The 72,089-nt window shown below is 44.7% G+C and overlaps 3 protein-coding genes, 1 long non-coding RNA gene and 1 pseudogene across 4 annotated transcripts in view; 2 read left to right on the top strand and 3 right to left on the bottom strand.

The window, feature by feature from the left end:
- Nucleotides 1-1,706, top strand: part of LOC125535275 (G-type lectin S-receptor-like serine/threonine-protein kinase LECRK2) — a 3,796-nt gene extending 2,090 nt beyond the window's left edge. The window contains exon 1 of the mRNA XM_048698334.1: nt 1-1,706. This exon is cut by the window's left edge and continues 2,090 nt beyond it. Within this exon, the coding sequence (XP_048554291.1) occupies nt 1-1,459 (1,459 nt within the window). The 3' untranslated portion in view covers nt 1,460-1,706.
- Nucleotides 1,707-2,169: 463 nt separating this feature from the next.
- On the bottom strand, nt 2,170-3,172 carry LOC125535276. Its single transcript, XR_007294626.1, has 2 exons — nt 2,660-3,172; nt 2,170-2,551 (listed from the first exon to the last, which is right to left on the bottom strand). It is a non-coding gene; the product is annotated as an uncharacterized LOC125535276 (long non-coding RNA).
- Nucleotides 3,173-35,749: 32,577 nt separating this feature from the next.
- On the top strand, nt 35,750-53,624 carry LOC125534804 (annotated as a pseudogene).
- A 7,380-nt stretch (nt 53,625-61,004) lies between these two features.
- On the bottom strand, nt 61,005-62,197 carry LOC125540758 (protein FAR1-RELATED SEQUENCE 5-like). Its single transcript, XM_048704327.1, has 2 exons — nt 61,605-62,197; nt 61,005-61,527 (listed from the first exon to the last, which is right to left on the bottom strand). Exons 1-2 carry the CDS (start codon nt 62,129-62,131, stop codon nt 61,017-61,019), a joined length of 1,038 nt encoding a protein of 345 aa, XP_048560284.1. The 5' UTR covers nt 62,132-62,197; the 3' UTR covers nt 61,005-61,016.
- Nucleotides 62,187-63,909, bottom strand: LOC125534803 (protein FAR1-RELATED SEQUENCE 5-like). Its single transcript, XM_048697898.1, has 5 exons — nt 63,803-63,909; nt 63,594-63,663; nt 63,429-63,516; nt 62,277-63,331; nt 62,187-62,205 (listed from the first exon to the last, which is right to left on the bottom strand). The coding sequence occupies exons 3-5, from the start codon at nt 63,510-63,512 to the stop codon at nt 62,187-62,189; spliced, it is 1,158 nt and encodes a 385-aa protein (XP_048553855.1). The 5' UTR covers nt 63,513-63,516; nt 63,594-63,663; nt 63,803-63,909.
- Between the last annotated feature and the right edge of the window lie 8,180 nt (nt 63,910-72,089).

The raw sequence follows: 72,089 nt of genomic DNA, 5'->3' as shown, positions 1-72,089 counted from the left end.
AGACCATTACAAGTTCTTTGACGAGGAGAGAAAATACAAAGGGTGCAGGCCAGACTTTGAACCACAAAGCTGTGACCTGAATGAGGAAGCAGCGGAAGCCCAGTTTGAGATGACTCAGATTGATAATGTTGACTGGCCTCTAGCCGACTATGAGGAGTACAGCCCCATAGATCTGACTGAATGCCGGAGACTGTGTATAATTGATTGCTTCTGTGCCACAGCCGTCTTTCATGCAAGCACAAATACCTGCTGGAAGAAAAAGCTCCCTTTATCAAATGGGAAAATGGCGGAAAGCGTAGACAGGATGGTTCTTATCAAGGTGCGTAGGAGCAACAATACACAGTCGCAGCTCAGCAGTGGCTCTAGCAAATGGAAAAAGGAGAAGAAGTATTGGATTCTTGGGAGTTCATTGTTTTTTGGGAGTTCTGTATTGCTAAACCTTCTACTTATCTCTATTCTGTTCTTTGGCACTTACTGCGGTATCTGCATCACCTCCAAGAAGAAACTCCAGTCACCACAATTGTCAGGTAGTTCTATATTGCCCCCAAAGATTTTTACTTACAATGAACTGGAGAAGGCAACCAGTGGTTTCCATGAGGTGCTTGGCAGCGGTGCCTCTGGTACTGTGTACAAAGGACGGCTGCAAGATGAGCATGCGACCAGCATCGCCGTCAAGAAAATTGGAAAGCTCCAGCAAGAGACTGAGAAGGAGTTCATGGTGGAAGTGCAAACCATCGGGCAGACATTTCACAAGAACTTGGTCAGGCTGCTTGGTTTCTGCAATGAGGGAACTGACAGACTGCTTGTATATGAGTTCATGACCAATGGCTCGCTGAACGAGTTCCTCTTTGGTGATGCTCGGCCACATTGGAGTCTCCGTGTGCAAGTTGCACTTGGAGTGGCACGAGGGCTGCTCTACTTGCACGAGGAGTGCAGCACACAGATTATCCACTGCGACATAAAACCACAGAACATCCTTCTCGACGACAACTTTATGGCGAAGATTGCAGACTTTGGCCTGGCGAAGCTTCTTCGAGCCAACCAGACACAGACAAACACCGGCATCCGGGGCACTCGAGGTTACGTTGCCCCAGAGTGGTTCAAGAACATAGGGATCACCTCCAAAGTCGATGTTTACAGCTTTGGTGTGATCCTGCTTGAGCTTGTGTGCTGCAGGAGGAATGTGGAGGTAGAGATCGACGATGAAGAGCAGGCGATACTAACTTACTGGGCAAACGACTGTTACAGGTCTGGGAGGATCGACTTGCTGGTGGAAGGCGACGATGAGGCAAACTTCAACATAAAAAAGGCAGAGCGATTCGTGGCTGTCGCCCTTTGGTGCCTCCAGGAGGAGCCGACTATGCGGCCAACCATGCTTAAAGTGACACAGATGCTTGATGGAGCAGTGCAGATCCCCACGCCTCCGGATCCCTCTTCCTTCATCAGTTCACTTCCGTAGTGACCTGCTTGTTAACAAATATGTAAGTTGTAGCATGAAGCAAGATTATGCAATACGCAGATAATCTGATACTGTTTTCTATTGAAGCTTCAGAAATAATGGCAAATATAGTATTTCAGAATTAATGCACTTATGTTTAGCTGAACAAATAGCATCACTGATGCATCTGTATCTTTTCTTTTTTTGTAAAACATCTGTATCTTCTTTTCGTAATGCATCTGTATATCTATTTATATGCTTACTTATATCTCTGACCTGTTTTTGTCATACATTCTATACAATACCTCGTAAACAGAAAGAAATCATTCTCTACACTAGAAGAGGGGTATAGGTGAATACATAATACATATGGTTAGTAACTAATAGAAGTTTTATATATCTACATGGTCTGGGCGACTGGCATCAAACAATCATTCAATGTGATGCTGATATGTAAACACTGAATCAAGAAAAATTTCGATTAGACTTTGAAGAATAATGCCTACCTTGTATTTCAGGCAATTACGTCTAGCTGCCACAAATAGCGCCATAATACTTCTGTATCTTCTTTGTTTCTTCAGAAAATGCATCAGTATCTGTATTGATATGCCTAATTCTATCTTTGACGAATCCATTTTAGTCAAACGTTCCCAACAATTTAATATAGTCAGGCGTGAATAGGTATGTGCTGGTGTCGAACATCCCACGAGACCTTGCTAATATACAAGCGATGAATCAAGAAAAATGTTATTACCAACATATTTGAGTACTTTCAGAACAACATTGTATATTCTCCAAAAGAGAAACATGTCAAAATAAATACTCTTCACTGCAAAATTCAGAGAGTGCTAATATTTCTTATGAAGGCTAATTCAGAAACTAATTAGCCACACTGGTCCATTACCTATGGTAAAAGAAACAAACAACTTCTTTCCGAGTTATTGCCAGCAACCAGCAGCATGATACTTCCACTCACTGACTGAATTTCGCCAAAATTAGTGGGGCAAAAATCCCCCCAATGCCCAAATCGAGGGGCTCTCCACTCCCCGTCGCCAGTTCCCCACGAGCGGGATTCAAGAGCCAGAAGCGGCAGCAGCCACGAGCGGGATTCTCCTATGCAGGTTGCACATCCACAAAGCATTTGACAAAAGATCGAAATGAGATAAAACAGATCGCGAGATCTTGGAACTCAGAAGGAGAGCGATAGGATTGGGGGCGTACGGATGGGGAGAGAGACGGAGGACAGTCCGGCGACCCGCCGGCGCCCTGCCCGCGCGTCCGTGCATCCACCGGAAGCGGAGCGGACGAGAAGCCGCGGGGACCGGAGAGACATTTTATTCGCGGGGATAATGTTTCTTCTCTCTCCCAAATTTTTTTGGGGGGGCTAAGCAAACCTAGAGTAAATATTAACCCCTTCTTTGGTTAATACTAGCAAATATGCCCATGCATTTGTAAGCAAAGAAAAACAATCAGATTATGCAAATATGATAGAGATAAAAAAAATCTGAATCAACTGCTAGGATGAGATAAAGGATTTCCAATATGTCATTTCACAAATTATGTCTGAGTGATGTCATGATGAGAAAGAATTTTTAAAAAGTCATTTCAGAAATTGAAAATGTGATGACAATGGCCCCTTGCCTGAGTTAGACTGATGCATGATGTGTCCCGCTTTGACCTAGCGTAGTGGTGTTTTTCATAACCAGTAAAAGCGTGGTACCAGAATTGTTGTGTATGAAGGCAAAACAGACATTTAGTCATTTTCATATAGTTTACAAAAACTAACCCATAGGAAGCTCTGCCAATTTTTTTGGGGCTCGGCGTTGTACAATACACGAAAACCTTTTCTTACGCGACGTGCGAGGGATTAAATAAAATCATAAAACGACATTTACGAATCCCCTAATAAAACCACTACCAAGTGATGGCTCGTTTTGTTCGTTACTTACAAATCGGTTTTACATTTTGTGAACATTTTCTAAAATTTCATGGACATTTTTTAAAATTCCCGAATATATTTTGAATACACGATCATATTTTAACAATTAGAACATTGTTTATTTCATGATTGTTTTATGATATGCGGACATTTTTTTTGAAAATGACGAACATTTTATGATATTCTGAATGTTTTATGAATTCACAAACATTTTATGATTTATCTATATATTTTCCCAATACTCGCAAGTTTCAAAATTTATTTTTTTTGGAAATCCCGTAATAATGAAACAAGAATGACAAAGGAAAAGCAAAAAAATCAGAGGGCATCACGACAGGCATATGGGCCGGCCCATTACCGCGTGCAGAGATAAGAGAAAAGGGGAGAAAAAACGGATGCACGACAGGGATCAAACCCTGGTCTCCCGTGTTGAAGTCCGAGGCCTTGGCCATTGCGCTGGTTTCATGACAATGTTATGTTATATGAGTGTATCATCTTATATAAGAACCATACGCCGCGGCGACCCTGACATAAAATCGAACCGTTTTTCTTCACTTAGGGGTGGCATAGTGGGTAATTTATAGGCAACTCCGGGAGCAATTTTTGTGGCGTACCACCAGAAGCAATAGATGCTTAATTATTAGGGAAAGATTGTAGGAACTGTAAAGGATAGGAACTTTGTAGAAAAAATTTCTTTGCAGCCCTTTAGTTTTTTGGAATGGATTCCAGTTCGTACTAGAAGAACGATTGTGCGTTGCAACGGGGCCACATTAACTTTAAGAGTTCAATATTAATATTCTCATACATATCAAGTGACATTGGCGACCTTTTTTACCATTAAATCCTCACACACACACACACACACTCTCTCTCTCCCTCCCTCTTCCTCACTCTCTCTCCCCCTCTCCCTCTCTCTCTCTTTCACACACACACACACACTCACACACACACATTTCCATCTTATTGGGTACTGATATGTCCATTTTGCATCATGCTTTTATATCAATATTTATTGCATTACGGGCTGTTATTACACATTATGTCACAATACTTATGTCTATTCTCTCTTATATTACAAGGTTTACATAAAGAGAAAGAATGCCGACAGCTGGGATTCTGGCTGGAAAAGGAGCAAATATTAGAGACCTATTCTGCACAGCTCCAAAAGTCCTGAAACTTTCCAAATATATAAAAAAATATTGAGCGCAAAAACTTCACCAGGGGGGCCACACCCTGCCCACGAGGATGGGGGCGCGCCCCCTACCTCGTGGGCCCCCTGGTGGCCCTCCAGTGACCATCTTCTTCTATATGGACTCCTTGAATGGGAAAGAAATCATAAGCCATTTTCTCGGATGAAACTCCGCCGCCATGAGGCGGAACCTTGGCGGAGCCAATCTAGGGTTCTGGCGGGGCGCGTTGTTCTGACGGGGAAACTTCCCTCCCGGAGGGGGAAATCATCGCCATCGTCATCACCAACGCTCCTCTCATCGGGAGAGGGCAATCTCCATCAACATCTTCATCAGCACCATCTCATCTCAAAACCCTAGTTCATCTCTTGTATCCAATTCTTGTCTCCCAAGTCCGGGATTTGTGCTAGTAGGTTGCTAGTAGTGTTAATTACTCCTTGTAGTTGATGCTAGTTGGTTTAATTGGTGGAAGATCATATGTTCAGATCCTATATGCACATTAATACCCCTTTGATTATGAACATGTTTATGCTTTGTGAGTAGTTACTTTTGTTCCTGAGGACATGGGAGAAGTCTTGCTATTAGTAGTCATGTGAATTTGGTATTCGTTCGATATTTTGATGAGATGTATGTTGTCTCTCCTCTAGTGGTGTTATATGAACGTCGACTACATGACACTTCACCATTAATTGGGCCTAGAGGAAGGCATTGAGAAGTAATAAGTAGATGATGGGTTCCTAGAGTGACAGAAGCTTAAACCCTAGTTTATGCGTTGCTTCGTAAGGGGCTGATTTGGATCCGTATGTTTCATGCTATGGTTAGGTCTACCTTAATACTTTTGTTGTATTTGCGGATGCTTGCAATAGAGGTTAATCATAAGTGGGATGCTTGTCCAAGTAATGGCAGCACCCAAGCACCGGTCCACCCACATACCAAATTATCAAAGTACCGAACGCGAATCATATGAGCGTGATGAAAACTAGCTTGACGATATTCCCATGTGTCCTCGGGAGCGCTTTACATCATATAAGAGTTTGTCCAGACTTGTCCTTTGCTACAAAAAGGATTGGGCCACCTTGCTGCACCTTATTTACTTTTGTTATTTGTTGCTCGTTACAAATTATCTTATCACAAAACTATCTGTTACCACTTATTTCAGTACTTGCAGAGAATACCTTGCTGGAAACCACTTATCATTTCCTTCTGCTCCTCGTTGGGTTCGACACTCTTACTTATCGAAAGGACTACGATAGATCCCCTATACTTGTGGGTCATCAAGACTCTTTTCTGGCGCCGTTGCCGGGGAGTGAAGCGCCTTTGGTAGGTGGAATTTGGTAAGGAAAAATTTATATAGTGTGCTGAAATTTATTGTCACTTGTTACTGTGGAAAGTAATCCTGTGAGGGGCTTGTTCGGGGTATCTTCACCCCGACCAGTAGAGCAAAGAGTTGCTCCTCAACCTACTGAACCTACTGAAAATGAAAATGCTTGCTTTGAAATTCCTTTGGGTATGGTAGAAAAACTGCTAGCTAATCCTTTTTTAGGAGATGGAACAAAACATCCTGATGAGCATCTAATATATGTGGATGAAGTTTGTGGATTATTTAAGCTTGTAGGTGTACCCGGAGATGTTGTTAAGAAGAAGGTCTTCCCTTTATCTTTGAGGGGAGATGCATCGACATGGTATAGGCTATGTGATGATATGGAGTCTTGGAACTACAAACGATTTAAATTGGAATTTCATCAAAAGTTTTATCCTATGCATCTTCTTCATCGTGATCGCAATTATATATATAATTTTTGGCCTCCCGAAGGAGAAAGCATCGCTCAAGCTTGGGTGAGGCTTAAATCAATGTTATATTCATGCCCCAATCATGAGCTCTCAAGAGAAATGATAATTCAAAAAAATTATGCTCTGCTTTCTGGTAACAATCACACCATGCTTGATACTTCTTGTGCTGGCTCTTTTATGATGAAGACTATTGAATTCAAATGGGATTTATTGGAAAGAATTAAACGCAACTCCGAAGATTGGGACCTCGACAATGGTAAGGAGTTAGGTATGACACCTAGTTTTGATTGTGTTAAATCTTTTATGGATACCGATATTTTTCGTAAATTTAGCACTAATATGGACTTGACTCTGAGATATTAGCTTCTTTCTGTGAATCTTTTGCTGCTTATGTTGATCTCCCCAAGGAGAAGTGGTTTAAATATCATCCTCCCATAGAAGTAAAAGTAGTTGCACCTATTAAAGTTGAAGAAAAGACTATTACTTATAATGATCCTATTGTTCCTACTTCTTATGTTGAGAAACCACCTTTCCCTGTTAGGATAAAGGATCATGCTAAAGCTTCAACTGTGGTTCGTAAAAGCAATATTAAAACATATACACCTCCTGAGCAAGTTAAAGTTGAACCTAATATTGTTATTGTTAAAGATCTATTGTCTGATAATATAGATGGGCATGTTATTTATTTCTGTAATGAAACTGCTAGAATCGCCAAACCCCGTGATACAGATAAACCTAGACCTGTGGTAGGCATGTCTGTTATTTTTGTTAAAATAGGAGATCATTGTTACCATGGCTTGTGTGATATGGGTGCTAGTGCTAGTGCAATACCTATTGACTTATACAAAGAAATTATGCATGACATTGCACCCGCTGAGTTAGAAGATATTGATATCACAATTAAACTTGCTAATAGAGATACTATTTCACCAATGGGAATTGTTAGAGATGTTGAAGTATTGTGTGGGAAAACTAAATATCCTACTGATTTTCTTGTTCTTGGTTCCCCACAAGATAGTTTTTGTCCCATTATATTTGGTAGACCCTTCTTAAATACTGTTAATGCTACCATAGATTGCAAAAGGGATGTTACTATCGGTTTAGATGATATGACTCATGAATTTAATTTTTCTAAATTTAGTAGACAACACCGTGAAGAAGAATTACCTAGTAAGGATGAAATTATTGGTCTTGCTTCTATTGCCGTACCTCCTAGTGATCCTTTAGAATAATATTTGCTAGACCATGAAAATAATATGTTTATGAATGAAAGAAGGGAATTAGATGAAGTATTCTTTAAGCAGGAACCTATTCTGAAAAACAATTTACCTGTTGAAATCCTAGGGGATCCTCCTCCACCCAAGGGTGATCCCGTGTTTGAGCTTAAACCGTTACCTGATAATCTTAAATATGCTTATCTTGATGAGAAAAAGATATATCCTATTATTATTAGTGCTAACCTTTCAGAGCATGAAGAAGAGAGATTATTGAAAACTCTGAAGAAGCACCGTGCTGCTATTGGGTATACTCTTGATGATCTTAAGGGCATTAGTCCCACTCTATGTCAACATAAAATTAATTTGGAAGAAGATGCTAAACCAGTTCGTGATCATCAATGCCGTCTGAATCCTAAAATGAAAGAAGTGGTAAGAAAGGAGATACTAAAGCTCCTTGAGGCAGGTATAATTTATCCCGTTGGTGATAGTAAGTGGGTAAGTCCTGTTCATTGTGTCCCTAAGAAGGGAGGTATTACTGTTGTTCCTAATGATAAATATGAATTGATTCCTCAAAGAATTGTTACTGGTTATAAGATGGTAATTGATTTCTGCAAATTAAATAAGGCTACTAAAAAATATCATTACCCCTTACCTTTTATCGATCAAATGCTAGAAAGATTGTCTAAACATACACATTTTTGCTTTCTAGATGGTTATTCTGGTTTCTCTTAAATACCTTTGTCAGCCAAAGGTCAATCAAAGACTACTTTTACATGCCCTTTTGGTACTTTTGCTTATAGACGTATGCCTTTTGGTTTATGTAATGCACCTGCTACCTTTCAAAGATGCATGATGGCTATATTCTCTGACTTTTGTGAAAAGATTTGTGAGGTTTTCATGGACGACTTTTCCGTCTGTGGATCTTCTTTTGATGATTGCTTGAGCAACCTTGATCGAGTTTTGCAGAGATGTGAAGAAACTAATCTTGTCTTGAATTGGGAAAAGTGCCACTTTATGGTTAATTAAGGTATTGTCTTGGGGCATAAAGTTTCTGAAAGAGGTATTGAAGTTGATAAAGCCAAGGTTGATGCTATTGAAAAGATGCCATGTCCCAAGGACATCAAAGGTATAAGAAGTTTCCTTGGACATGCCGGTTTCTATAGGAGGTTCATTAAGGACTTCTCACAAATCTTTCGGCTTCTGACTAATTTATTACAAAAAGATATACCATTTGTCTTTGATGATGATTGTGTAGAAGCATTTGAAATACTTAAGAAAGCATTGATCTCTGCACCTATTGTTCAGCCACCTGATTGGAATTTACCCTTTGAAATTATGTGTGATGCTAGTGATTATGTTGTAGGTGCTATTCTAGGACAAAGAGTTGATAAGAAACTAAATGGTATTCAATATGCTAGTAAAACTCTAGACAATGCTCAAAGAAATTATGCTATGCTACCTCTTTTAGCACTGCGTTGGTTTTCCCGAAGAGGAAGGGATGATGCAGCAAATTAGTGTAAGTATTTCCCTCAGTTTTTGAGAACCAAGGTATCAATCCAGTAGGAGGCTACGCGCGAGTCCCTCGCACCTGCACAAAACAAATAAATCCTCGCAACCAACACAAATAGGGGTTGTCAATCCCTATAGGGCCACTTACGAGAGTGAGATCTGATAGATATGATAAGATAATATTTTTGGTATTTTTATGGTAAAGATGCAAAGTAAAATAAAGACAAAGTAAATAGCAAAGTAAATAACTAAGTAGTAGGAGATTGATATGATAAAGATAGACCCGGGGGCCATAGGTTTCACTAGTGGCTTCTCTCGAGAGCATAAGTTTCTACGGTGGGTGAACAAATTACTGTTGAGCAATTGACAGAATTGAGCATAGTTATGAGAATATCTAGGTATAATCATGTATATAGGCATCATGTCCGAGACAAGTAGACCGACTCCTGCCTACATCTACTACTATTACTCCACTCATCGACCGCTATCCAGCATGCATCTAGAGTATTAAGTTAAAACAGAGTAACGCCTTAAGCAAGATGACATGATGTAGAGGGATTGACTCATGCAATATGAAGAAAACCCCATCTTGTTATCCTCGATGGCAACAATACAATACGTGCCTTATTGCCCTTACTGTCACCGGGAAAGGACACCACAAGATTGAACCCAAAGCTAAGCACTTCTCCCATTGCAAGAAAGATCAATCTAGTAGGCCAAACCAAACTGATAATTCGAAGAGACTTGCAAAGATAACCAATCATACATAAAAGAATTCAGAGAAGATTCTAATATTATTCATAGATAGACTTGACCATAAACCCACAATTCATCGGTCTCAACAAACACACCGCAAAAAGAGATTACATCGAATAGATCTCCACAAGAGAGGGGGAGAACATTGTATTGAGATCCAAAAAGAGAGAAGAAGCCATCTAGCTACTAACTATGGACCCGTAGGTTTGAAGTAAACTACTCACACTTCATCGGAGAGGCTATGGTGTTGTAGCGACCAGACCTCAAACGGTCCAATCTCTGTGCTCAGGTGTCATCCCTGGATCAGTAATGCTGACACCACACAGTACTTGAAGGATTTATAACAGAGTAGCAATCACACATTTATTATATCGAGTGTCTCAAAAGAGAACTTATTACAATAAATATGGCTTAAGGCCATCTAATAACGATAACATCGGAAGGCTTCGAAGATAAGTGAGTCCATCAACTCCAACGGCATCACTGAGTATAGAACCATGACCTAAAACTCCTTAATCGTCGTCTGAAAAGTCTACAACATTAACGTTGCAGCCCGAAACGGGTCAGCACATGGAATATGCTGGCAAAGTAACACATAGAGAGTAATGAAATGAAACAGGCTATTCTATATGCATATTTGGCTGGTGGAAATCTCTATGGTTACAGTTTTGCGGAAAGCCAATTTTTCCCTACTGCAAAGGAATAAATTTTATTTAACTATCATGGTAGTTGTTAAACATGGAGAATGGTTGACAGCATTCTCAATCCCAATTAAGCATCATCATTAAACAAAACCCAACAAAATTAATTAGAGTAACATGATGAGATTCACATGATAATCCAGGTACTAGATACTCAAGATGTCCATAACCGGGAACACGGCTAACCATGATTAGTTTATACACTCTGCAGAGGTTTGCGCACTTTTCCCCACAAGACTCGATCGCCTCCGTTTGGTTTCTCGCACTTCATGGTGTTTGAGAAGATGGATGACCGAGACATAGTCTTTCAGAAGCGCTAGCATCTTACGATCGGGTAGACCGTTACACCTACTTTCCCCTACATCTGCTAGTCTACCACTTTAAGAGTTCGCACAACTTAGTCAGCTATGCTAGAGCCCATAATAGCTTGTGGCTACACACGGAAGTTTCTAGCATGAATAATCTCATGATCCTTTTGAGCCTGGGTGGCGGTCCATAAAGAAAAACATGCAATCGCTGGAATACCCAGGTGCCTCAATCCACCCAGATGTGTATTTAAGTTGCCACCTTAGATAAACCATTAATTTAACAATCTCACATATGTCATGGATACACTCACCCAATCCACGTCTACTAGCATAGCATGGCACAATAAGCAACGTAGAAGTAACTCCCAAAGGTTTGATAATAAACAGGTAATAGGTACTACCTAAACTACTTCCCAGAACCCACAGTTATTTAGATCCTAATCATGCAATGTGTGAGGATTGATCTAATGCAATAAAAACTAGGTAGAGAGAAAACATGATCAAAGTGTTACTTGCCTTGCTGATGGTCCGGGAAACCTAGCGATTCGAAGTAGCAAGCGGCGCACTCCAGGTACTCTATCGCAAACAAACAAGCATACAATAAGTACTCAACTAATGCACAGATAAAACTCAAATAAGAGATCTAACCAGAAAGTTCAACTTAAGAACTCCGGTTGGCAAAAAGAATCAAATCGAACGAAGCAACGAAAGACAAACGGCAAAAGAAATAAGCTTCATTTACTATTCTGGATCTAGGGCAATTTTTACAGCGGCAAAAACCTGTTTGAGTTGGTTAAACGGAAAGAGGGTTTCGAGACGAGACTCTAGGCACTTGAATCGCCTGATTCCGATAAATGAGTGAAAAGTTAGACTAAAACGAAAATCGGATCAGAAATCGCGATCAGAAAAATCGCGGATTTAATACAAGAAAAAGAAAAATGACGAACGTTCGTTAGAACGAACAGACGAACACTCGCTATTTAAATAAACCGGAAAACCGATCTATTCAAAAAAACCGAAACAAAAAAACGAACAAACCATCGGAAAAACCGAACGGTTTTCCGAGAAAAACCGGAGGCGGCGGGGTCTACCTCCGGCGACGACGGTGGTTGGCGGCGGCGGTCGGCGGTGGCGGCGCGGGGCGGCGGCGGCGACAGCGGCGGCGAAGGCGGTGGCGGCGCTAGGGCGGCGGGGCTGGGGCGCTAGGGTTTGAGGGGGGGGGGTCCGGCTGGGCCTCCCCGGCTTATAAAGCCGGACGGGCCTAGTGTTCGGGTCGGACACGGCCCGTTAGGTCGGTTGCATTTTTTTATAAATAGTTACACTCAGAAAAAAACAAGAGGAATACTAAACGGACTCCAAAAATCCCGAAATAAAATTTCCCCGGCTTCTAAAATCAAGCTGGATAGGATGAACATTTATTTGGGGGCCTAAATGCAATTTTGAAAAATGCGCATTTTTCCCTAATTCAAATAAAATAGTAAATAAAACCAAAATAAAATCTTAATTGATTTTTTTATTAAATGCTCAATATTTATTTATTTTGGGGAAGTCATTTTATTCCCTCTCTCATGTTTTTGTAATAGAAATAATTGAAGATAAAATAGATAAAATCAAATGATCCTATTTTCAAAATTTTAGACAACTCAAATATGAAAATAACGAAATCCCCAACTCTCTCCGAGGGTCCTTGAGTTGCGTGAAATTTCTAGGATCAACCAAAATGCAATAAATATGATATGCAATGATGATCTAGTGTATAACATTCCAAATTGAAAATTTGGGATGTTACAAACCTACCCCCCTTAAGATGAATCTCGCCCTCGAGATTCGGGTTGGCTAGAAAATAGGTGAGGGTGGTCCTTCAGCAATTCTTCCTCTCGTTCCCAGGTGGCTTCGTCCTCCGTGTGGTGGCTCCACTGAACCTTGCAAAACTTGATAACCTTGCTGCGGGTGACTCGACTGGCATACTCTTAAATCTTAACTGGTTTCTCCTCATAGGTCAAATCACTGTCCAATTGAATTGCTTCCAGTGGTACCGTATCTCTCAGCGGTATGTGAGCCATCTCTGCGTGGCACTTCTTCAACTGGGATACATGGAACACGTCGTGAACTCCCGACAATCCTTCGGGTAATTCCAACTTGTAGGCAACTTCCCCCATACGCTCCAAAACCTTGTATGGGCCTACAAAACGTGGCGCTAACTTTCCCTTAACTCCAAAGCGCTTAACTCCTCGAAGTGGTGATACTCGAAGATAAACTCTGTCTCCAACTTCGTAAACTGTCTCCTTGCGTTTAGAATCTGCATAGCTCTTCTGCCTGGACTGGGCTACCTGGAGCCTATCGTGAATCAATTTCACTTTTGTTCAGACTCCTTTATCAGATCCGGTCCAAACAACTGACGATCTCCAACTTCATCCCAAGACAACGGGGTCCTGCACCTCCTTCCGTACAAGGCTTCGAAAGGGGCCATCTTCAAACTGGATTGGTAACTGTTTTTGTAAGAGAACTCTGCATATGGCAAATTCTCATCCCAACTAGATCCGTAATCTAGCGCACAAGCTCTTAGCATATCCTCCAAAATCTGATTGACTCTCTCAGTCTGTCCATCTATCTGTGGGTGGAAAGTTGTGCTAAACTCCAATCTGGTTCCCAAAGTTTCATGCAGCTGATTCCAGAACTTTGAGGTAAACTGGGTTCCTCTATCTGATACAATGCTCCTTGGAACTCCATGCAGACATACGATCCTGGTCATGTATATCTTTGCTAACTTGGCACTGGTATAGGTAGTCTTTACTGGAATGAAATGAGCTACCTTTGTCAAACGATCGACTACAACCCATATCGAGTCATAGCCTGAACGTGTTCTGGGCAGTCCGGTAATAAAATCCATGCCTAAGTTATCCCACTTCCATTCGGGTATCGGTAATGGTTGTAATAACCATGCTGGCTTCTGATGCTCTGCCTTTACTCTCTGACATACATCACAAACTGCTACATATTCCGCAATATCCTTCTTCATTCCTGTCCACCAGAAAATATCCTTCAAATCCAAATACATCTTAGTATTTCCTGGGTGAATTGAATACGGTGAGTCATGGGCCTCTTGTAAAATTAACTTCCTGATCTCCGAGTCATTAGGCACATAAACACAGTCTTCAAACCATATGGTGTCGTGCTCATCCTCACGAAATCCCTTAGCTTTTCCTTTGCTCATTTTCTCCTTAATAGAAGCAATCTCCTTGTCAGTCTTTTGAGCTTATCTGATCTTATCCATCAAAGTTGACTGAATCTCCAATGCTGCTACATATCCTCTTGGAACTATTTCCAAACATAGCTCTCGAAGATTTTCGGCTAACTCACTTGGTAAATCTCCCGTCATTAGGGTGTTGACATGACTCTTGCGGCTCAACGCATCAGCTACTACGTTAGCCTTTCCAGGGTGATAATGCAATTTCATATCATAATCCTTGATGAGCTCCAACCATCTCCTTTGTCTGAGGTTCAACTCCTTCTGTGTGAAAATATACTTCAAACTCTTATGATCCGTGTACACCTCACAATGGTTTCCAATCAGAAAATGTCTCCAAGTCTTCAATGCATGCACTACGGCTGCTAACTCCAAATCATGCGTAGCATAATTCAACTCATGGGGCTTAAGCTGTCGTGAGGCATATGAAACAACTCTTCCTTCCTGCATAAGCACTACTCCAAGTCCTCGACGTGAAGCGTCACAATACACCTCATAATCCTTGGCCCGATTCGGTAAAATCAGTACTGGTGAGGTAACCAAACGTTTCTTCAACTCCTGAAAACTAGCCTCACATTCCTCGGTCCATATGAACTTGGTATCCTTCTTCAACAACTCCGTCATAGGCTTCGCAATCTTTGAGAAATTCTCAATAAACCTCCGGTAGTATCCTGCGAGTCCAAGAAAACTCCGGATCTCTCCAACTGTGGTTGGTGCTTCCCACTTGGTCACGGTATCAACTTTAGTGGGATCTACTGCTATACCTTCTCCGGATATAACGTGTCCGAGAAATCCAACTTCTTTCAACCAAAACTCACATTTGCTAAACTTGGCATATAATTGATGTTCTCTGAGCTTTCCAAGAACCAAACGCAAATGCTCCTTATGCTCCTCTTCATTCTTTGAGTAAACCAGGATATCATCAATGAACACTACGACGAACTTATCCAAGAACTCCATAAACACTTTGTTCATCATGTTCATAAAATATGCAGGTGCGTTAGTCAGACCAAATGACATAACGGTATACTCGTACAGCCCATACTTGGTGGTAAAAGCCATCTTGGGTATATCCTGTTCTCGAATCTTCAACTGGTGGTATCCTGATCGTAGATCAATCTTGGAAAACACCTTAGCTCCTTGCAATCGATCAAAAAGATCATTGATCATAGGTAGTGGGTACTTGTTCTTGATGGTTACTTCATTCAATCCTCGATAATCAACAACCATCCTTAATGATCCATCCTTCTTCTACACAAGAAGTACTGGCGATCCCCAAGGCGATGAACTTGGGCGAATGTACCCTTTATCCAGTAACTCCTTAATTTGCTTCTTAATCTCCACCAAATCCTTTGCAGGCATCCTATATGGTCTCTTTGATATTGGCCCTGTGCCCGGCAAAAGCTCAATCATAAACTCAATATCTCTATCCGGTGGCATGCCTGACAACTCTTCTGGAAATACATCAGGGAAATCCTTCACTATTGGTACTTCCTCCTGCACAACTCCTGTTAAACAATTTACTTGAGTCCTCTTCGGCTCATGCCGGGATACATACTTGATCCTTCTCCCTTCTGGGGTGGTAAGCAAGATTGACTTACTGGCGCAATCGATGTTTCCTCCATACATCGACAACCAATCCATACCCAGAATTACATCCAAACCTTGTGATTCCAATATTATCAAATCTGAGGGGAACACATGCCTACCTATACTTAATGGAACTTGAAAACATCCTTGGCTAGCCATATACTCCGCTCCTGGTGAGCTTACTAACATAGGTTTTCTAAGAACTTTGGTGGGCAGGTTATACTTATCCACAAATCCCCTTGATATGTATAAATGCGATGCACCAGTATCGAAAAGAACGAGTGCAGTAAATGACTTAACCAAAATCTTACCGATTACTGCATCCGGCTGCTCTTCAACCTCCTCCACGTTAACGTGGTTCACTTGTCCCCTGCCGAAAGGGTTCGGCTTCTTCCCAGAGCTTCCATTGCCATTTCCATTCTGTGATTCAGGACATTCATTGGCATAATGTCCGGTCTTCTGGCACTTAAAACAAGTGACTTGGCTCAGGTCTCTCTTGGCTGGGGTTGATGGGTTGGTGCGGTTCTGGCCGTTGCTTCCTCCATTCCCATTACCATTTTTGGTGCCATTGTGGTTGTGCAAGCTACCTCCTCCATGGGTATGCTGAAAATGTCCTCCCGGTCTAGGGGTGAAACGTGGCTTCTGCCGAGCTCCCGAATTGTGCTTCCCTTGTCCATACTTCCTCTTGCGATTCTCAATTTGTTGCTTATTCCCTTCAATCATAAGAGCACGATCTACCAACTCCTGGTAGTTGTTGAAGGTGGCTACCATCAACTACATGCTCAGCTCATTGTTCAGTCCTTCCAGAAACTTCTCCTGCTTGGCTACATCCGTAGCAACGTCATCTGGGGCATAACGTGCTAATTTACTAAAGTCCTCCACATATTGGCCAACTGTCCGTCCTCCTTGGCGCAAGTTGCGAAACTCTCGCATCTTCATGGCCATAGCTCCTGCTGAAACATGGGCAGTTCGAAAAGCCTGCTGAAACTGGTCCCACGTGATAGTGTTGACAGGGAAAGTGACTGTGAAATTCTCCCACCATGATGCTGCGGGTCCTTCAAGCTGATGCGCGGCAAACTTCACCTTTTCCGCATCCGTGCATCCTGCTGTGGTCAACTCCCTAGCGGTCTTGCGGAGCCAATCATCTGCTACTATCGGCTCGGTGCTACTGGAAAACACCAGCGGATTCAGCCTAAGAAAACGGGCTAAGTGATCAACAGGTGGTGGCGGTGGCGGTGGGTTGTTGTTGTTATTCCCCTGGTTCTGATTCTGGACTAGCAACTGCATCAATGTGTTCTGGTGTTAGATCAACTGAGTGAGCTCCGGTGGAAAGGTAAATCCGGGGTCACGTCTCGGAGGCATCTGAGGGTTTAGAAAAGATGAGATTTAAGAATAGAGAGGGGTCTATAGAGAAAACACTACCCATATGCACATGAGGCAAAAGCAAACAATTCACTTCATTCAATCAATCAAACAAGGGCATACAATCGATCTAACTATCACAAAAGTGCTCGGACTACTATATTTACATGGTGGACTACTACTACTGATAAGGGGGTCTACTAGAAATATTCTTCGGTTGCAGACTCCATTATATCTGCTCCTGCTTCATCCACATAGTCATCATCGCTATCATCTGGATCCGAGTCGGTGTCCTCGATGATGATGTAGTCTTCCGGGCGAATCTCCTTGGGTTCTTCGTCTTCTTCTACTGATGTAGGGCCTCCCATAAATATTCCAATCTTCTTGATCTGATCATCATTCTTCTCCACTAATACTTCGATTTCCTCTTAATAATCTTCACGTGTAGCCTTGAGTTCTTCCTCCAGTTCCTTGATTCTTGTCCTCGCCTTCTTCAGATCTATCATGTCAGTGCACATCTGGTTCTCCTAACGTCGAATGTGCTGGTTTAACTCTTGGATAAAAGCTGCGACTGATCTATCCTTTCTGGTGCTAATCATCTCCCAGTGCTCATCTCGGCGCCCATAAATCTGGTAGATAGTATCCTTAAGATCATTGCGGTAGATTTCTCCAATGCGTCCCATGGCGATGTGAGCTGCCATGCTCTTTCCTAGACTCCAAGTTGGTGCATCAAGAGAAAACTCTATGGGCTCAGTGACTGGCATGAACGTTCTTCCTGGAACTTGAACTTGGATCATCCAGTTCTCCTCTTCAGGTAAAGTGGCGTTGTAGGTTCCGGTGAAGCTTGGTACTCCTATGTTCAGGTATCTAGTGACTTCCTTCAAGTGACGTCCAAAGGGTGTATCTTCATCCGGTTGAGTGAACTTGTTCCTTGCATCCGCCATCCTAAAAGAGTAGAAAAGATGAGAAGTCAGAAAAAAGAGGAGAGTGAGTAGTGATCTAGGTCTTTAGCTTAGTGGTAGTGTCCTACAGTCAGCGTGTGCTCTGATACCATCTTGTAGCGACCAGACCTCAAATGGTCCAATCTCTGTGCTTAGTTGTCATCCCTGGATCAATAATGCTGACATCACACAGTACTTGAAGAATTTATAACAGAGTAGCAATCACACACTTATTACATCGAGTGTCTCAAAAGAGAACTTATTACAATAAATATGGCTTAAGGCCATCTAATAACGATAACAGCGGAAGGCTTGGAAGATAAGTGAGTCCATCAACTCCAACGACATCACTGAGTATAGAACCACGACCTAAAACTCCTTAATCGTCGTCTGAAAAGTCTGCAACATTAACTTTGCAGCCCGAAACGGGTCAGCACATGGAATATGCTGGCAAAGTAACACATAGAGAGTAATGAAATGAAACAGGCTATTCTATATGCATATTTGGCTGGTGGAAATCTCTATGGTTACAGTTTTTTGGAAAGCCAATTTTTCCCTACTGCAAAGGAATAAATTTTATTTAACTATCATGGTAGTTGTTAAACATTGAGAATGGTTGACAGCATTCTCAATCCCAATTAAGCATCATCATTAAACAAAACCCAACAAAATTAATTAGAGTAACATGATGAGATTCACATGATAATCCAGGTACTAGATACTCAAGATGTCCATAACCGGGGACACGGCTAACCATGATTAGTTTATACACTCTGCAGAGGTTTGCGCACTTTTCCCCACAAGAATCGATCGCCTCCGTTTGGTTTCTCGCACTTCATGGTGTTTGAGAAGACAGATGACCGAGACATAGTCTTTAAGAAGCGCTAGCACCTTACGATCGGGTAGACCGTTACACCTACTTTCCCCTACATCTGCTAGTCTACCACTTTAAGAGTTCGCACAACTTAGTCAACTATGCTAGAGCCCATAATAGCTTGTGGCTGCACACGGAAGTTTCTAGCATGAATAATCTCATGATCCCTTTGAGCCTGGGTGGCCGTCCATAAAGAAAAATAGGCAATCGCTGGAATACCCAGGTGCCTCAATCCACCCAGATGTGTATTTAAGTTGCCACCTTAGATAAACCATTAATTTAACAATCTTACATCTGTCATGGATACACTCACCCAATCCACGTCTACTAGCATAGCATGGCATAATAAGCAACATAGACGTAACTCCCAAAGGATTGATAATAAACAGGTAATAGGTACTACCTCAACTACTTCCCAGAACCCACAGTTATTTAGATCCTAATCATGCAATGTGTGAGGATTGATCTAATGCAATAAAAACTAGGTAGAGAGAAAACATGATCAAAATGTTACTTGCCTTGCTGATGGTCCGGAAAACCTAGCGATTCGAAGTAGCAAGCGGCGCACTCCGGGTACTCTATCGCAAACAAACAAGCATACAATAAGTACTCAACTAATGCACAGGTAAAACTCAAATAAGAGCTCTAACCAGAAAGTTCAACTTAAGAACTCCGGTTGGCAAAAATAATCAAATCGAACGAAGCAACGAAAGACAAATGACAAAAGAAACAAGCTTCGTTTACTATTCTAGATCTAGGGCACTTTTTACAGTGGCAAAAACTTGTTTGAGTTGGTTAAACGGAAAGAGGGTTTCGAGACGAAACTCCAGGCGCTTGAATCGCCTGATTCCGATAAACGAGCGAAAAGTTAGACTAAAACGAAAATCGGATCAGAGATCGCGATCAGAAAAATCGCGGATTTAATCCGAGAAAAAGAAAAATGACGAACGTTCGTTAGAACGAACGAACGGACGAACGCTCGCTATTTAAATAAACCAGAAAACCGATCTATTCAAAAAAAACTGAAACAAAAAAACGAACAAACCGTCGGAAATACCGAACGGTTTTCCGAGAAAAACCGGAGGTGGGGGGGGGGTCTACCTCTGGCGACAACGGCGGCGGGGCGGCGGCGGCGAAGGCGGCGGCGGCGCTAGGGCGGTGGGGCTGGGGCGCTAGGGTTTGAGGGGGGGTCCGGCTGGGCCTCCCCGGCTTATAAAGCCGGACGGGCCTAGTGTCCGGGTCGGACACGGCCCGTTAGGTCGGTTGCGGTTTTTTATATAAATAGTTACCCTCAGAAAAAAACAAAAGGAATACTAAACGGAGTCCAAAAATCCCGAAATAAATTTTCCCCGGCTTCTAAAATCAAGCCGCACAGGATGAACATTTATTTGGGGCCTAAATGCAATTTTGAAAAATACGCATTTTTCCCTAATTCAAATAAAATAGCAAATAAACACCAAAATAAAATCTTAATTGATTTTTTTTATTAAATCCTCAATATTTCTTTATTTTGGGAAAGTCATTTTATTTCCTCTCTCATATTTTTGTAGTAGAAATAATTGAAGATAAAATAAATAAAATCAAATGATCCTATTTTCAAAATTTGAGACAACTCAAATATGAAAATAACAAAATCCCCAACTCTCTCCGAGGGTCCTTGAGTTGCGTGAAATTTCTAGGATCAACCAAAATGCAATAAATATGATATGCAATGATGATCTAGTGTATAACATTCCAAATTGAAAATTTGGGATGTTACAAGTGTTGATGTAGAAGCCCTCCGTGATCGATGCCCCCTCCGGCGGAGCTCCGGAACAGGCCCCAGGATGGGATCTCGTGGATACAAAAAGTTACGGCGGTGGAATTAGGTTTTTGGCTCCGTATCTGATCGTTTGGGGGTACGTGGGTATATATAGGAGGAAGAAGTACGTCGGTGGAGCAACAGGGGCCCACGAGGGTGGAGGGCGCGCCTAGGGGGGGGGGCAGGCGCGCCCCCTACCTCGTGGCCTCCTGTTAGCTGGCTTGACGTGGGGTCCAAGTCTCCTGAGTTGTATTCGGTGAGAAAATCACGTTCCCGAAGGTTTCATTCCATTTGGACTCCGTTTGATATTCCTATTCTTCGAAACCCTAAAACAGGCAAAAACAGCAATTCTGGGCTAGGTCTCCGGTTAATAGGTTAGTCCCAAAAATAATATAAATGTGGATAGTAAAGCCCAATAATGTCCAAAACAGTAGATAATATAGCATGGAGCAATCAAAAATTATAGATTCGTTGGAGACGTATCAAGCATCCCGAAGCTTAATTCCTACTCGTCCTCGAGTAGGTAAATGATAAAAACAGAATTTTTGATGCAGAGTGCTACTTGGCATAATTTTAATGTAATTCTTCTTAATTGTGGTATAAATATTCAGATCCGAAAGATTCAAGACAAAAGTTCATATTGACATAAAAATGATAATACTTCAAGCATACTAACAAAGCAATTATGTCTTCTCAAAATAACATGGCTAAAGAAAGTTATCCCTACAAAATTATATAGTCTGGCTATACTCCATCTTCACCACACAAAATATTTAAATCATGCACAACCCCGATGACAAGCCAAGCAATTGTTTCATACTTTTGACATTCTCAAAACTTTTTCAATCTTCACGCAATACATGAGCGTGACCATGGATATAGCACTATAGGTGGAATAGAGTGTTGGTTGTGGAGAAGACAAAAAGGGGAAGATAGTCTCACATCAACTAGGCGTATCAACGGGCTATGGAGATGCCCATCAATAGATATCAATGTGAGTGAGGAATTGCCATGCAACGGATGCACTAGAGCTATAAGTATATGAAAGCTCAAAAAGAAACTAAGTGGGTGTGCATCCAACTTGCTTGCTCATGAAGACCTAGGGCAATTTTGAGGAAGCCCATCATTGGAATATACAAGCGAAGTTCTATAATAAAAAATTTCCACTAGTATATGAAAGTGATATCATGAGAGACTCTCTACTATGAAGATCATGGTGCTACTTTGAAGCACAAGTGTGGTAAAAGAATAGTAACATCGTCCCTTCTCTCTTTTTCTCTATTTTTTTTCTTTTTTGGGTCTTTTATCTTTTTTTATGGCATCTTTTCTTTCTTTCTTTTTTTTCATCCGGAGTCTCATCCCGACTTGTGGGGGAATCATAGTCTCCATCATCCTTTCCTTACTTGGGACAATGCTCTAATAATGATGATCATCACACTTTTATTTTTCTTACAACTCAACAATTACAACTCGATACTTAGAACAAAATATGACTCTCACTACAGGAATCAGTTAATTTGCCGTCTGTGATGCTGTTTGCTGTCAGTTTTTAGTTGGCACTGACGGCAAAATTTGCCATCTGCAAAAAGATACAGACGGCAAAAACATACTTTTCCGTCTGTCAAAAAAATACAGACAGCAAATCCATACTTTGCCGTCTGCAGATAAAATACAGACGGCAAATCCATTCTTTGTCGTTTATAGAAAAAATACAGACGACAAACTTAGTACTTTGCCGTGTGTGAAAAAAATACAGACAGCGAATATATTCTTTGCCGTCTGTATTTTTTCACAGACGGCAAAGACAAAACACACCACGCGGATTGATCACGCGGATCACTGACGTGGCATCATCTCAACCCACTCACTCCAGATCTTCCACCACCCACCACACACACCACACAATCCCACGACCCCACGTCCTCCACAACCCACGCGTGCTATCACACCACACACCACACGCCCCCTCGCCGAGGGATCCGGCTTGCCTGCTCCCTTCCCATGCTCCCATCCGTACTTCCACCTCATCCAACGGTTGTATTTTTTCTTTTTTCTTTCTAATCTAATCATCTCCCTCCCTGATTTTAAGGGGGTGGGGCCGGGCTTTATTTTGTTCCAATCAAATCAAGCCACGTATGCAGGAGCACGGATGGGCACACGGGAGGGGAGCAGGCAAGTCTCATCCCTTGCCGAGACCTTTTATGGTACATCAATTAAATTAGGACCGTTTATTTTTATGATTTGATGGTTCAGATGAGGCAATACTACTCCAAATTTTCAGTAGTATATTGAGTAATTAGGGGCGTTTTGGGTAGTTCACTGTTAACCAATCCTGTAGGCAGATTCCCTTCAGAATTAGGCCCAGTTTTTTTGGACGATTCTGCCAGAATCGCCCCCCTCCCCAGCTTCTCCCAAAATCGTCACTTTATTTTTTTTACAATCCTACCTAGCTAAGGTCTAATTAGTTAGAATTTGTAAAAAAAATAGAATGACGATTCTGAGAGAAGCTGGGGAGGGGGGCGATTCTAGGAGAATCGCCCAAAAGAACTGGCCCTTAAGCGGACGGCGGAGCTGGAATTTGACATTGTCATCAGTGTTCATTTGGCCCGTCCTGCTCCGTCGCCATCGTGAGCGGCCACCGTGCGTAGTGTAGATTTTGCGACCTGCAGCCGGCCATCGTTAGCTCGCCGTGTGCCATCGCCCACGTCCAGCCCGCCCCACGACTGCACGGACGCCACCTCGAGCCCCGTACCGATACCTGGGCAACGCCCTTCGCCTCGCTCCCCCTCTGCCCTCTCCTTCGCTACTTCCCCCTCTGCCCTTTCCTCCGTTATCTGCAAGCGCATGCTGCGGCGAGCCTGCTGCTCGGCGTGCGTGCGGAGTACCTGGCGTGTGTAGTCCTCTGTGGGTGTGCTTGTCCGGCGTGCTGTGTGTGCTCTGTGTGTGATGCTGTTATGTGATATGTGCTTGTGTCTGCTATACTGCTGCTAGTGCTATGCCGTGTGCTATGTGCCTTTGTGTAAAATCTTAGATTAGTGGGCGCCGGTGTACGTACGTGCGACGGAGAGAGGGCAAGCGAGGAAGCGATCTCAGGCCGCCCGCCGAAGTACGTGCAAATAGGAAGAGGGAAACCGGGCCGGACGGGGCGGCTGCGTCGTCGCTGGGACGCATCACGCATGGGAGGAAGATCCTGAGTGGCGGCGGACGAAGGCTGTTCGACGTAGAGCGACCGGCCCTGTGTGACCGACGAGACTGCTGCCTGGCGGTAGTGAGGAATGGCAAATGAACTGAGATGGCTGCGTCGTCGAGTGGTATCGTATTGTCATTAATTACTAATCCCAAACTCTAATAGTTAATTACCAAAATGTCTTGGAGCAAAAATTTGAGGAATTGATATTGACCATTGAATCAGTTATATACTACACACTATTTACGGTAGTATGATGTACCGTAAAAACTCTCCTCGCCCAAACCCATCTCGCGCGGCACAAGGGGCTGGAGCACCAGCAGTCGCCCGCTGCCGGCCTCTGCCCAGCTCCGCCCGTCTCCGCGCGCCGCCGGCCTCCGCCCGCATTAGGCTCTGCCCGTCTACGCGCGCCACCGCCTACGCCCGTATACGTCCTTTGCCCGTCTCTGCACGCCGTCGGCCTCCGCCCACATCTGGCCTCGGCCCGTCTCCGCGCGACACTGGCCTCCGCGTGCAACTGGCCTCAGCCCGTCTCCGTGCGACACTAGCCTGCGCGCGTCACCGACGTCCGCCTCCGCTGATCTTCTCTTCCTCCCTCTCTCCCTTCTCTCGATTCGCGGGCCTCCGCCTCCGCTGCTCCCCTCTGCCGGCGGTGGGGCTTGGCGCTGACGGAGTTGGTGGGGTCCAATGGATCCGGATATTCGCGACCGGATCCAGCACCCGGACGAGAGTGGCTTGCTCCGCCTTGGCGGCGGACGGCTTGAGCTCCTCTCGGGCGTCCATGGTGGTGTTGGTGTGCTCTTGTCCATGGAGAAAGGAAGAAGGGGTGTGGCTGCTGCTCCGGTGAGCACGGGCACACGGTATGGTTGCAGGGAGGCGCGGCGTCCAGATCGAACTCATGTACTGTACTGCGGTGTAATCTGTTTGGCTTGTGAAATATAGTTTTGTTTTGGATCTGATGATGTATACTGTATAAATATAGTAGTTTGTGTTGTGAAATCCAATCATTCTTGGAACAGAAAATGTTTACACTGTGGTGTTCGTTCCCCGTCGACTCTGCACTTGGTCAATTTGTTCACTTAAAAAAACAAAAAATATTGTTTGCCGTCTGTGATGTTTGATGCTGATGGCAAAAACGAAGTTTGACTGACGGCAAAGACCATATTCTTTGCCATCTGCGGCAGCCTCTGAATGACGGCAAAGTAGTGATTGGCAGACGGCAAAGACTTTGTCGTCTGCCCGACTAAATGCTGATGGCAAAGCAGCCTTTGCCGGCATCCTCTTTGCCGTCTGTACTCGCCAGACGGCAAACTAGTTGATTCCTGTAGCGTCTATGTGAATGCCTCCGGCGGTGTACCAAGATATGCAATGATGCATGAGTGACAAGTATGAAAGAATTATGAACGGTGGCTTTGTCACAAATACTATGTCAACTACAGGATCATGCTAAGCAATATGACAATGATGGAGTGTGTCATAAACAAAACGGTGGAAAGTTGCATGGAAATATATCTCGGAATGACTGTGGAAATGCCATAATAGGTAGGTATGGTGACTATTTTGAGGAAGGTATATGGTGGGTGTATGATACCGGCGAAATGTACGCGGTATTAGAGAGGCTAGCAAAGGTGGAAGGGTGAGAATGCGTATAATCCATGGACTCAACATTAGTCATAAAGAACTCATATACTTATTGCAAAAATCTACAAGTTATCAAAACAAAGTATTACGCGCATGCTCCTAGGGGATAGATTGGTAGGAAAAGACCATCGCTCGTCCCCGACCGCCACTCATAAGGAAGACAATCAATAAATAAATTATGCTCCGACTTCATCAAATAACGGTTCACCATACATGCATGCTACGGGAATCACAAGCTTCAACACAAGTATTTCTCAAATTCACAACTACTCAACTAGCATGACTTTAATATCACCATCTCCATATCTCAAAACAATTATCAAGTATCAAACTTATCATAATATTCAACACACTCATAAGAGAGTTTTATTATTAATCTTGCATACCAAGCATATTAGGATTTTAAGCAAATTACCATGCTATTAAGACTCAAAATAATCTAAGTGAAGCATGAGAGATCAATAGTTTCTATAAAACAAATCCACCACCGTGCTCTAAAAGATATAAGTGAAGCACTAGAGCAAAATTATATAACTCAAAACATATAAGCGAAGCACATAGAGTATTCTAACAAATCCCAAATCATGTATGGCTCTCTCAAAAGGTGTGTACAGCAAGGATGATTGTGGTAAACTAATAAGCAAAGACTCAAATCATACAAGACGCTCCAAGCAAAACACATATCATGTGGTAAATAAAAATATAGCTCCAAATAACTTACCGATAGAAGTAGATGAAAGAGGGGATGCCTTCCGGGGCATCCCCAAGCTTTGGCTTTTAGGTGTCCTTAGATTATCGTGGGGGTGCCATGGGCATCCCCAAGATTAGGCTCTTGCCACTCCTTGTTCCATAATCTATCAAATCTTTACCCAAAACTTGAAAACTTCACAACACAAAACTTAAAGTAGAAAATCTCGTGAGCTCCGTTAGCGAAAGAAAACAAAAGACCACTTCAAGGTACTGTAATGAACTCATTCTTTATTTATATGGGTGTTATACCTACTGTATTCCAACTTCTCTATGGTTTATAAACTAATTTACTAGCCATAGATTCATCGAAATAAGCAAACAACACACGCAAAACAGAATCTGTCAAAAAAAGAACAGTCTGTAGTAATCTATATCTAGCGCAAGATCTGGAACCCCAAAAATTCTAAAATAAATTTCTAAACGTGAGGAATTTATCTATTAATCATCTTCAAAAATAATTAACTAAATAGCACTTTCCAAATAAAAATGACAGCAGTTCTCGTGAGCGCTAAAGTTTCTGTTTTTTACAGCAAGTTCAACAAGACTTTCCCCAAGTCTTCCCAACGGTTCTACTTGGCACAAACACACAAAAAACACAACTAAAACAGAGGCTAGATAATTTATTTATTACTAAACAGGAGCAAAAAGCAAGGAATAAAAATAAATTTGGGTTGCCTCCCAACAAGCGCTATCATTTAACGCCCCTAGCTAGGCATAACAAGCAAGAATAGATCTAGGTATTGCCATCTTTGATAGGCAATTCTTCAACGAGGCATCTAACATCTTTAGGAATTTCTTTCTTTTTATTGATTATCAAACTTTTAGGCACAAGATCGAAAAATTCATTTGTAACAAATGGTTCCTTCATGATAGCAAAAAGATTGGGATGAACACTTATAGATTTAAGATTCGCATTTTCCTTACTAGAAGATTCACCCTTATTTTTAGGAACATACAAAAGCTTGGCAACTTTAGTGGAGGAACTTGGAGTATTCTTTATGAAAGAAAAAGCGGTTCCCAAATTGGTAATAATATTCTCAAGTTTATCGATCCTAATGGAATCGTGATTTATTTTCTCATTAACTATGGGTTCCTTTTCTTTAATATCTTTCAAAGTAACTCCTACTTTAGATCCATATTGAGAGATTCGGCTATGGATATTTTTATCCAAATTTTCAATTAACTCTATGGTAGCAACCTTATTTTCAATAATTTCAAGCCTTTGCATTACATGCTCCAAAGTTAATATAGTTCCATTAACCAAAAGAGGGGGGGGCAAATAAATCTAACATAGCGTTACAAGAATCAAAAGTATGGCTACCCAAAAAATTCCCTCCGGTAATAGTATCAATAACATAACGGTGCCAAGAAGTAATGCCTACATAAAAATTGCGAAGGAGAATGGTAGTAGATTGCTTACTAGCAGATTTATTTTGAGCATTGCAAATTCTATACCAAGCATCTTTTAGATTTTCACCCTCCCTTTGCTTAAAATTTAGAATTTCATTCTCGGGAGACAACGGAGAAGATAAGGGACTAGCCATAACGACAGGCAAACAAAAAGCAAGAGGACAAAAAGGGGCAAATAGAGAAAGAGAGGGAGGATAGAGAGAGAGAGAGGGCGAATAAAACGGCAAGAGTGAATTGGGGGGAGAGGAAAACGAGAGGCAAATGGCAAATAATGTAATGCGGGAGATAAGGGTATGTGATGGGTACTTGGTATGTTTGCTTTTGCGTATAACTCCCCGGCAACGGCACCAGAAATCCTTCTTGCTACCTCTTTTAGCACTGCGTTGGTTTTCCCCGAAGAGGAAGGGATGATGCAGCAAAGTAGCGTAAGTATTTCCCTCAGTTTTTGGGAACCAAGGTATCAATCCAGTAGGAGGCTACCCGCGAGTCCCTCGCACCTGCACAAAATGAATAAATCCTCGCAACCAACGCAAATAGGGGTTGTCAATCCCTATAGGGCTACTTACGAGAGTGAGATCTGATAGATATGATAAGATAACATTTTTGGTATTTTTATGATAAAGATGCAAAGTAAAATAAAGACAAAGTAAATAGCAAAGTAAATAACTAAGTAGTAGGAGATTGATATGATAAAGATAGACCCGGGGGCCATAGGTTTCACTAGTGGCTTCTCTCGAGAACATAAGTATTCTACGGTGGGTGAACAAATTACTGTTGAGCAATTGACAGAATTGAGCATAGTTATGAGAATATCTAGGTATGATCATGTATATAAGCATCACGTCCGAGACAAGTAGACCGACTCCTGCCTACATCTACTACTATTACTCCACTCATCGACCGCTATCCAGCATGCACCTAGAGTATTAAATTAAAAACAGAGTAACGCCTTAAGCAAGATGACATGATGTAGAGGGATAGACTCATGCAATATGAAGAAAACCCCATCTTATTATCCTCGATGGAAACAATACAATACGTGCCTTGCTGCCCTTACTGTCATCGGGAAAGGGCACCGCAAGATTGAACCCAAAGCTAAGCACTTCTCCCATTGCAAGAAAGATCAATCTAGTAGGCCAAAACAAACTGATAATTCGAAGAGACTTGCAAAGATAACCAATCATACATAAAAGAATTCAGAGAAGATTCAAATATTATTCATAGATAGACTTGATCATAAACCCACAATTCATCGGTCTCAACAAACACACCGCAAAAAGAAGATTACATTGAATAGATCTCCACAAGAGAGGGGGAGAACAATGTATTGAGATCCAAAAGGAGAGAAGAAGCCATCTAGCTACTAACTATGCACCCGTAGGTCTGAAGTAAACTACTCACACTTCATCGGAGAGGCTATAGTGTTGATGTAGAAGCCCTCCGTGATCGATGCCCCCTCCGGCGGAGCTCCGGAACGGGCCCCAAGATGGGATCTCATGGATACAAAAAGTTACGGCGGTGGAATTAGGGTTTTGGCTCTGTATCTGATCGTTTGGGGGTACGTGGGTATATATAGGCGGAAGAAGTACGTCAGTGGAGCAATAGGGGCCCCACGAGGGTGGAGGGCACGCCTGGGGGGGGGGGAGGCGCGCCCACTACCTCGTGGCCTCCTGTTAGCTGGCTTGACGTAGGGTCCAAGTCTCCTGAGTTGTATTCGGTGAGAAAATCACGTTCCCGAAGGTTTCATTCCGTTTGGACTCCGTTTGATATTCCTTTTCTTCGAAACCTAAAACAGGCAAAAACAGCAATTCTGGGCTGGGCCTCCGGTTAATAGGTTAGTCCCAAAAATAATATAAAAGTGGATAATAAAGCCCAATAATGTCCAAAATAGTAGATAATTTAGCATGGAGCAATCAAAAATTATAGATACGTTGGAGACGTATCATGCTACTACTGAAAAAGAATTCTTAGCAGTTGTATTTGCCTGTGATAAGTTTAGACCTTATATTGTTGATTCTAAAGTAACTATTCACACTGATCATGCTGCTATTAAATATCTTATGGAAAAGAAAGATGCTAAACCTAGACTTATTAGATGGGTTCTCTTGCTACAAGAATTTGATTTACATATTGTTGATAGAAAAGGAGCTGAGAACCCCGTTGCAGACAACTTGTCTAGGTTAGAAAATGTGCTTGATGACCCACTACCTATTGATGATAGCTTTCCTGATGAGCAATTAAATGTCATAAATACTTCTCATACTGCTCCATGGTATGCTGATTATGCTAATTACATTGTTGCTAAGTTTATAACATCGAGTTTCACATACCAGCAAAAGAAAAAGTTCTTTTATGATTTGAGGCATTACTTTTGGGATGACCCACATCTTTATAAAGAAGGAGTAGATGGTGTTATTAGACATTGTGTACCTGACCATGAACAGGAACAGATCCTACGCAAGTGTCACTCCGAAGCTTATGGAGGACATCATGCTGGAGATAGGACTGCACATAAGGTACTGCAATCTGGTTTTTATTGGCCTACTCTCTTCAAGGATGCCCATAAGTTTGTCTTATCTTGTGATGAATGTCAAAGAATTGGTAATATTAGTAGACGTCAAGAAATTTCTATGAATTATTCACTTGTTATTGAACCATTTGATGTTTGGGGCTTTGACTATATGGGACATTTTCCTTCCTCTAATGGTTATACACACATTTTAGTTGCTATTGATTACGTTACTAACTAGATAGAAGCTATTCCAACTAGTAGTGTTGATCATAACACTTCTATTAAAATGCTTAAAGAAGTTATTTTTCCAAGGTTTGGAGTCCCTAGATATTTAATGACTGATGGTGGTTCACATTTTATTCATGATGCTTTGCGTAAAATGCTTGCTAAATATGATGTTAATCATAGAATTGCATCTCCTTATCACCCTCAGTCTAGTGGTCAAGTAGAATTGAGCAATAGAGAACTCAAATTAATTTTGCAAAAGACTGTTAATAGGTCCAGAAAGAATTGGTTCAAGAAACTTGATGATGCATTGTGGGCCTATAGAACTGCATATAAAAATCCTATGGGTATGTCTCCGTATAAAATGGTCTATGGAAAAGCATGTCACTTACCTCTCGAACTAGAACACAAGGCTTATTGGGCTATTAAAGAACTTAACTATGATTTTAAACTTGTCGGTGAGAAGAGGTTATTTGATATTAGCTCACTTGATGAATGGAGAACCCAAGCCTACGAAAATGCCAAGTTGTTTAAAGAAAAAGTTAAAAGATGGCATGACAAAAGGATACAAAAGCGTGAGTTTAACGTAGGTGATTATGTATTTCTATACAACTCTCGTTCAAGATTTTTTGCAGGAAAACTTCTCTCTAAATGGGAGGGTCCTTACGTTATCGAGGAGGTCTACCGTTCCGGTGCCATAAAAATCAACAACTTCGAAGGCACAAATTCGAAGGTGGTGAACGGTCAAAGAATCAAACATTATATCTCAGGTAATCGCATAAATGTTGAAACCAATGTTATTGAAACCGTAACCCCGGAGGAATACATAAAGGACACTTTCCGGAACGTTTCAGACTCCGAAAAGGAATAGGTATGTGGTACGGTAAGTAAACTGACTCCAAAACAGTTTTTAAGGCAATATTTCTCCGTTTTGAAATATTTAGAAAAATAGAAAAATAAGCAGCAGTCCGGAAAGGACACGAGGGCTCCACAAGGGTGGAGGGCGCGCCCTACCCCCCTGGGCGCACCCCCTACCTCGTGGGCACCTCGTGTGCTCTCCGGACTCTGTTTTCTTACAAGACACGTATTTTGGTCGGTAAAAATTCATTATATAACCTCCCGGGGGTTTTGACTCCCGTATCACGCAAAAATCTCATGTCTTTGTTTCGAACTGTTTTCTGTCAGGGTTCTCAAGGCCAGAGGCCAGGCACTATGTCGTCTCCCTCCTCCTTCAATCATGAGGGCAATGATGCTTGGCTAATGAAGATAGAGCTGAAGAGAGAAGAACCTATGGAGATCAACAAGGATGAAGGGATCAAGAAGGCCATGGAGGACCAAGCTCCAGCAACAGAGGACACCCTTCAACTGGATCACAATCTTCTTACCCCAACAGAAATCGAAGCTTTCAAGATGACTGAGTTGGCTCATATACAAAATAAGTATCTCACACGTGAAAATTTTTGTTGAAGGAGCATATCATCGCACTCAAGGGCATTATCCGCAAGCTAGAAGACCTCCTACGCTCGATGTGCGACTATCCATCATCAACAACTCCACCTTCTTCACCAATAAAGAAGAATTGAGTATCTGGTATGGGCACTCCACTTGGCAACTGCCAAGCTTGGGGGAGTGCCCCGGTATCGTATCACCATCACTTTCATCTTTACCGTTTTTCTTAGTTCGATCCTTTTGGTAATATCTTGATCTATTAGAATAAAAGTTCTTAGTATGATCTAGTTGTTAGTTTTGCTTTATTATCCTTCTATGTAATCGAGCCGTGAGCTATATAATAAAGATTAGTGTTGAGTCAAGGGCTTGATTATTTTTGCCATGATCCCAAATGAATAAAAGAAAAGAGAAAGAAATAAAAAGAAACAAAGAGATCATGTGACTCTTATGGAGAGTAATGATCTCACATAGAAAGAGTATGATGAATAAAAGTTGTTGAGAGTTGACAAACATAGTTTTGGGCATCATTGCAATTAATAGGAAGTAATAAAGAAAGAGAGGTCTTCACATATAAATATACTATCTTGGACATCTTTTATGATTGTGAGCACTCATTAAAATATGACATGCTAAAGAGTTGACATTGGACAAGGAAGACAACGTAATGGGTTATGCTTTCTTACGTCTGAGATAAATTATATTGTCTTGGATCCTCCAACATGTTGAGCTTGCCTTTCTCCCTCATGCTAGCCAAATTCATTGCACCAAGTAGAAATACTACTTGTGCTTCCAAATACCCTCAAACCAGTTTTGCCATGAGAGTCCACCATACCTACCTATGGGTTGATTAAGATCCATCAAGTAAGTTGTCATCCGTGCAAGCAATAAAAATTGCTCTCTAAATATGTATGATTGATTGGTTGGTAGAAATAAGCTTTATACAATCGTGTGATATGGAAGTAATAAAAACGACAGACTACATAATAAAGGTCCATATCACAAGTGGCAATATAAAGTGACGTTCTTTCGCATTAAGATTTTGTGCATCCAACCATAAAAGCGCATGACAACCTCTGCTTCCCTCTGCGAAGGGCCTATCTTTTACTTTTATCTCCTGTACTGCAAAAGAGTCATGGTGATCTTCACCCTTCCTTTTTACATTTTATCCTTTGGCAAGCACAATATGTTGGAAAGATCCTAGTATATATGGCTAATTGGATGTGGGTTTTCATGAACTATTACTGTTGACATTACCCTTGAGGTAAAACGTTGGGAGGCAAAACTATAAGCCCTTATCTTTCTCTGTGTCCGATTAAAACTCCATACCCATAAGTATTGCGTGAGTGTCAGCAATTGTGAAAGACTATATGATAGTTGAGTATGTGGACTTGCTGAAAAGCTCTTATACATTGACTCTTTCCTATGTTATGATAAATTGCAATTGCCTCAATGACTGAGATTATAGTTTGTTAGTTTTCAATGAAGTTTACGATTCCTACTTGATATTGTGATTGAATTATTACTCTAGCATAAGAAATCATATGGCAAGAATTATATAAGTTGTTGTTCTAAGAATGATCATGATGCCCTCATGTCCGTATTTTATTTTTATCGACACCTTCATCTCTAAACATGTGGACATATTTTTCGATTTCGGCTTTTCGCTTGAGGACAAGCGAGGTGTAAGCTTGGGGGAGTTGATACGTCCATTTTGCATCATGCTTTTATATCAATATTTATTGCATTATGGGCTGTTATTACACATTATGTCACAATACTTATGCCTATTCTCTCTTATTTTACAAGGTTTACATAAAGAGGGAGAATGCCGGCAACTGGGATTCTGGCTGGAAAAGGAGCAAATATTAGAGACCTATTCTGCACAGCTCCAAAAGTCCTGAAACTTCATGGATGATGTTTTCCAAATATATAAAAAACATTGAGCGCAAGAACTTCACCAGGGGGGCCACACCCTGCCCATGAGGGTGGGGGCGCGCCCTACCCCCTGGGCGCGCCACCCTACCTCATGGGCCCCCTGCTGGCCCTCCGGTGACCATCTTCTGCTATATGGTCCCCTTCGATGGGAAAGAAATTATAAGCCATCTTCTCGGATGAAACTCCGCCGCCACGAGGCGGAACCTTGGCGGAGCCAATCTAGGGTTCTGGCGGGGCTGTTCTGCTGGGGAAACTTCCCTCCCGGAGGGGGAAATCATCGCCATCGTCATCACCAACGCTCCTCTCATCGGGAAAGGGCAATCTCCATCAACATCTTCATCAGCACCATCTCATCTCAAAACCCTAGTTCATCTCTTGTATCCAATTTTTGTCTCCAAGTCCGGGATTGGTAGTAGGTTGCTAGTAGTGTTAATTACTCCTTGTAGTTGATGCTAGTTGGTTTAATTGGTGGAAGATTATATGTTCAGATCCTATATGCACATTAATACCCCTCTGATTATGAACATGTTTATGCTTTGTGAGTAGTTACTTTTGTTCCTGAGGACATGGGAGAAGTCTTGCTATTAGTAGTCATGTGAATTTGGTATTCGTTCGATATTTTGATGAGATTTATGTTGTCTCTCCTCTAGTGGTGTTATGTGAACGTCGGCTACATGACACTTCACCATTAATTGGGCCTAGAGGAAGGCATTGAGAAGTAATAAGTAGATGATGGGTTCCTAGAGTGACACAATTTTAAACCCTAGTTTATGCGTTGCTTCGTAAGGGGCTGATTTGGATCCGTATGTTTCATGCTATGGTTAGGTTCACCTTAATACTTTTGTTGTATTTGCGGATGCTTGCAATAGAAGTTAATCATAAGTGGGATGCTTGTCCAAGTAAGGGCAGCACCCAAGCACCGGTCCACCCACATACAAAATTATCAAAGTACCGAACGCGAATCATATGAGCGTGATGAAAACTAGCTTGAAGATATTCCCATGTGTCCTCGGGAGCGCTTTACATCATATAAGAGTTTGTCCAGGCTTGTCCTTTGCTATAAAAAGGATTGGGCCACCTTGCTGCACCTTATTTACTTTTGTTACTTGTTGCTCGTTACAAATTATCTTATCACAAAACTATCTGTTACCACTTATTTCTGTACTTGCAGAGAATACCTTCCTGGAAACCGCTTATCATTTCCTTCTGCTCCTCGTTGGGTTCGACACTCTTACTTATCGAAAGGACTACGATATATCCCCTATACTTGTGGGTCATCAGGTACGGGACCATAATACATCTATTTCACACACACACACACTAGTGCATAACAATATGATGTATTATGTGTATTATATTTGTCACCACAACTGAGGGAATTAATTTCATGTAAATCGGCCAGCCACAGCTTCAAGAATACGCGAAGGAGGAGGCCCGGGTCGGCGTCGGCGCCGTCCGGCGCGGGCCACGGGCCCGCTTCCAAGTGCGTCTGCGCGCCGACCACCCACGTCGGGTCCTTCAAGTGCCGCTTCCACCGCACCAACTCCCAGGGCCATGGCAATGGCCAGGGAAGCTTCCCTTCTTCGCCCCCTTCACCGGCCCCGGCCAACGCGGTGCCGCGGCACCCGGCCTCGCCGTCCTCGTCCTCCAGCACCGTCGCGACCTAGTGACGCAGCCCAAGCATCGGCCTCGAGAATCAAGAATGGTCGACAACGGAGAGAGAAGGGAAGATCATATACATGTCATAAGAAAGAGAGTTTATTTACTGCTCCCTCGATGTATTGTTTCCTTTGTTTGGAGATTTATTACCATCCATGAGTTAAGGTAAGGTTAATGTGATTGAGCGATTTTTCTGAAAATCAAATATTTGTTTTCTAATTAATGTGATTGAGTGATTTAAGGTAAGGTTAATTAATTTAGATTTGATCTTTAGAGATTGTTCGTGATTGATTCTACATTACTAAATAACTTGCGCCAGTATGGAAAGTTCTGATCTGTTCAGATTTCTTTCGTTGTGTGAGAGGGTGACGTGAAAATAAACCGATGAAGTGGGGGGAGGGGACGAAAAAAATCTACAAAATAAAAACCAGCGAAGGTGGGAGGAGGTACCAAAAAACCCATGAGGTGGGACAGAAAAAAACCTGGAAGCGAGACTACCAATTGCTCCGTTAGAAGTAGAGATAGGATACGAATCAATCCTTCACGTTTCAAAGAAAAAAATATTAACAGACACAATGAAAAAAAATCCTATCATATGCATCAAATGACATCTCATTCTTTATACGTCCCGCAGATCGATCTTGCATGTTTTGCTTTGTCCTTCAATATGTCCCGCAGGTCTGGCGTATTTCCCCATGCCTTTTTATTTGAATGGCGTCGGGGTGCGGGCTGAGCTTTTGGCTGGAATGTTTCTCTGTCACGGCCACGAGGTGGCCGATCAGCCGCGTCATACGCCGGGGATGTAGTTTTCGGTGCTTCCTCCTCCAGTCGGGGTAGCAACCTGCACTTTGGGTAACTCTTGGAGGGGTGTTTGAGTTTATATTCCTCGGCCGCCAGGACTTCAGTCCATCTGTCAGCAAGCACATCTTGATCAGCTTGAAGCTGCTGCTGCTTTTTCTTAAGGCTATTTGACGTGGCTATAAGCCGGCGCTTGAAGCGCTCTTGTTCGACGGGATCCTCTGGCACGACGAATTCGTCATCGTCGAGGCTTGCCTCGTCTTCGGAGGGAGGCACGTAATTATCATCCTCCGCCTCTTCATCTGCCGCTCTCTCAGGAGGGCTGGCTTCTCCATCCTCCTGCCTTAAATCTTGCTGGAGGGGATTGTTGCCGTCTTTGGCACTGTCCGGAGTGCTATTATCCCCTGTGCCCGTATCACCATTTTTGCCTTGGTGGGACTTAGAGTGGCGCCGCTGACGCCGGCGCTTGGGTTGCTTCTTTGAGGGGTCATCCTCCGTTGTCTCGTCACCATTGCCTTCTTTGGGTGTGTCCACCATGTATATATCGTATGATGAGGTGGCTGTCCAGTGCCCTGTGGGCAGTGGTTCCTCTTCGTCTCCCGCATCGTCGTCCATACCGTCGATGTCTTCGGAGTCGAAGTCGAGCATGTCGGTTAAGTCGTCGACAGTGGCTACTAAGTGGGTGGTGGGTGGGCGGAGAATTTCTTCGTCATCCGCATCCCAATCCTGCCGGACATGGTTCGGCCAGGATCCTCCTAATAAGGAGAGAGACCTTAATGAGTTCAGTATGTCGCCAAAGGGCGAGTGCTGAAAAATATCCGCGGAGGTAAACTCCATGATCGGCGCCCAATTGGATTCGATAGGAACGGGCGCAGGCGGTTCGGAGTCCGTGGCTGGAGAAGGATCCGACAGTTTTACAACATGGCTCTTGTGAAGGGTAAGGTCGATATTCGGCTCGATCGCCGCTGAGGATACGGCCTCCGTGATAGGGTCTAACCACCCGTCCATGGATGGCGCAACTGGCTCCGAATTGAGGCTCGGAGCGGCTACCGGTGCGATCTCCTGAATACAGTCCGATGGCAGAGCTAAATCGTACTCATCATGACCGCGTGGCGCACAAGGCAGGGGCTCGAATCCGTTGAAGATCAATTCTCCACAGATATCGGCCGTGTATTTTAAGCTTCCAAACCTGACCTGGTGGCCAGGGGCGTAACTTTCGATCTGCTCTAGATGGCCAAGCGAGTTGGCCCGCAGTGCGAAGCTGCCGAACACAAAGATCTGTCCGGGGAGAAAAGTCTCACCCTGGACTGCATCGCTATCGATGATAGTAGGAGCCATCAAGCCTAACGGCGACGACACAGAGGAACTCTCAATGAAAGCACCAATGTCGGTGTCAAAACCGGCGGATCGCGGGTAGGGGGTCCCGAACTGTGCATCTAAGGAGGATGGTAACAGGAGGCAGGGGACACGATGTTTTACGCAGGTTCGGGCCCTCTTGATGGAGGTAAAACCCTACGTCCTGCTCGATTTATTCTTGATGATATGGGTATTATAAGAGTTGATCTACCACGAGATCAGAGAGGCTAAAACCTAGAAGCTAGCCTTGGTATGATTGTATGTTGTCCTACGGACTAAAACCCTCCGGTTTATATAGACACCAGAGGGGGCTAGGGTTACACAAGGTCGGTTACAAAGGAGGAAATATCCATATCCGTACTGCCTAGCTTGCCTTCCACGCCAAGTAGAGTCTCATCCGGACACGGGACGAAGTCTTCAATCTTGTATCTTCATAGTCCAACAGTCCGGCCAAAGGATATAGTCCGGCTGTCCGAAGACCCTCTAATCCATGACTCCCTCAATGGCGTTGTAAACCGCAGAGAGCGACGGCGGTGATGACAAAGTGGTGATGGTGGAGCTCAAGCGGTTCCTGGTTGCCAACAACAAGGTCAACCGTGGCGGCTACAAGGTGCCGCAGGAGTCGGACCAGTCGCCGTGCCTATGTAGAGGTGTCGGTTGCAATGGGGGCGGCCGCGTCACCTCGCTGAACCTGACAAGCTCGACCATATCCGGTCCAGTGGCCTGGTGCACCTCAACATCTCCCACAATCTCATCACCACGTCGCTGAATTCGTCTGGACTGACCAACCTTCGGGTGCTCGACGTGTCGGCTAATAGGCTCGAGGGCGGCATCGCCGTCAATTTCCCACCGATATGCGCAAACCTTACCTTGCTCCACCTGTCCACCAACAACATCATAGACAACATCACCAACATGTTAGAGAGTTGCGCCAGGCTGGAGTACGTCGACCTCAGCTCGAACAACTTCAACGGAGAGCTCTTGCCCAATGTCGCAAGATTTAGGAAATTCAGCGTCGCCGAGAACAACCTCACCAGGAGCGTGTTTCCTGATGGCTGCAAGCTCGAGTCCTTAGACCTCTCTGCGAACATGTTAATCGGGAACTTCCCGGATTCCATGGCAACATGCAAGAATTTGACGTACCTGTCCCTGTGGGGGAATAATTTTGCTGGGATGGTACCCGCCGGAATTGGGAAGATCGCGTCCCTAGAGGCGTTGGTTCTTGGGAACAACGGGTTCGACCGGCAGATACCGCAGGAGCTGACGAACTGCGTGAGCCTTCAGTTCTTGGACATCAGTAGAAATACATTTGGTGGTGACGTGCAGGAGATTTTTGGAAACTTTATGAGCTTGAAGTATCTTGTGCTTCACCACAACTACACCCGCGATGTCGTGGCCTCCGGCATGCTCCGGCTACCACTGCTTGCTAGGCTCGACCTCAGCTTCAATGAGTTCACTAGAGATCTCCCACAAAAGGTGGCCTACATGAAGAGCCTCAAATACCTGATGCTCACCGATAACAACTTCTCTGGCAGGATACCTTCGGAGTACGGCCAGCTAGCCGAGCTCGGGGCGCTGGACCTGTCTAATAACAACCTCTCAGGAGGAATCCCTATGAGCATCGGGGATCTCATGTCACTCCTTTGGCTCATACTAGCAGGGAACCAACTCTCCGGTGAGATACCGCCTGAGATTGGCTACTACACCAGCTTGCTCTGGCTGAACCTAGAAGACAACCGGTTAACCAGCCTGAGATGGCAGAGATAGGGAGGAATCCAGGTCCAACCTTCGCCAAGAACCGAAATGATGCAAGCGTTTTCATTGGCTCCAACAAGTGTCAGGCCATGAGACGGTGGATCCCGGCGAGCTATCGCCCGTTCAGCTTCGGCAACTCTGTCTTGACTGACCCCAAAACTAAAAATAACTTTGTCATGACTGGGCGAAACTATCGTAACATATGGGGCCACATCCTCAAGGGCTACCTAATCGTCCCAATGTGCACCAACTCATTGTCGGTCGGGTCGCTCCCCGGGTATGTGCAATTGTCAAGGAACATGCTTTCTGGTGAGATACCGTCAGAGATTGGTACAATGTGGAACATCGGTTTGCTCTTCCTCGATGGTAACCATTTCACGGGGCGACTGCCACGGGATATCGGCCGGCTTCCACTCGTAGAGCTGAACGTCTCGGGGAACAACATCTCGGGGCCTATCCCGTCCAAGATTGGCGAGTATCTGTGTCTGGAGAGGATGGATTTGTCCTTCAACAACCTCTCTGATGAGCTCCCAACAAGCCTGTTCAAGCTCACGGAGTTGGTTATTTTCAATGTTTCATACAACCCGCTCCTCTCTGGTAATATCTCCACCACCGGCCAATTCGGCATATTCGACGAGCAGTCCTTCCTCGGCGACCCGCTCATCTCATTGGATCAGAGTAGACCTGCCAGAATGCAACAACCAGGAGAGGAAGCTCCCTATGTTACCATTGTTGAGAGGAGCAGCGTACCGATAACAATCCTAGTGCCGTACTTCTTCTTCCTTGTAGTTGGCTTCTTTTATGGAACTATTAGAGGTGGGCGAAAGAACTATTGACTATGGGGGCTGAGTGGAAGATTAAGCCTATGTGTAAATAAGAATGTCAATTTGAAGGGGGGTCAACTCTATAAACTAGCAAGGTGAAGAAAAAAACAAAGAACTTGATGCAAAAGAAAGAAAATAAAATTTTCACAAGAACCACTAGTGCAGAACCGGGCAATAGCACCGGTTCGTAAGACCCTTTAGTGCCGGTTCGGTAACCGGCACTAAAGCCCCCCTCCCCTTTAGTACCGGTTCAGCACGAACCGGTGCTAAAGAGCAACCACATGGCACGAGACGCGTCGTGGTCTGGAGGACCTTTAGTCCCGGTTGGTAAGGATTATTTTTATTTTTGAAATAAAGTAAAAACAGCCCGCCTACTGGGCCGGTACGGCCTGCGTACGACTAGAAACCCAATCTCTAGTTGGGCCAGGATGCAGGCCCGTACGGCCCAATAGGCCCCACAGGGCAGAAGACTTGCAATAGGCCCACAAAGGCCTGCTTAGAGAGGAGCTCGATACGGTAGCCGCGGCGGGGCTTATAAACCGGTGCGAACTCCTCTCAACTAGCGAGGTGGGACTAAACATTATGCACTGCGGGTGGCAACGCACCATCTTTAGTACCGGTTGGTGGCTCCAACCAGTACTAAAGACCCCCCTCCCCCCTTAGTACCGGTTGGAGCCACCAACCCATACTAAATGCCATAACCTATTTAGTACCGGTTCGTGGGCCGTTAGAACCGGTACTAATGGTCACATTAGTGCCGATTCAATTACAAACCAGGATTAATAAATTTCACATTAGACCTTTTTTTACTAGTGAACACCGATGTATCCCAAGCTTTGAAACATCCGTGTGATCCAATGTCTTTATTGGAGGTGGTTAAATAAGATGCCTCGAAGTCACTTAGACCTCACCTTGATCTCCTCAAGGCAAAGTTAATCAAGAACTCACCCAGTCACTTGTGCTAGATATCGATGTAATCTCCGATCTTTCGCAAAACTTCCATCAGACAAATCAACAGCGTGGATGCTCCCAGTCGACGATCCATAGCCATCGAGAAGATGTGGTAGGCCTACGGCCAAAGAGGCTAGCCCGACTCAAATAAATCTGGGTAGCCATAAACACGAATAATAATTGAAAAGTATGAATAATTTCCCAAAAATACAAAAATAATAATTACTTCAAATTAAATCCCTTCCCAATTTTTTAATAGAAATACTGGGCAGAGGGGCAGATTAGGAATTGAGTGGTCAGTGTTCCCCTTAACGTAGCCTTTTTTTTTGCAGGAAGTACCACAGTCATGTTGACCGTTTTTTTTTGAGCATCAGTACAAACATAAGCGCTCATATACACGCGCATACACTCATCCCTATGAACGCACACACGCACACTGAAAGCGTATCGCCGGAATTCCTGAAATAAATCCAGAATAAATGCGAGCACCAGGATTTGAACCCTGGTGGGTTGGGGATACCACTGTCCACCTAACCATCTCAACCAGAGGTTGGTTCGCTCAGCCATGTTGACAGTTACTCCAAAGTCCCAACTATTTCCATTATTTCGGTTGACCAATGGGTCGAGTCCTTGTGCCCCTGCCTTCACGGAAATACCAATGGCGTGTAAACATGTCACCGTCAGATGCATCCTCTCCCTCATAGAAAAAGACTCGACGCCTCCATTGTCGCCGATCTGCCACTGGTCTAATTTTCTAGTGGTAGCCTGTTGCTCCTCGCTTACCACAACATTTGCATGCCCGTATCCCGGCTGCAGTTTCCTAGCTATTTTTCTCGACCAAGATTTAACATGGGAATACCTTTTTTCTGCTTTTTCTTGCTTCAAGTTTAACAGTCAGCAGGGAAACCTTTCTGTGCATGAAAGAAAAATTGACCGATTCAATCCCAGCCTCATGGACTGTTTTACAAAATCCCAGCCTCAAAATAAATGAAATCCGAGTTTCCATACCTGTTGCTGGTCAGTTTTCTAGTGATATATAGGACATGTAGGCATTAAACCTACTGTCGCTGTCCTCATTACAGTGTTTGGCCGGTGACCAGCTGTGACATGCCAGGTCAAGTCAAGTCAATGGAAGCTCAGTTCCTCGAAACAAATATTTCTGGAACCAGACCGGCACTTTCCATTTAAAACGTATGTTGATGGTAATTTGGTAAAGGCAAAACAATCATTTTTGAAAGCTCGGGAAACCTTTCTGTGCCAGTTCCGTAATTTGGTAATTTGGTAAAGACAAAACAGTTAATTTGGTACTCCCTCCATGCCATAATGTAAGACGTTTTTGCAAACTAATATAGCTTGCAAAAACCTCTTATATTATGGGATGGAGGGAGTAGTAATTTGGTAAAGACAAGGACAAAACAGTTAATATGGTAAAAACAAAACCTTTCTGTGCACGACAACATAAAGTCACTAATACGGTGAAGAATTGACCCATTCAATCCCAGCCTCATAAACTGTTCCACACAAAATCCAATTCATGGACATAATTTTCCACCATGCCATACTAACGCAAACTGTTCCACGAAGAAGACGCGTGATGACTGACTTAAGTGCCATTCCTCCCATGGTTCTTGCTCCAGTTCTCATCAGTAGAGGCACCAAACAAAGCAAAAGCAATGGCACCTCACCTCCCATGGCTCTTTCTCCAGTTCTTGCTACTGCTGCTGGGGGTATATCTGCTGCTCAAGCACAAGTGAACAGCACCTTGGGCTCCACCTTGAAGCCCTAGGGGCCAAACAGCTCATGGCTCTCGACCTCCTTGAAGCACGAGTGAAATATAACTTAAAAAATAGTAGAAAAACATGATGCAAAATTAACGTATCACGAGTCAAGATTTGCTAGCTGCAAGGCGACCATGTTGGTGAGGAAAACAGAGGGAAATGCTTGACGAGTTTTGGGAGAGAGCGTGCGGCCGAAGCAATCTCAATCAATTGGATTCAAAACGTGCATGATTTGCAAGCTAGCATTTCTAACCATATAGGGATTGCTATACTAAGCCCTTCCAATCTAATTTACCAAAAAGGCGCCCCGCTTTATTATATATATAAAGCAAACCACCGCAATAACAGGAAAGTACAACAGAGTCGTACAAGCAGCACAGCAACACAGAATATAATTCACAAGACAGCTCATGTGTTATATGTTCATGAAAGCTTGGTCAATGCTTCTCTAAACTTCTCCCTTCTATTTCGTCGGTCATGGCTACTCCTGCCGTGCCAACGCCGGCCGCACTTCAGCTCGACCACCATGCCGCTGCCATCACGTCGCCGTATATGGTCATCCTATACCACATCTAGCCATGGACACCATCTTCCACCCTCAATATCATCTTGTGGTGCTTGTCCTTTGGTGCAAAACTCGATTTCAGTGGATCGGTCCACCATGATGGCTTGGTAGAACGTGGATGGCTCTCCGTTCCCCTCCCTCCCCCCTCCCCCATGTGGCGACTCCTGCGTCGGGCCCCTCCCCGGCGGCAACCCTGCTCCTTATGTCTCCTCCTTCCACCCCTCCGCTGCTCCCCCTGGGCTCTGCTCCGGCGTCGCGTGCCGCCCTTCTCTGCGCTCGGTCCTCTCCTCCTCGCTCCGACCGCATCTCCCCGCTCCGGGCCAATAAGTTTTGGGTGCTGGTTCCCGATGGCTCTGAGTCGGATTCTGAGGCTTCCTCTCCTCCTCCCCGCCCTGTCTCGCTGTGCTGTTCTTCCGTGGCTGCGACGGCGGGTCGCCGGCGCAAGTTCGCGCCCGGGGGGCGGGGGCGCCCCGCTGGGCCTGCCTTGGAGGGTGATGGGTGGCGTCGCGTATCGCGTGGTCGCCGGCGTGCGTCGTGTTGGTCCCCTGCTGTGGTCTCGTTGGGTTCCGTTGGGTTGGCTGGGACGGCGCCGCCTTCTGTGTCGGGCTCTCCGGCAGGTCTTCATGCTTGCTTGGCCTCCGTTGCGGCTTTCGGCGATCCAGCGGCGTCGGAGTCGGTGCCAACCCTAGATCTGGGATCGGGGGCGGCGCTGGCTCCCCTGCCTGCGGAGCAGGCCCCGTCGGGTGCTCCTGGGCCTGCTGGGCCCGTTTCGGGGTTAGCCTTGTCGTCTCTGTCTGATTTCCCCCCTCTCCCTTCTTTGGGCTCTGGGCCGCGGGTGGCCCAGGTCCAGCCCATCCCTCCTGTGAGGCCTTCTATCGAGCCGGGCCTGACTCGGTCGGGGTATTTATGGGTGCGGAGGGGTGCGGTTCCCCCCTTTCTTGGGTTTCCGGCCTCCTCCTCAGATCTATCTCGCTACCGTCTCCCCATTCGGCGCTTCGCCAGATCTCCTCCTCCCCCTCCCCTCTCCCTCACCTTTGCGGCGGTGGCTGCGATGGACCGCTCCCGTGCGTCCTCCAGTGAGGCGGTCTCCGGCCAAAAGCGTGGGCGCGATGGTTCCAGCGAGGCGGCTGCAGATCTGGAGTACGAGGCGACGCTCCGTGCTAAGCTTCAGGCTTCCCTCGCCCCGGAGGCGGGGTCGGCGGCGGCCGGCGTGTCTCCCCGCGCCTCTGGTTCGGGCCCTTCTGCGCCTCCCCCCTCCCCCCGCGTCTGGTGCCCCATTGGCTGCGATCGATCCCTGGGAGTTGGCGGCGGCGGCCAGTCGGGCGGGCTCGTCGGGGCCTTCCCTGGCGTCCCCCCTGTTGGGTGCTGCTCCCTGGGGCGGTGCGCCGGTGCGGGCTCTGATGGCGGCTGGGGGTGGCCTGTCTCGCTTCGTTCCCCGTGGGGCGTCGGGGGCCCCGGTCCGCCGCCCTGTTGGCCATGCTGCCGGGCGGGGGGCTGGATCTGGCCCTGTTTCGTCTGGTGATGGCATTCTCCCTCCTCCTCCTCGTGGATCTGGTCGCAACCCTCCCCAATCCCAAGTCTCCAACCCCATCCTAACCTGCTTCGCGTGTCACCGCCCCGGGCATTTCCAATCTCGCTGTGAAAACCCCCCCTTTTGTCTCATCTGCAGAGAAGATGGCCATCTCACGGTGGATTGCCAGAATCGTGTCAAGCCCCCCGCCTTTGTTCATTATGGCACCGGCCTCCCTGGGTGCTCTTTCTTTGCTTTAGATAAGGCGATCCCAGAGGCAGCCCCTATCCCATCGCTTTCCAATGTCGGCATCATCTCTGTCCAGGCTAAACGCATTTCGTCCCAGACCCTTCTAGATGATCTTCAGTTATGGGATGAGGGCGGTTGGGATTGGCAAATTCGCCAACTTTCTGAGTTTGATTTTGCTGCGACTTTCCCCTCCAAAGAGAGCCTCCGTATGATCTCCTCTTGCACTAGCTTCACGCTGCCTCTGAATCAACTTGTGGTCTCAGTCAAAGCTGCGTCCAACGGATCTACAGCGATTTCTTCTTTGTCTGATGTGTGGGTTCTGGTCGAAGATGTCCCTCCTAGCATGCGCACCACGGCGTTCCTCATGGCCTTCGGGGTGCTCATCGAGAAGCCTATCAAAGTGGATCAAGCCTCCTTGACCATTCTGGGGCCGGCCCGGCTCCGGGTCTGGTGTGTTGATCCCCTGTGCATTCGCGGCTCCATTGATGTATTCCCGGCGGCTGGCGACTTTCGGCTCAGGGTGCGGCTGGAGGGGGCCTCGGGTCCAGTGTCGCCTCCTCCTCCTCCCCCCCGGCCTCTGGCAATGGTGATAAAAGCAAAGATGGGGAGGGGGGCCTTGACGACTCCATGCATGGGACTGACCCTCGTTTCACCCAGTCGGAGTGGGACAGGCTTTCTCCCGAAGATCAAGATCTGCTAAAGGAAAATGCTCCTGCTGGTAAGGGGCCCCAAGATGCGGCGCCTGGCTTGGGCGGAGGGGATGCGGCTTCAGGTGGGGCTAAGGGCACACCTTTCTCGGCGGTGTGCTCCAACCTCCCTGCTCGTCCCGCTTCCCCCTCCTTGTCTGGCATTGAAGATCTCCCCCCGGCTGGCCCTGCTGTGTCCAAGAAGAAGAAGAAGTCCTCTGTCAAGAAATATTCCGCCAAGAGTCAGGCTTCTGGTGAATCGAGGCAGCCCGCGGCTGGGCTCTGCCGTAGGCTTGAGGCTGATTTGGGTGCGGCTTCGGGCCCGTCCTCTGCTGCGGCTTCCCCCAGTCGTGCCCGTCCGGTGCCGGTGTGCTCGTCTGCGTCCATGGCCCGCAAGAGCGGCTGCGTCTCCAACAGCGGTGGGCGGGTGGTCGATCGGGCGGCTCGTCGTGCTGCGGCTCGGGATATGCCCCCTTCAGGTTTGTTCCCAGCCCCTTCTCCATCCCTACCCATGGTTGTCTCTCCTGTGCGTTTAGTTCTTCCTTCACAAACTGATGAGCACTTACTCAAAATTCTAGATGATGTTGGTATTTGCTTAGATTCTAGCATGGGTTCCCCCTCGTCTATTATTGCTGTTATTAGGGCAAATGAGGTTGCCCAAGCTGATATTGCGAAGGCCAAGGAGGCTAGGGTGGGTTTGACCGCCTCACCGGTTGTGGCCGGTGGGGAAGAGGGGGGAGATGATAGGTGTCAAGCTCCCCCGGTGACTTCTATTCGTGTGGTAAGGAAGCGTGCTAAATCCTGCATGGTGCCGAGCAGGTCGAGTCTCCGTATCAAAAACTTATCTTTTAGATGAAGGCTTTATTTTAGAATATTCGTGGTTTCGGCGCTAGGGGGCGCAGGGACCAACATAAAGACCTGGTTCGATCCGAACATGTAGATTTTATTGGCCTTGTCGAGACCATCAAATCTTCCTTTTCCTCGAGCGACTTTTCGGCTATTGCTGGGATAGACAGATTTCATTGGAACTACGTGGCCTCGGCTGGGCTCTCCGGTGGCCTTCTGCTTGGTGCCAAAAAAGATACTTTCGATTTTGTGGCTTTCGACCATAACATTTTTTGGGCTAGTATGGTGGTTTCCCTTCGATCCCTCAACTCCTTGGTGAAAATCATGGTGGTTTATGGTCCGGCTGACCACGCGATGTCTTATGCCTTCTTGGACGAGATTAGTATTAAAATTGATTCCTGTCAGCTACCCCTCTTGATCGGGGGCGATTTTAATCTGCTCTGTTTCCCCTCTGACAAGAGCTCGTCTAACTTCTCTTGGCCCCTGGCTGATGCTTTTAATGCTTTCATTAGGGACACGGCTATTCATGAGATTCCTAGGGTTGGAGCCCGTTTCACTTGGTCTAACCATCAGACTCCCCCAATTTGTTTGGTCCTTGATGGTTTTTGTTTGCTCTAGGTGGGATTTTCTATTCCCCCGTGCCAGTCTTAGAGCCCTGGCTTTTGTTGGCTTTGATCACACCCCCCTGATTCTTGATGATGGTTCGCGCCCAGTTGGTTTTCCGAGATTCCAGTTTGATGCTTCTTGGCTCCATGTGGAGGGTTTTAATGAGTTGGTGGCACAAAAGATTATGGCTTTCCTCTCCTCTACTCGACGTTCTTTTGGCCCCATGGATGACTGGCATCAATGCTCCTATTTTTTACGTGGATTTCTTAGAGGCTAGTCTAAAAACCAATACGCTGAGTCTAGGCGGGACAAAGCTAGGCTGTCGGCTCAAATTGGCGTTTTAGATGATCGCGCCGATAGTTCTGGGTTGTCCTTGTTTGAATGGCAAACTCGATATGGTTTAGAACAGGTGCTACTGGGCATTCATAGGCAATAGGAAGTGTATTGGAAACAGCGTGGTACTATCAACTGGACCTTAAAGGGTGACTCTCCTACGTCTTACTTCTTTGCGATTGCTAACGGCAGGCGCCGGAGATGCATTATTGATAGCCTTTTGATCGACGGCGTCAGGGTCTCTGACCCATCGGTGATTATGCGTCATGTGGTTGACTTCTTCTCTAACCTCCTAGCTGATAAACCCGTGCTAGGCTTTAAGTTGACTTCGCCCTTTTGGTCTCCTCTGCACCAGCTTTCGGTCGCTGATAATGAGAGTTTGCTGATCCCTCCCACGGAAGAGGAAATCCTCGAGACGATACGGATTGGCAACCCGAATGCGGCTTCTGGGCCTGACGGCTTTTCCATCCCTTTTTTCCGACAATTCTGGCCTCAGCTAAAGGGGCTAATTATGACTATTTCTCAAGGCTTTTGGTTGGGGACTGTTGACATCTCGAGACTTAACTACGCTGTTCTCACCCTCATTCCTAAAGTCAAAGGCGCTGACTTGATATCCCAATTTAGACTCATTGCTTTGATTAACAATTTTGCTAAGTTTCCTGCCAAGGGAATGGCTACTAGGATCTCTCCGATTGCTCATCGGGTTATTAGCCCCTTCCAATCCGTGTTCATTAAGGGGAGATTCATTCTGGACGGGGTGCTTTGCCTGCATGAGATATTCATGACCTGCACTCTAAGCACACCAAGGCTGTAGTCCTTAAACTTGATTTCGAAAAAGCGTATGATTCAGTCAGCTAGAGGTTCCTTCGCCAAGTTCTGTTGGCCAAGGGCTTCGATGGTGCGGTGGTCCACCGCCTGATGCAACTTGTCTCGGGTGGGCACACGGCGGTGGCTGTCAATGGCCAGACCAGTAATTTCTTCGCCAACGGTAGGGGCCTGAGGCAAGGAGATCCGGCGTCTCCCTTGCTTTTTAATTTTTTGGCTGATGCCTTATCTCACATTCTGTCGCGGGCTGCGACTGCTGGTCACATCTCGCCGATTAGCTCCCATCTTATTCCGAATGGCATCTCCCACCTCCAGTATGCGGACGACACCATCATCTTGGTTGAACTTAATGATAACTCCATCACGAATCTGAAATTTCTTCTTCTCTGCTTTGAAGCCTTGTCGGGCCTTAAAATCAATTTCTCTAAAAGCGAGGTCCTTGTGACTGGGGTATCTGACTCGGAAGCGCAAAGGGTCGCCCATCTCTTGAACTGCTCGCTAGGATCCTTTCCTCTCAAATACTTGGGCTTACCCATCTCCCCGCTTAAGATTTTGGCCAAAGAGTTTGCCCCGGCTGTGACTAAAGTTGGCAACAGAGTTTTGCCGTGGCGAGGATGCTATAATTCTCAAGCGGGCAAGGTCGCCCTTACCAACTCCTGCCTTTCCTCTCTCCCGATGTTCCTAATGGGCTTCTATCTTCTGTCTGATGGACTCACGCTGGTTTCGATAAGCACAGGGGTGCCTTTTACTGGAATTCCTCCGATAACAAACGAAAATATAGGATGGTCAAGTGGGACCTCATTTGCAGACCTAAGAACATGGGGGGCCTTGGCATCATTAACACCAGAATCATGAATAAGTGTCTCTTGTTAAAGTGGTGGTGCAAGATTATGTTCCTTGATGATCGTCCTGCTTGGCTTAACCTTCTCAAAGCTAAATATTTTCCCCTCTTGAGTCCTATGTTCACTTCCTCTTCTGGTGGCTCTCAATTTTGGCACCAGCTTGTTAGTATCAGACCGATATTTCGGTCCCTGGTGAAATTCGTAGTCCATAACGGCAAATCCACGCGTTTTTGGTTAGACTGGTGGGTTGGAGACACCACCCTTGCGGTGGCTTATCCGACCCTGTTTTCGTTTTGTGATAACCCTGAGATCTCTATCTCCGAGCTCTCGGCTCAGGGTTGGGTTTTAGATTTCCGGCGCTCTCTTTCCCCTGTGGAGTTGGAAGATTGGCAACGCCTTACTGCCTGCTTCCCCTGCTCTCGGAGGAAGAGGACTCCGTTTTTTGGCCTCACACCCCTTCGGGGCGTTTTACTGTTAAGTCGGCGTATTCGCATCTCATCGCTGGTGTTCGCACTGACAAGTTTAAACTTATTTGGTCTGCCCACATACCTTCTAAGATCAAAATCTTCCTTTGGCAAGCTCTTCGTCGCAAGCTCCCAGCGGCTGACCAGATTAAAAAGAGGAACGGGCCGGGTTCTGATAGATGTCAATTGTGTGGCGCCCTAGAGGATACAGAACATATATTTTTCCAGTGCTCTTTGGCTAAATTCATCTGGAGTTGCATTAGACTTTGGCTGCATGTCCCTTGGAACCCTGCCTCTTTTGAGGATCTTCGGTGTTGTATCAATACCTTAGCAGGCCGGTCTAAGCGGATTTTCATGGTGGGCTGGGCAGCGATCTGTTGGGCGCTTTGGAATACTAGAAACAAGTTCACTATTGAACACATTTTCCCGGCTAACCCTGTAAGTTGCTTATTTAAAACTAATGTCTTTTTGCAGCAGTGGAGATCATTGACTAAGGATGGGGACTTTGAGGCTTTCGACGATATGCTATCTAAAATGAAATCTACGGCTTCTTCTCTGCTGCGGCAGTCCAGGAGGACGGTTCCTTAGCGTTTTCGACTGCTCGTTTGGCTGGCCTGCGTGCCTTGATAGGCTGGATGCCTTGTACCCATACTTTCTTTCGTGCCGTGTTAAACTTATGTGGTTTAGTCTGGTGGTTGTGACTCTGCCTGGTGGCTTTATCTATAAAGTTGGGCTCGTGCCTTTTATCTAAAAAAATAAAAAGAAAGATGGCTTGGTATTGCAAAATCCTAAAAGTTGCTTCGTTGTGTCAGTCTATATCGGTATACGGTGGGTTGTGGTCAGCGGATGGGGAAATTGCTTTGCATGTATTCCTCATGCCATGAACGAAAATTTACGAAAATGTTAACGCTCACACGTGTGGGCGTTAGTCAACTCGTCGACACGTCTTCATCATCGTTCAATAACTTCTGCACGAATCTTGGCACGAATTAGCTGATTTTGTATGCCACGTAGGACAACTCGCGTGTGTGGTGTGTGAGAGAGGTCACCCACATATCTGTTTTACCATACGGAGGGGCCGGTTGTGTGGGCGTTTAGCAGTTCGCCCACACATCAGTTTTTAGTCATGCACAAGGGCTGGTGTGTGGGTGTTTGCCATCTCGCCCACACACCCGCCTCCTCTCACACACTCAAACTGCCAGTTGCCATGCGTTTTGCAGTGTACATGGCAACTGTCCTAGTATGATTGCAAGCAGATGTCAACTCTCTCTTTTTTTTACCTGAACATGTCAGTTGTCATATGTTTTGCATGGTACATGGCAAACTGCCCTAGCGTGCACGTAAGCAGATGGCAACTCTTTCTTTTTAAATGGCAACTGCCCTAGCGTGCTTGTGAGCACATGGCAACTCTCTCTTTTACCCGAACATGTTTTTTGCCATGCCTTTTTTTGTAGCGCTACATGGCAACTGCCTAGTGTTAGTAGGTGGCAACTTCTAAAGTTTTGAAATCATGGCAACTGCAGTAGACCAGACCACACATGACAACAGCTGTAGTTGTCCAAAAAATGGCAATCTGAAACTTTGACCTGAGATGGCAACTGCAGTTGAGCAAACATGGCAACTGTAGTTGTCCGACATAGCAACTGCACTTAAACGAACATTAACGAGGGTCCGGCCCATGGCAACTGCAGGGCGCGCGGTAAAGTGTCACGTGAGGCGTGCGGGACCACGAGGTACGAGGCCTGACGTACCGGGCGTGTGGGCGTTATCTATTTCGCCCACACGCACGCGTGTAAGAGAGACCGGGAAAGAAAAAAGAGGCGTGTGGGCGTTAATTGTTTTGCCCACACAGAGACGTGTGGGCTGGTCTTCTTAGGCACCACACAGAACGTGTGGGCAGATTTCTTAACGCTCACACGTGTGGCAGTTATCGGTTTCCAAAATTTATGCAAACAAGGCATGGTGAACTCGAATTCAGTTTCCTCCAAAATCTCACGTGTGATAGCTAAACTAGTGATGGCGTTTGATGTCACAAAATGAATGGAGCCGTGAAGGTTATATCTTGGAGGAGGATATATATAGAGAGAGAGCCTTCTCCTTTTCATGCAACTAGTTCTCTTTGAATCAACTCTCACTCTATATGTGTGAGTCCATGAAAAGCTAGTTGCCTTGTTGATTCATCATTTTCGCATGGCGAGTTTTCGTTTAAGAAAAAAAACATGACGAGTTTTGGTGGTTAGACTGCGTAGTCTTGTGCAGAACCTGAACATGCTACCATCTCTGAACCATCAATAGTGCGTGGCATGATCCGATGTGATGCCAATTTTCATTATCTCCTGCTTCCTTCTTTGAATAGCTTAGTTCATAATGTATATTGCCATGCTTAAAAATCTGATGTTGGATTTTTAGAGATTACATGGGATATGATTAGTTGTGATTTGTATCTTGACTTGTATGTTAGCGGTGCATATAGTGTGATACGTTCACGATAACCAAACCACAAAATACAGCAACCCCAAACAATACTCACACGGAATACACAAGCATTACAACAAGTCTTGGCGTGTCAGCCAAGTCTGTGTTTCCCTCTCATCCGGTTAGGCTATTACTATTCCGCTTTGTGTGATAATTGAAAGGTGTAGCCGAGAGTCAAGGAACACAGCGACGGGCGGCCATGCACACTAGTCCGTTCATCTTTGCACCACATGTACAGCCTTTGATCTTTCCTTGCTTGCTTCACCTCTCATCGAGTACAACTTCTCTGGCAGGATACCTCTAGGGTACGACCGGCTCGCCGAGCTCCAGGCGCTGGACCTCTCTAATAACACACTCTCGGGAGGAATCCCCGCGAGCATCAGGAACCTCACGTCACTCCTCTGGTTAATGCTCGCAGGGAACCAGCTCTCCGGTGAGATACCGCCTGAAATCGGCAACTGGACCAGCTTGCTCTGGCTGAACCTGGCCGACAACCGGTTGACTGGCAATATCCCTCCGGAGATGGCAGAGATAGGGAGAAATCCCGGTCCAACCTTCTGGAAGAACCGGAATGGATTCGAGCGTGCTCGCCAGCTCCGGCGAGTGCCAGGCCATGAAACGGTGGATCCCAGCAAGCTATCCTCCATTCAACTTCATCTACCCGTCATGACTCGTGAGAGCTGTCACAGCATATGGGACCGCATCCTCAAGGGCAACGGTATCGTCCCAATTCGGGCTTGGTCACCGGCGGGGCCGAACACGGTTCCTGGGTACGTGCAGCTGTCAAGGAACATGCTTTCCGGTGAGATACCGTCGCGGATCGGCGCAATGCGGAATCTCAGCTTGCTCCTCCTCGATGGCAACCGTCTCACGGGGCAGCTGCCACCAGAGATCGGCCGCCTCCCGCTCGTCATGCTGAATGTCTCAAGGAACAACATCTCCGGGCCGATTCCGTCCGAGATTGGCGAGATTTTGTCTCTGGAGAGGATGGATTTGTCATTCAACAACCTCTCCGACGAGCTCCCAGCAAGCCTGTTCAAGCTCACGCAGTTGGTTATGTTCAATGGGTCATACAACCCACTCCTCTCTGGCAATGTCTCCACCACCGGCCAGTTCGGCACCTTCAACGAGCAGTCCTTCCTCGGCGACCCGCTCATATCACTGCATCAGGGTGAAGCTGCCGGCAAGCAACCACCACGACGGGAAGCTGCTAATGCTACCCTTGTTGAGAGGAGCAGCATACCAATAGCAATCCTAGTGTCGTACTTCTTCCTTGTAGTTGGCTTCATTGCCGGCACTGTTAGAGGTGGGCGAAAGATCTGTTGACTATGGGGCTCAGCAGGAGATTGCAAAAATTAAACCTTTGCGCAAACTAGAATGTTAATTGGAAGAGTGAACAACTCTACAAACTAGCAAGGTGAAGCACAAAGCAAAGAACTTGATGCAACATAAATAAATAAAGTTTTGAGAAGGAGAACAGCGATGTATCCCAAGCTTTAAAACATTTGTGTGATCCAATGTCTTTATTGCAGATGCTTAAATAAGAAGCCTCGAAATCACTTAGACCTCACCTTGATCTCCTCAAGGTAAAGTTTATGAACTCATCTAGTCACTTTTGCTTGATGTCGATGTAATCTCCTCATGGTAAAGTTCATTTAGAACTCATCTAGTCACTTGTGCTCGATGTCGATGTGATCTCTGATCTTCCGCAAATTTCCTTGAGACAAATCCACAGCTTGGATGCTCTCACCCATAGCCATCCAGAAGATGCGGTGGGCCTACAGCTAGAGAGGCTAGCCACAAAATCAAATGAAATCTGGGTAACCATAAATGTGAATAATTTCTCAAAATATACAAGTAATTTAATTACTTCAAATTAAATCCCTTCCCCCAAAAATTCAAAAAAATACAGGCCAGAGAGACGCGGACCTTACCGTAGCCATATGTTTAAAATTACTGGCTATAGAGGCACATATAATTTCTAAATTGAGTGGTCAGTGTCCCCCTTACCGTAGCCATGTTTCTCTTTTTTTGTGGAAGTACCCTAGCCATGTAATAGTTACTCCAACTATTTCCAATATTCCAGTCAACCAATGGGTCAAGTCCTTGTGCCCCTTCCTTCACGGAAACACCAATGGAGTGTAAACACCGGTGACCAGCTGTGACATGCCAAGTCAAGTCAAGTCAATGGAAACTCTTGAATGCCATGAGATGCGTAGGTGATAAAAAATTCTAATTGACAAGTAGGAAACGAATAGCCAGAATTGGTTAAACTTTAGAGTTCAGACTTCTGTATTAAGGGACAAATAATTTCAGTATTTTATCAGTTCACAAATTCAGATTAGCACTTTTCATTTAAACTATATCTTAACATTAATTTGGTAAAGACAAAACAATTATTCTAGAAAGTCAGAACACTAGCAGTATACTCAGAAAAACAAAACACTAGCCTAGCAGCAGCGGCAACCTCAATTCGGTTAACCAATTCAATCACAACCTCATACACTGTTCCACACAAAATCCAATTCATGGACATTATTTTCCACGTGCCGTACTGACGCCAACTGTTCCACGAAGAAGAAGCCGCGTAATGACTGAGCACCGTTAAGTGCCATTCTGCAAGGGGCATAAGCTTGCTCCAGTTCTCATCAGTAGAGGCACCAAACAGAGCAAAAGCAATGGCACCTCACCTCCCATGGCTCTTGCTCCAGTTCTTGCTACTGCTTCTGGGGGTATCATCTGCTGCTCAAGCACAAGTGAACATCACCTTGGGCTCCTCCTTGAAGCCCCAGGGGCCAAACAGCTCATGGCTCTCGCCCTCCCGCAACTTCGCGTTCGGTTTCCGGCCACTGGAAGGTAACCCCTCCTCATACCTCCTCGCCGTCTGGTTCGACAAGATCCCTGAGAAGACAGTCGCTTGGTACGCCAAGAGCAGCTCCGACGGTCAAGAGTCACCGGTGCAAGTGCCATCCAGCTCCGTGCTGCACCTCACCACTGATGGGTTGCTCTCGCTTCGCAACCCATCTGGCGATGAAGTCTGGAGTCCTCGGGCCCCTAGTGTGGCCTATGCCAAAATGCTCGACACGGGCGACTTCCTGCTTGTCGGTGCAGATGGCACGGTGAAGTGGGAGACCTTTGCTGTCCCGGCTGATACCATCCTGCCCACACAAGTGCTCCGTGTGGGTCCAGAGGAGAAGCTACTCAGAAGCCGTCTCATCAACACGGACTACTCCAATGGCCGGTTTCTCCTAGCTGTGCAAACTGATGGTAATCTTGTGCTGTATTCAATGGCCGAGCATTCCACACTTGAGTATGGTCCATACTGGGCAACTATGACAGTTGGGAACGGCTCACGGTTGGTGTTCAATGAAACAGGCAGGATATACTTCACCTTGAAAAATGTGACACAGATCAATGTCACTTCAGCAGGGGGCAACTCAATGGGTGATTTCTTCAATCGTGCCACACTTGATCCGGATGGCGTATTTCGGCAGTATGTGTACCCAAAGAGCAGAAAGGCCAGAAGTCTATGGAGCTTGCAATGGAAAGCGGTGAGCTCAATTCCTGAGGACATCTGCGAAACAGTAATGGTAAATGCAGGCAGTGGTGCATGTGGCTTCAACAGCTACTGCACCTTTGATGGCACCAAGAATCAGACAAGCTGCCTATGCCCTGAACATTACAAGTTCTTCGATGAGGAGAGGGAGTACAAAGGGTGCAGGCCTAACTTTGTGCCACAAAGTTGTGACCTTGATGAGATAGCAGCAATGGCGCAGTTTGAGATGACTACGATCGATCGTGTTGATTGGCCTAACTGTGACTATGAGCAATACCGCCCCATAGATGAGACAGAGTGCCGGAGGCTGTGTGTGATTGATTGCTTCTGTGCCGCAGCGGTCTTTGATCCAAACACAAAAACCTGCTGGAAGAAAAAGCTCCCTTTATCAAATGGAAATATGGCACAAACTGTCCAGAGGACGGTTCTGATCAAGGTGCCTAGGAGCAACAATTCAGAGTCCCAGCTCAGCAGTGGCTCTAGCAAATGGAAGAAGGACAAGAAGTATTGGATTCTTGGGAGTTCCTTGTTTTTTGGGAGTTCGGTATTGCTAAACCTTCTCCTTATCTCTATTCTGCTCTTTGGCACTTACTGGGGTATTTCCATCACCTCAAAAAAGAAACTCCGGTCACCGCAATCGTCAGGTAGTTCTATATTGCCCCCAAAACTTTTCACTTACAGTGAACTGGAGAAGGCAACCAGTGGTTTCCATGAGGTGCTAGGCAGCGGTGCCTCTGGTACTGTGTACAAAGGAAAGCTGCAAGATGAGCATGCGACCAACATTGCAGTCAAGAAAATTGAAAAACTCCAGCAAGAGACTGAGAAGGAATTCATGGTGGAAGTGCAAACCATCGGGCAGACGTTTCACAAGAACTTGGTCAGGCTGCTTGGCATGTGCAACGAGGGAACTCACCGACTGCTAGTTTATGAGTTCATGACCAAGGGCTCGCTCAATGAATTCCTCTTCGGTGATGCTCGGCCAGATTGGAACCTCCGTGTGCAAGTCGCACTTGGAGTGGCACGAGGGCTGCTCTACTTGCATGAAGAGTGCAGCACACAGATTATCCACTGCGACATAAAACCACAGAACATCCTTCTCGATGACAGCTTCATGGCAAAGATAGCAGACTTTGGCCTGGCAAAGCTTCTTCGAGCCAATCAGACACAAACAAACACTGGCATCCGGGGCACTCGAGGTTACGTTGCCCCAGAGTGGTTCAAGAACATAGCGATCACTTCCAAAGTCGATGTTTACAGCTTTGGTGTGATCCTGCTGGAGCTTGTGTGCTGCAGGAGGAATGTGGAGGTAGAGATCGCCGATGAAGATCAGGCGATACTAACTTACTGGGCAAACGACTGTTACAGGTGTGGGAGGATCAACTTGCTGGTGGAGGGTGACGATGAAGCAATCTTCAACATAAAAAAGGCAGAGCGCTTCGTGGCTGTAGCACTTTGGTGCCTTCAGGAGGAGCCAACAATGCGGCCAACCATGCTTAAAGTGACACAAATGCTTGATGGAGCAGTCCAAATCCCCATACCTCCGGATCCCTCTTCCTTCATCAGTTCACTTCCGTAGTCCCTGCTTGTTAACAAATAAGTTGTGGCATGAAGTAAGATTATGCAATACATGGATAATCTGAAACTGTTTTCCATTGAAGCTTCACAGTTAATGGTAAATATAGTATTTCAGGCACTTATGTTTAGCTGAACAAATAGCATCACTGATGCATCTGTATCTTTTTTCTTTTTATGTGAAACATCTGTATCTTTTTTTCGTAAGCAGCCGTATATCTATTTATATGCCTATTTATATCTTTGAATCCGAGTTTTTTCAAACATTCTCTACAATGCCTCGTAAACAAAAAGAAAACATTCTCTAGACTAGAAAAAGGGTAGAGGTGACTACATAATACATATGATTAGTAACTAATAGAAGTTTCCTACAGCTACATGGTCCGGGCCACTGGCATCAAACAATCCTTTATAAAATGGTGTCGATACCTAAGCAGTGAATCAAGAAAATTTTCGATTATAGTTTGAAGGAAAATGGCTGCCTTGTATTTCAGGCACTTGCGTCTAGCTGCAATAAATAGCACCATAATACTTATGTACTTCTTCTTCTTCTTCTTCTTCTTCTTCTTCTTCTTCTTCTTCTTCTTCTTCTTCTTCTTCTTCAGAAAATGCATATGTATCTGTATTCATATGACTAATTATATCTTTGATGAATCCATTTTAGTCAGACATTCACAGCAACTGAATAGTCAGATGTGAATAGGCATGGGCTGGTGTCGAACATCCCACAAAACCTTGCTAATATGCAACCGCTGAATCAATAAAAATGTTCATACCAGCATATTTCGACAACTTTCAGAACAACATCGTATTCTCCAGAAAAAAAAAACATATGAAAATTATTAGTCTGCACTGTCAAAATTCAGAGGGTAATACTCTCTGAATTATTGGGGAATACCTATAGCAATGCAGACAGTAATTAGCTACAGATGTACTCCAATAATCTGCACTGTCAATACGCTCCAAACAAACAAACGCCCAAATATGCTGGTATTAGTGGACAGTGTTAGTGGGGAATTAGTGGGAATACTGCGCACTGTCAATCAGTGGGAGTACTTTTTTAAGGGTAATTCAAACAGTAGTTGGCTACAACAGGATAGTACTTCCACCCACTCACTGAATTTCACCAAAATTACGGGGGTAAAAATCCCCCCAACGCCCAAATCGAGGGGTTCCCCATGAGCGGGATTCAGCAGCCAGAAGCGGCAGCTGCTTCGCCTCTGATTTTCCCGCCCGCGTGGTGCATCCACAAAGCACTCGACAAACGGCGCAAGAAATCGAAATAAAGAAAAAACAGATGGCAAGATCTGGGAACTCAGGAGCAAAGCAGCAGGGTTGGGGTCCTACGGATGGGGAGAAGAGACGTACCCAAGGCAGGGCCAGGGCAGCCCGGCGACCCGCCGCCGCCGCCGTCTGGTCGCACCCACCGGAAGCGGAGCGGCCGAGAAACAACGGCCATCGGAGATTTTATTACTCGCTGGAGGAAACGGGAGATTGGATTTCTAAGCTGAGAAGAGTACAAAGCAAATCTGAGACGTTTGATCGGAGATTTGTGTCTATTTTATCTCAATTATTACAAAAATCAAATCTCAGCCATCTGCTCCGAAATAAAAAAATAGTCTACCGAATAAAAAAAATCTAAAGTTCCTGATTTATTAGTACTACATGTTTATTTTGGAACTCCACTAGGCACCACCCGAAACAGGGAATGTGATACGGTCCAGTGGGTGAACACTAGGCTCAAGAGGTTCGTTGTAGCCGTGTATCACCAAAGACGAACGGGCAGGGTTGGGCCGTTGTCGGCAGTCAATTGAAAAATTGCTCTTCTTGTTCTCCTCATATTGTGAACCAACAGTTCTGTAAAATGAAGAACGGTGAAGTGGAATTCAGTTTCCTCCAAAATCTCAGGTCCGATAGCTAAACTAGTGAAGCTAATTAATATCATGAAACTGGTGAAGTCGTGAAGGTGCCATCTTGGAGGAATATATGTATATATATATATATATATATATATATATAGGCAGCATATCTCGTGAATTCGAGCTTATTGTGTATCCATGTATCCCTGTGATCTCAGCCATTAACACTAAATCATGCGCCTCCCGTGCAGCAACAGGAATATTTACAATTAGCCGCCCGCTTTTGGACCTAACAACCATTTATTTTGCAGCAAACTCCCGAAAGTCCGTCCTCCACGATCCTCAACCGAGGTCCCCATGTCGTTTCGTGCTGCCCCAAATCCTCTGATCCTCTGCAGCCAAATCCCGCACGCCGTCGCTCCAAAATCTAAATCCCAACCCAAAGGCCTCGTACGATAGAAATCTTGGGCTAGACGGCCCCCATGAAGTCCTTTGGCGACGGCAACCAAGAAGCGACGACAACAGCGACCAGCGACAGCAACGGAGATCCGGCGGCCGTCTCAACGACGAAGCCATGGCAAATTGATGGTTCCGCGACGGTGACAACTCGTCCCAAATGCGGCGCCAACACCCCCTGGATAGCCTCCTACAACCACGACAGTCCCGATGTTGTAGCATGACGTCTGTAGGAAGCTGTTTGTTGACTGTAGCAGATGTATTAGTGCGATGCTTAATGGCATGCCATGCTTAATTGCTTTGCTTATATAGCCTGTAGCCTGTAGAGATGTAGGCTGCCGAAGATGTACTAGTGCAGTGCTTGTATCCTATATGGAGTCAGTTTGCTTATATCCTGAAGCTGTAGGCTGTAGTAACAGATTGTACTAGTGCAATTCTTGCTCACATGGTCATATTAGTGAAATTCCTGTCAGTTTGCCTGGCATTTGAAAAAAAAACCCTTCGCTGCTACTGTGAAATAATTCTGTGACTAGTTCAGTTATGCATTGAAAAAATTGGTGACTTCATGTGGTCAAAACATGTAGTGATCAGTAACCTTTTGACTTAAAGGAAGTGGTCTGCAACAGCATTGTCCGGTTTTGAGATCAATGCCATAAGCAAAAAGTCAGTATGAGAGGTTCCCATGAAGTGACTAGATCCATTATGTGTTGAAACTTTCTGAGTTATCGTGGTTGAAGCAAATACTGTTCAGTAAAGCTTCTGAACTATGAGAAGTGGCTTGCGATGTGTTTGTTCAGTTTTGAGATCAAACATATAAGCGATGCGACACTATAAAAAGTTTATTGAACATTTGCCCTAGGTCTTGGTTGATCAAATAAATTGACAAAACTGCATTGTTTGTCCTTGTACGATGCTAGTCTGAGGAAAAATATTGGTGCAACAGCAAGCATGGTCAACATTTGAAATCCTGAACTTCAGCTTCATATTTAACCATCTAACGGATATGAAGGGGCAATAAAAATGCATGTACTGCCACTATACAGCCTCTCAAGTTACATAGAAACCAGAAATGTCATCATGCTTCACTTGGTAGAAAAACATTAAGTGGATACATATGTTCAATATTCTGTAACAATTTGACAAGCATCAAAACTTGTCAGAAATCAACTAAACTTTAATTGGATATAACACAAATTCTGATCCATTATATGACTTCAGTATATCAAATTGCAAATAACATAACATAGATTAAATCATTATTTTCTTGGACAATTTTTCATATCAGGAAGCACCATTTGGTTGCACATCTTCCGCAATCAAGCTCCTTTTCCCTTGAATAGTTTTGCTTGGACAATTGCGACTATCATGAAACACCATTTGCTTGCATGTCTTGCACAAGCGTGCAACCTTTAACTTCGCTTCTTTGTCCTTCCTTTTCCTATCACCCTCCTTGATCTCCTTTCCACTCTTTATTCTTTTGCATCTCCCCACGGTACGAACATCAGTTGGTGGATGTATATCAACTTCTGTAGGAATATTACAACCAATAAAAGCCTCATATTCGTCTTGCCTAGTGTTCTGTGTGGCTGCAGGGACCATTTGGTCTAAAGGCGCCTCAATGCTCAACACACTTGATGTTAAGAAGTCCATGCCTTCATTTGAGTGCTTTGCCTTTTGAATCAACTCTTCCATCTTATCACGTACAGTCGAAATCTTCTTTCTCGTGGCTGCATCTAGTGAATCTGTGGGCTTTTCTTCTAGTAGGTTCCCCTGTTCATCATAAACATTCTCCCTGCAAAGGAAATAAGATATTGTTAATCCTATGATTTTGAAATTAGAATAAGAAATTGATTGGCATGCATTTTTTACCTCTTGCACCGTTTCTGCCATCTTTTCATAATGTAATAGTTGGGAAGTTCATTTTGGTTCTCAATCCTCAACACTTGGATAATATGTCGACATGGAATACCGATTGACTCAAATAACTTGCACGGACAATTTGCTATCATGGTTGTAGTGTCATAGGAGACCTCCCTAACCTTACCAGATCGACCTCTCAGGGTCACCGTTTTTAACCCCACACCTTGTGTAATACCCTGAACACAACAATGATCTCTAGCAGCAATAACTTGTAGCTGAAATTTCTCGAATACCTCATATGTGAATACCTCACTACCTTGTTTCTCCATTGTCCATGGCGTAAATAGTTGTGGGGTGGTATGCATGCTTCTGTTGTCTGCCATTAATTCTTCCTCACGTTGGCATTCTAAAGCTGTGTCGAACCTAAGCCAGAACTCAACAAAAGCAAGCCTACGATGAATGAAACGGTTGAAAAAAGAATTTGCACTTTCTGACCTTGAAGTGGTTCGGAGCAAGCCCGCAAGAGATATATCCATAAAGTAGGCTGGTATCCATGTATCTCTAATGGTAAACCTCTTAGCTAACCACTCGTTATCCTCCAACCCAAAATCTGTAATGATGAAATTCCATTGTGACTCAAACTCACTTGCAGTTTCTGAACCCCAAACACATGAGTTCAACCTCGGCCAAAATTCAGAATCTTCCCTAATCAAAGGTCCAACTTTTTCAGGCACCTTTTCCATTATATGCCACATGCATAACCTATGCATAGTGGCTGGAAGAACTTTGTCAATACCATTCTTGATGCTAGCAGCTTCATCAGTTATGATGAGTCTAGGTGCTACCCCTCCCATTGCTTTTAGGAAGGTCTGAAATAACCAAATGTATGACTCATCCTTCTCATTTGATAAGAATCCAGCACCAAAAAAGACACTTTGTAAGTGATGATTAACCCCTGTAAATGATGCAAATATCATGTTGTACTGATTAGTGGTGTATGTAGAATCGAAGGATATCACATCACCAAAGTGACTATAGTTCTTCCTGCTTGTGGCATCCGCCCAGAACACACGCACCAGGTTCCCCTCATCATTCACCTCAAAATCATAGAAAAATGCTGAATTCACTTCCTTCTTTCTAGCTAATTGGGCCACAAACATTTGAGCATCCGCGTCTCTGATTTTATACCTGAGTCCGCGATAGTAATTTTGCAAGTCCCTCTTTGTGCACCCAGCATTCGGAATTCCACCCTCGCTAACTTGCAGGAGCCTGTATGCCTGGGAGGTTCCAATGCTTGCCTTATGACATGTGTATAAAGTATTCTTTGCCCTCTCACTAACTCTACGATTGGATCTGATCAAATGACGCTTATCAGGTGATACAAGACCATGAACATGATGCTCAATCCATGAGTCTATCTTGTAGGTGTTCTCCCCACAAAGTCTAACAAATATATGAGCATCACAACCGCATCGCGTGTCTGTCTGCTTACGTCTTTTCCTCAAGGGGTCATTAATCTCCTTAATATCTTTTGACTTGAATCCTTCTCTACTACACATGAAACGCTTAGTCCGGACCACCTTATTCTCAATCTTTTTCTGCTGTCCGATACGAACGCCAAAACCTGATTGATGTGCATATGCCTTGTAGAACTTCTCCACGGCCTCGAGTCCTTCAAATGTCATACCCACTTTAGGCTTCAAATGCTCATCACATTCAGGCGTAAAAGAAGAAGACTGCAATGTCAAGAATAAACGGAAATAAGTAATTTCATGTGTTCAGTATTTTTTTGGCAAATGCATGCATAGTTTCAGTTAGTGCAAACTGACTTACAAAGAGAGGTATGGTTGTGTTCTTTTTGGGCGTACTAAATCCCCCGGGGCTCATATGCATTTGAATGTTATTGATTGGATCCATACTTCTGCACATGTAGCTACACAATTAGCCTTGCAAAATACACTATGTATACACAAGGACTGAATTTGTCGGTTGTTTTACCTCAAAGTTTTGATGCCCACGTGTCTCTGATTGCAAGGGGTACTTGCTACTTGTCCGTGTCTAGTCGCCGCTGCAGCAGAATATTTCAGTTATACATGAGATGGATCAGATCGGGGAAGTAAAAGCATGGGGCACTTGTTGGTGCTTATCTGGTTTGTGTTAAGTGTTAACATGGGAGTAGAGGAGCACGTAAAGGATTGGGATGCTACCTGCATGGGGGCGGCCGGGTGGGTGCCGGTGCACGTCAGGATCAAGTCGATCCAGATCAGACGTATGTGCAGTTCGGCGGCGGCGGCGGCGCACGACGCATACAGAAGTTGGGGTATTGTTGCAAAATTAAGTTGCTGCTTTTAGTCGGAGGGCGGGCGTGTAAGTGTAAAATTACCGCAAACTTTGATAATTCGTACGATTAAGATCGTGGGGGTGAAAAGAAAAGGGATACACGGACACACAAATAGCTCGGATTCACGAGATATGCTGCCATATATATATATATATATATATATATATATAGAGAGAGAGAGAGAGAGAGAGAGAGTTGCACATCATATTATAGAGTTTTTTTCCTTTTCATGCAACTAGTTCTCCTCGAATCAACTCTCACTCCACATGTGTGAGCCCATGAAATGCTTGTGATACCGGTGATTTTGCCTTGTCGATTCACCGTTTTCATGTGACGAGTATTGGTGGTTAGACAATGTAGTCTTGCACTCGACGTCAACATGGTCACACCTCATAGCATGGCACACATACCATCTCTGGACCATCAACAGAGTGCAGTATGGTTCTGACGTAATGCCTATCTTCATTCTCTCCTGGTTCCTTCTTTGAATAGCTTCACTACATAAAATGCAATTAATGTTATTTTGGGTGATATGTATGATTGTAATTTGGTGAATAAATCATCAATACAAATCCCCAAATTATTCACCATGCGCGGGCATCCCCAGTAAGCGGAGCGGCCGAGAAACAGCGGCGATTGGAGGGCAGCCAGGCGACGCGCCGCCACCATGCGCGCGCATACGACGAGAAAATGTTTGTTTGTTTTCACTTTTTTCGGGTGTCTGGTTCTGCTTTTTTCTCTTTCTTATTTTTTTTAACACAGTACAGACGCAAAGCGCTTATATTAACACACATACATTCATCGCTATGAACGCACACATGGACACCCTATGAGAACCTCCGAGAGATTGAGCGGCACATTATCTTGAGATTTTACGAAGACACCGTAGATGCCTCGTGGTCGACGGAAACGTCTCCTCTCACTAAAGACGTATCGCAGCACTAGTAGAAAAACGACCTTACATGAGACACATTAGTCCAAGTTTGTAACTGAACCGGCACTAATGTGCTTATTAGTGTCGGTTCCAACGGCTAGGCGGGCGGCGATCATTAATACCGGTTCGTGGCGAACCTTTAGTACAGGTTCATGCCACGAACCGGTACTAAAAATGTGATGGCAGGCTTTTGTCAGGCTGGGGCCCCACCAGCATCTTTAGTACCGGTTAATGCCACAAACCGGTACTAGAGTTTTTTTAGTTGATTCTTTTAGCAGCGGTTTTTAGTCCCAAATAAGCTGTAGTATGAAGCAAGATTATATATGTCATTCTACACTGTATTTCAGGCCCTCTTAAGCTAGCTGAAACAAATTGCATCACTAATACTTCTGTATCTTTTTTCCCCAGATAATGCATATGTATCTGTTATCATATGCGCATTTATATATCTGAATCTATTTTCGTCAAACGTTCCCTGCAATAGCTAGAAAGAAAAGAGCATTCTATCCACTAGAAAAGGAGCAGACTGAATACACATGGCCAAGAACTAATATTTGTACTAATAGAAGTATAGAACAACATTGGTTCAGTACTTTCAGAACAACATTGGGATGTGACTTTTGACGACTTTCGCCCGTCTGGGCCGTGTTGTTGCATGACTAACTGACTACTAGATCGGTAACGCGCCTTGGGGCGAGGATGCCGGTCCCGACGTTGTGGTTATGCAGATAATGTTCAAGTTAGTAGTAATCCAGATTTAACATATTTACTCAAACAGGATATAACAAAATAAAAGTAAGAAGAAACATCACCATGAGATTATCACAAGGCAGCATCGAGTTTAGTGATATTTATGTACACATCTTTATTCAAGATCAAGAAATCTTACCATTTCATTAGAAATGATAGATATTTTTTTATCCATATGGTACATGCAGTTAGAGCTATAAATAAGAACACAGGTCCATGCTCAGTATCTTTCACACTTAAGGTAATCTTCATAATGTCAATACCAAATTTCAATTTTGTGGCAATAACATTCACTAGTAGAAAACAGGGCTTTGATCCAGGCCGGGTCAGCCCATTAGTCCCGGTTCAGTCCAGAACCAGGACCAATGGGGGCATTGGTCCCAGTTCGTGAGCCCAGGGGCCGGCCGGGCCACGTGGGCCATTGGTCCCGGTTCATCTGGACCTTTTGGTCCCGATTGGTGGGACGAACCGGGACCAATGGGCCTCGCTCCTGGCCCACCACCATTGGTCTCGGTTGGTGGCTTGAACCGGGACCAAAGGCTCCCCTTTAGTCCCGGTTCGTGCCACCAACCGGGACCAATGAAGTGCCTATATATACCCCCTCGCGTAAGAGCAGAGCACACTGCTCTGTTTTTTTCTGGCCGAGGGGGAGAGGGCTTGGTGGTGCTCTAGCTCACCTCCTATGCACACAAGGTGTTCGATGGAATGCCCGAGCCACACTACTTAAGCTTTCTCCTCTCCAAGCTCGACCTCCAAGCTCCATTTTCCATAATATTTGTCTAGGTTTAGCGGTCCGTCACGCCCCGTCCCCGTCTTCACCGCCGTCGATCACCCGCGCCGAACTCATCGCCGGCACCACCGTGGTGAGCCTCTTGTTCTTATCTTCTTTCTGAAAGGAAAAATATTCTTACTTGTATGTTTACAAGTATTATTTTCTTACTTTTATTATTGCATCTTATATAGTGCGATGGTTTTGGTATCCGCCCCTGTCGGCCCTCGTCATGTCTATGATTCGGATGTGGTATATATATTATCTTTATAACTATTGGTTCATTTATTGTTTATGAAAATTATGCCGACCAACGTGACATAGATTTTATTTATATAGGATGTATGTGAATCGGAAATGCCAACCGACCCTATTGTCGAGAGGTTAAATTTAGTTGAAGAAGAAAACAATTTGTTGAAGGAAAAAATAAACAAAATTGAGGAGAAGATGATATTGGAGTTGCATGTTGCGGATGTCGTCGATGATCACAAGATCAAGATGGATGCAATGCGCTTGAAGATTAGAAAGATTAGAAAATATGCCATTCATACCGAGGCTTGGTATCATTATGCCGTTGGATCAATTGTTACCTTGGTTGCGATTATGATCGCATTTGTTTTCGCATTGAAATGTTTTACATAGTTTCAATGTATGGTTTAATTAATTAGATGCTCTGGAGAGCTATATGTTGTTAGATGAGAACTATGTATGCACTTTGGTTTTAATGTGATGATGAACTTCTATTAATTTGGACACTTAATTATATATAATGCACGCAGATAAACCGGCAATCGATGTACGGTGACAGACACACCTGCGAGTACATTAAGGGCGTGCATGAGTTTCTCGATGCGGCTGAGGCAAACAAGCAGAATGGTTTTATGTGTTGTCCATGCACTGAATGTGGGAATACGAGGTCTTACTCTAACCGGAAAATCCTTCACTCCCACCTGCTTTACAAGGGTTTCATGCCACACTATAATGTTTGGACGAGGCACGGAGAAATAGGGGTTATGATGGAAGACGGCGAAGAAGAAGAGTACGATGACAACTATGTGCCCCCTGAATACGGTGATGCTGCAACGGGGGGAGTTGGTGAAGATCAAGAGGAACCAGACGATGTGCCCAATGATGCTGCAACGGGTGAAGCTGCTGAAGATCAAGAGGAACCAGACGATGTGCCCGATGATGATGATCTCCGTCGGGTCATTGTCGATGCAAGGACGCAATGCGAAAGTCAAAAGGAGAAGTTGAAGTTTGATCGCATGTTAGAGGATCACAAAAAAGGGTTGTACCCCAATTGCGAAGATGGCAACACAAAACTCGGTACCGTACTGGAATTGCTGCAGTGGAAGGCAGAGAATGCTGTGGCTGACAAAGGATTTGAGAAGCTACTGAAAATATTGAAGAAGAAGCTTCCAAAGGATAACGAATTGCCCGACAGTACATACGCAGCAAAGAAGGTCGTATGCCCTCTAGGATTGGAGTTGGAGAAGATACATGCATGCCCTAATGACTGCATCCTCTACCGCGGTGCATACAAGGATCTGAACGCATGCCCGGTATGCGGTGCATTGCGGTATAAGATCAGACAAGATGACCCTGGTGATGTTGACGGCGAGCCCCCCAGGAAGAGGGTTCCTGCGAAGGTGATGTGGTATGCTCCTATAATACCACGGTTGAAACGTCTGTTCAGAAACAAAGAGCATGCCAAGTTGATGCGATGGCACAGTGAGAACCGAAAGAAAGATGGGAAGTTGAGAGCACCCGCTGACGGGTCACAGTGGAGAAAAATCGAGAGAAAGTACTGGGATGAGTTTGCAAAGGACCCAAGGAATGTATGGTTTGCTTTAAGCGCGGATCGCATTAATCCTTTCGGGGAGCAGAGCAGCAATCACAGCACCTGGCTCGTGACTCTATGTATGTATAACCTTCCTCCTTGGATGTGCATGAAGCGGAAGTTCATTATGATGCCAGTTCTCATCCAAGGCCCTAAGCAACCCGGCAACGACATTGATGTGTACCTAAGGCCATTAGTTGAAGAACTTTTACAGCTGTGGAATGGAAACGGTGTACGTACGTGGAATGAGCACAGACAGGAGGAATTTAACCTTAAGGCGTTGCTATTCGTGACCATCAACGATTGGCCCGCTCCCAGTAACCTTTCAGGACAGACAAACAAAGGATACCACGCATGCACGCACTCTTTAGATGACACTGAAAGTATATACCTGGACAAATGCAGGAAGAATGTGTACCTGGGCCATCGTCGATTTCTTTCGACAAACCATCAATGTCGAAAGAAAGGCAAGCATTTCAAAGGCGAGGCAGATCACCGGAAGAAGTCCGCCATGTGTACTGGTGATCACGTACTTGCTATGGTCAATGATTTACAGGTAATCTTTGGAAAGGGTCCCGGTGGACTAGCTGTTCCGAATGACGCTAAGGACACGCACCCATGTGGAAGAAGAAACCTATATTTTGGGACCTACCCTACTGGAAAGACCTAGAGGTCCGCTCTTCAATCGACGTGATGCACGTGACGAAGAACCTTTGCGTGAACCTGCTAGGCTTCTTGGGCGTGTATGGGAAGACAAAAGATACACCTGAGGCACGGGAGGACCTGCAACGTTTGCACGAAAAAGACAGCATGCCTCCGAAGCAGTATAAAGGTCCTGCCAGCTACGCTCTTACGAAAGAAGAGAAAGAAATCTTCTTTGAATGCCTGCTTAGTATGAAGGTCACGACTGGCTTCTCGTCGAATATAAAGGGAATAATAAATATGCCAGAGAAAAAGTTTCAGAACCTAAAGTCTCATGACTGCCACGTGATTATGACGCAATTGCTTCCGGTTGCATTGAGGGGGCTTCTACCGTAAAACGTCCGATTAGCCATTGTGAAGCTATGTGCATTCCTCAATGCAATCTCTCAGAAGGTGATCGATCCAGAAATCATACCAAGGCTAAGGAGTGATGTGGCGCAATGTCTTGTCAGTTTCGAGCTGGTGTTCCCACCATCCTTCTTCAATATCATGACGCACGTCGTAGTTCATCTAGTCGACGAGATTGTCATCCTGGGGCCCGTATTTCTACACAATATGTTCCCCTTTGAGAGGTTCATGGGAGTCCTAAAGAAATATGTCCGTAACCACGCTAGGCCAGAAGGAAGCATTTCCCTGGGCCATCAAACAGAGGATGTTATCGGGTTTTGTGTTGACTTCATTCCTGGCCTTAAGAAGATAGGTCTCCCTAAATCGCGGTATGAGGAGAGACTAACTGGAAAAGACACTCTTGGAAGAGACTCAATAATATGCAGAGACGGATATTCTTGGTCTCAAGCACACTACACAGTTCTATAGAACTCTACCTTGGTGACCCCGTATGTCGATGAACACAAGAACAGTCTGCGCTCCAAACACCCGGAGCAGTGCGACGACTGGATTACATGTGAACACATCAAGACTTTCAGCAGTTGGTTGGAAACACGTCTCAGAGGTGACAACACTGTTTGTGATGAGTTGTACTTGTTGTCCAGGGGACCATCTTTGACTGTATTAACTTACAAAGGATACGAGATAAATAGGAATACATTTTACACGATCACCCAAGATGAAAAGAGCACCAACCAAAACAGCGGTGTCCGCTTTGATGCAGCAACCGAGAGCGAAAATGACACATATTATGGTTACATAGTGGACATATGGGAACTTGACTACGGACCTGATTTTAAGGTCCCTTTGTTTAAGTGCAAATGGGTCAATCTGTCAGGCGGCGGGGTACAGGTAGACCTACAGTACGGAATGACAACAGTGGATCTGAAAAATCTTGGGTACACTGACGAACCATTCGTCCTAGCCAATGACGTGGCACAGGTTATCTATGTGAAGGACATGTCTACCAAACCGAGAAAAAGAAAAGATAAGGAAGCGAATACATCATACGATGAGCCAAAGCGCCACATAATTCTTTCAGGAAAAAGGGACATCCTGGGAATGGACGGCAAGACAGACATGTCTGAAGATTATGAAAAGTTTCATGAAATTCCTCACTTCAATGTCAAGGCTGACCCAAGCATCCTGATAAACGATGAAGATTATCCATGGTTACGGCGCAATAAGCAAATGACACAAGTGAAGAAAAAAGTGAAGACTTTCTCCCGCAACTATTATGATGATACCATGCCAACTTTGTAACACACGAATATACTACCATTGTCTGTTTTGTACATGCACATGCTATGTGGGTGAAATTATGATACAATGCCAACTTTCAACTTTTTCAGAGTTCATTTGAAATGCTTTAATGTCTTATGGTTCGGCCCTCATAATACCATTATTCAAATTTTAACTATTCAAATTTGAAAACTAATGGCACTAACAGAAAGTTTATAATTTTTTCTAAAACTGATGGCACTAACAGAAAGTTTATAATTTTTCTGACCTAAAAGCAAAAAGAATTAAAAAATGCAAAAAACAAAAGAAAAATAATAATGCAAAAAACAAAAAAACTGGAAAAAGTAAAGTTAATCACAAGATTCAAACAAATTTCAAAGAATTCAAATTTTAACTATTCAAATTTGAAAACTAATGGCACTAACAGAAAGTTTATAATTTTTCTAAAACTAATGGCAATAACAGAAAGTTTATAATTTTGCTCCTCGCCCCTGGCCCATGACCATTAGTCCCAGTTTGTGCCACAAACCGGGACTAAAGGGTTGGTCCTCGTTGCGGGCAGAGTTTAGTCCCACCTCGCCAACCGAAGGGGCTCACACCGATTTATAAGCCCTTCCCTCTCTGCCTTGTTGAGCTCCTCTCAAAGTGAAAATAGATGCCCTAATAGAGAAAAGTTTAACCTAAATTCATAGTGAATTTCTCTGAAATTCATAGAAATTTAGTATGAATTTAGGTTGAATTTTCTCTATAAGCGCATCTATTCTCAATTTTTAGTAAGTTAATCACAAACTTGTAATTCACACAAATTTCAAAGAATTCAAATTTTAACTATTCAAATTTGTAAACTAATGGCACTAACAAAAAGTTTATAATTTTTCTAAAACTAATGGCACTAACAGAAAGTTTATAATTTTGCTAACCTAAAAGCAAACAGAATTAAAAATTAAAGCAAAAAACAAAAGAAAATAAATAATGCAAAAAACAAAACAAAAAACTGGAAAAAATAGCAACAATAAGTATTTTGTTGTAATTAGAAACAAAATAAAATAAATAAAGCAACAAAGAAAACAAAAAAACAAAAAAAATGTTTTCAAATTTGAAAACTAATGGCATTAACAAAAAGTTTATAATTTTCCTAAAACTAAAAGCATAAAGAATTAAAAAATAAAGCATAAAACAAAAGAAAATAAAATAAAGCAACAAAAAACAAAAAAAATGCCACCTACTGGGCCCCCACGGCCTGAATACGACTAGAAACCCATCCAAGGGCCAGGATTCAGACCCGCAGGAGGCCCAGTAGGCCCACAGGCATAGCAGTGACAATTAGGCCCGTAAGCCTGCAATGGAGAGAAGCTCGAGAGGGGTGCGGCAGTGGGGCTTATAAACCACTGTGCACCCCTCTCAACTAGCGAGGTGGGACTAAACTTTCGACGCCGCAGCAACACAAGGCCTTTGGTCCTGGTTGGTGGCACCAACCGGGACTAAAGGGGAGCATTGGTCACGGTTCGTGGCACCAAAGGCCGCCACTT

The sequence above is a fragment of the Triticum urartu genome, chromosome 2, assembly GCF_003073215.2.
Source record: "Triticum urartu cultivar G1812 chromosome 2, Tu2.1, whole genome shotgun sequence".
Classification (NCBI taxonomy): Eukaryota; Viridiplantae; Streptophyta; class Magnoliopsida; order Poales; family Poaceae; genus Triticum; species Triticum urartu.
The sequence above is the reverse complement of the archived record's forward strand: the minus strand, read 5'-3'. Positions and strand labels throughout refer to the sequence as shown.

Bases quoted from the DNA above. Each gene is read 5' to 3' on its own strand.
- LOC125540758 (XM_048704327.1), bottom strand. From the start codon at position 62,131: ATGGATATATCTCTTGCGGGCTTGCTCCGAACCACTTCAAGGTCAGAA. The intron at 61,528-61,604 runs GTAAAAAATGCA...TTTCCTTTGCAG, and splicing joins TGGCAGAAACGGTGCAAGAG to GGAGAATGTTTATGATGAAC.
- LOC125534803 (XM_048697898.1), bottom strand. From the start codon at position 63,512: ATGGATCCAATCAATAACATTCAAATGCATATGAGCCCCGGGGGATTT. The intron at 63,332-63,428 runs GTAAGTCAGTTT...TTGACATTGCAG, and splicing joins ACACAACCATACCTCTCTTT to TCTTCTTCTTTTACGCCTGA.